We start from the raw sequence: 70,686 nt of genomic DNA on the forward strand, positions 1-70,686 counted from the left end.
TAGTGACAGGATGAGGGCTAATGTCTTCAAAATGGAAGAAGCTCTATTTAGATTAGATATTAGAAAGAAATTCTTTAAAGTGAGGGTGGTGAGACACTGGAACAGGTTGTCCAGAAAAGTTGTGGTGGCTCCAAGCCTGGGAGTGTTCAAAGCCAGGTTGGGTGGGACTAGTAAGAGGTGTCCCTGCCTATGGCCAGGTGTTGAAACTCGATGATCTTTCAGGTTCCTTCCAACCCTAACTGTTCCATGATTTCTGCTGACTTTGGCAGGTCACACCCTAACAGCTGTCAGCTGGTGGCTGAACATCTCAGTGGTGCTCACCAGGTTTCGATGGGAACTTAAAAAATGAACTCTTTCTGCTCTGAAGGGTTTTCATGGACCATATAAGAGAAGTCTAATGGATATTATGGCCTGATGGCCTCTTGCAGAGAAGTTTTGTCAAGGTTGTGTTTCCTTGGGAGTACATGTACATGAACTGGAAGCAAAGGTTAGGTTATTACAGCATTATTTTTACACCTGAGGACACTTTGGTGTGTGCCCAGAGGATTGAATACATACCTGGCTTATCAAGGGAACACAGATGGACATTTTCACTCACACTCAGCAATGGGCTATTCTTAGTAACTAATAATTTCATGTGCTCTGCAGCATGCTTTTTGATAGCCTTGTTTCTGCTCTTTGGGGATCTAATATTTTGCTGCATTCACAAAGAATCCTGAATTAATACAAACTGCTTTACTCTTTTTATAATGTGGCAGTTTCTCAGAGTGAAAACCAGAGCTGCCTCTAGGACTGATTTCTTTCTTACATATGCACTGGAGGTAAAGGTGTCAAATCAGCCTGGTAAATCTGTGCCACTCAAAGCAGTGTAAATTAAGGGTTAGAACTGAATGTTACAAATGTTAAGGAAATTCTGTGTCTTCTAACCACTCAGAATTTCCTAGGCTTGTATTTTTTTGTCTCTATTTTCTAAATGTTTAAACCAAGCACCTCACAGCAATCCCAGTATCTGCACTTCATCCATGCTCCATCGGGAGTTTTAAGGTGGATTAATCTCTTTTCAAGCCTGAAGCACATACAAAGAAAGGTGGCTGCTGGCAGGTTTAGAGACCCAGAAGTGCAGTGATTTGGTACATGGTTGCCATGGCAGCTAACCTACATCTAAATTATGCTCTAGCTTTTCTCAGCATTGTTCCTCCTGTCTGAATTGTCACTTTTCCCCCCCCTTTTTTTTTATTTTATTTGAGACCTGCCTTCCACAAAGCTCTTCTTTGTGCTGCTTTGGCTGCATTTGATGGCTCAGCCCTTTTGTCCTGGTGTACTCCATATTGTTGATATTATCCATGGGAAGTAAGAGGAGTATGAGGTTGAAGGAGATGATGGTTTTCCAACTACTCTGCCTTCCTGAAGAAAACCATAGTGCTAACTCCCTTCAGTTTCAGGACTTGTTGCAGCATCAATGGTTTTGAAGAACCCTGCAGATTCATAGTGACATAATACAAGCCAAATGTGGCCTTAAGACAATGAATTTATCAAATGGTGGATGAATTCTGCTCTGCAGCTGCGTGGCAGTAAATCAGGAGGCTATCTCTTCTCTCCAGAAAACAGGCCTGGAATTGCTTTAGCAATGTTTGTTACCAAACAGAAACACTAAAAAAACCACCCCAAACAACAATGAGTGCTCCAAGCTACTTCTCTTCCACTGACCTCCTCAGCAGCACACCTAGAAAACAAGGCCAGTGCTATTGTGAATTTTAAGGTTTGGTTATTCATTTCTGGTGAAACAGCTCCTTTCTGTCAATTGGAGGAAAACCATTCCACTGCCTTTTTCTGACAAGTCATCCCTGTAATGTCCCTTCTCTCCACCTCTGAGAACCAAGTCGTGACGCTGCTTCGGGGGAACCCAGTCCAGGTCTTATCAGTTCCCTACAGATCACAGACTGCCTTCTGCCTATGGCTGAGTGTGACCTCAGGCTTTACAGAATCTGAGATGAGAAGATAAGAAGTAGAGAGTATTTACTTACTTATTTTTAACATAGTAAGCTCAACATGCTGTTGAGGCAGAAGTTTTATCTAACTTCTAAGAAGGTTCAGTTTCAGTAACAGTTTGGTTGCTTGTTTTTGGGCAATTACCTTGAAGGTGATCGCTGCTGCTGCAGACTCAGCATTGCCAGAGACATTTGCCTGCAAAGTCAAGAAACGAGGATGACTCCATTTATCATCCTCATATCACAAAGAAGCAGAAAAATCCCCAGATCTGTAGGATTACAGGCCATGATCATGTGATCTGTTTGCAGTAATACTGACAGCTATAAAACTCTGCACAAACTTTTTGCTGTTACTTTCTGAGTTCACTGATTCAGTCCAGCATCAGGATTTCCTTGCTTGTAAAAATGGACTTTCAAAATATTGAAACCAGATACTAAGCTCAAAGAATAAGATCTTGAGAAGTGACAACGAACACTTTGCAATGATTTAGGTTTGCTGAGGACCATAAATGCATCTGTCTAGGGTTAGGGCTGGGCCAGCCACCAGCCAAGTGGCAGAAACTCTCTATGAACCCCTCTCCCTTCCCAAATGGAAGAGAAAAGGAATAAGGAAGTGATTGGCTGGGAAAGAAAGCTGAACCAGCTTGAATGGAAATAAGAACAGTAGAATGAAATAGATACAAACAGACACAAACCAATAGCCAACACAACCCCTGATGGCAATGACATCACTATTGTGATCACCACTGATGCTGGTGGGGCAGGCACCTAGAAAGTCCCAGACTGGACTCAATGGCAGACAAGAATGGGATTCAGGAACTGGATTGATTCAGGAGCTGGATTCTGGAACTGGATTTAGAAACACATGGATTGTGATTGAAGACAGAATGGACAGATTCCTCCTCAGACACCAGCTATTGAACAAGAGGCTTGATCCTGGTGATCCCTCAGCTTTATCCTGAAGATGACATCCATGGGATGGAATCCCTTGTTGGTCAGTTTACAGTCACCTGTCCTGTCTCCTCCTCCCCACAGGTGCCACCTCTGATTTCCTGCACACCAACATGGGGCACAAGGATTAGCAGTACCCTTGGTGTGCACAGGAGTAAGTCTAAGCAAAAGCCTTTCTGCAGCCCAGCCCTTGACAGTAGCTCTGACCATTTGAGTTATCACTGCTAGAGGCAGCCACTGTCTGTGAAAACATGTCCTGAACTTCAGAAAGTGCCATCACTGAGCAGAGACTGAGCTAGGAAGTCAAATCCCTGAACAGAATTAGCTCTGTTCCAGCTCAGTCTTTTAAATAAGTGGCAAGAGACAGAGGTCAGGTGCTGGTACCAGGAATCCCCTTTAGACATGAGGGAATGATAAGGATACAATGTTCACCTTGGTTCTTCACATTCTCCCACCCTGATTTTTGCTCTTTCACTGTCAAAAACTGCATGCATGCACATGCAAGAAAATTCTAATCTGGGAAAGCACTGCAGGCTGAGCTATTTGCAAAGGCCAGAGATACTGCTACTTGCATTTTACAGAATGAGAAACTGAGTTATGGGGAAAGGAACTGATGAGTACAGATTTCCAGCATATTAATCACAACACCTTCTAGTTATCATTGGCCTCTTCGCACAACACAGATCCCTGCAGCCATCAGGGATATTATTTATTGCTCGTCCTTTTGTCTCACAAGAATGAACTGTTTGCCAGAGCTGCTGACAAGGAATTCCTTCACTTTAGGAGCAGGATGTGTTTAGTAGTTATGGTAAGCTATGATTCATACCAGTTGGACCTCAGTTACATTTTTCATGGTGTGAGAATAAAGCGACCGATGTTCTGGAGAGCTTTGCCAATGAAATATTAAAGCCAGTGTCTGAGGTAAAGCTCACTGAGGTAAAGCTCACTTTTCAGCAGTATTGAGGGGGCATATTAAATTGTGTGGCTTACCCTATGGAGAGACTGCACTGATTTTTTGAGGTTGATAATGACACAAACCAGCCCCACATTCTGTGGAGCCTTGTGGAGGGAGACGTTCAGGAATGGTTCAGAAGCAAAATCAGTGTCTCCCTAGTGTTCTCCTGTTGTGAGCTGAGGAAGGGTCAGGCATGCTGATATGTCTTGACAGGCTAGGGGCCAGGGAGTCGTAAGATGAAGTCAAGGTCCTAATGCCAAACAATCCAGACTGAAGCATGTGTGGGCTTCCTACTGCCCTATTGTCACAGTTCCATGAGAGAGACCCAGGTATACAGAAAGCAGTGGGGCTTGCTGCACACCAAAGCTCCCACCTAGTTCACCTCTGTGCCCATGTGGTGGTCAGTATCCTGGATTGTATCAGCAGTAGTGTGGCCATCAGGACCACTGCAGGGATTGCCCCCTATACTCAGCGCTGGTGAAGCGCACCTGTATATACCTGTATATATACCTTGTATACCTGAATGTTCAGTTTTGGGCCCCTCACTACAAGAAGGACATTAAGCTGCTAGAGAAGGTCCAGAAAAGAGCAACTAAGCTGTTGAAGGGTCTGGAGAACACATCTTGTGAAGGAGCAGCTGAGAGAACTTGGATTTAGCATGGAGGAGGCTGAGGGGAGAATCTCATGCTCTATAGCTCCCTGAAAGGAGGTTGGATTGAGGTGGGGGTCTGAACAAGGAACAAGAACAGGACAAGAGGAAACGGCCTCACCTTGTGCCACGGGAGGTTTATATTGGCCATTAAGAATAGTTTATTCACTGAAAGGGTTGTCAAGCCCTGGAACAGGCTGCTCAGGGCAATGGTGGAGTCCCCGTCTCTGGAGGGATTTAAAAGCTGCGTAGATGTCATGCTGAGGGACATGGTCTGCTGACGACCTGGCAGTGCTGGGTCCACAATTTGACTTAATGATCTTAAAGGCGACTTTCAACCACAAGGATTCTGTGATTCTATGATTTGTGTATGTTTCAGCCGGCTGCACCTGCAGCACGTCTGGGATCAAAGCGCAGAGACGCGGGCAGCACACTGCGACAGGGCACAGGTTGCTTGGCGCGGCCCGGCTCTGGGCGCAGCCCGGGCCTCTCCTCCGCCTGGGCATCGGCACAACCGGGGCGCACGGGCAAGCAAGCGGCAGGATGAGGCAGCCGCTTGACGCCGAGACAAAGCCGGCACCGACAGTGCCCCGAGGTGTGCGAGAAGCACCAGCTCATACCTGGGAGCTGTGAAATAACTCCCACAGAGGGTAGCCCAGACGCCCGCGCTTACTCACTCCCGAGACACGGAGGAGGGCCTGGCTAAGCCGGTGCGGCGGCTGCCGCAGGTGGGGGCCGGGCCGTGGCGCGGGGGCCGCTGGGAGCTGTAGTCCCGAGGGCGGGCGCTGGTGGGGCGGCGGCGGGACAGCGGGGCGGAGCGGACTACAAGGCCCAGGGCAGCATCGGACCTGCACAGGGGTTTTAACCACACGTGTGGCGGGGCGGGAGGAGGCAGTTCCTGGTGGTGCGTCTTCGCTGCTCCCGGTGGTGGCGGGGAGGGCGAGCGGAAACCCGCCTCCAGGAGACAGCCCCGGCCAGGGCGGGCGGGTGAGGGATGCGCCTTAGCCTTCCCAAGCCGCAGCCATCATTAGCAATTAGCTCGTCCCAGTCACCCGTGGCCAAGCACTGCCCCATGCGCGCTGACCCGCCGCCGGTAGCTCGGTAGTCGGCCACCGACGGCAAGTTCCTCCCGCGGTGCTGGCGTGCGGGTCGCTTAAACCATGGGGAATGGGATGAACAAGGTAACGCCGCTCGCTTGTCGTTATTCCTGTCCGTGAGTGCATGTTGCAGCGGTGTCCGGGTCCGGCGGTCCCTTCCCGGTGATTCCCCTCCTTTCTCTCGCCCCTGGGCTTTCAGAACAAAGACCAAGGGTTAAGGTGATTTTGTCCCTTCGGCTCTGGGAATCGCCCTCCCCTCGGCCTGGGAAGGAAGGAGAGCGGGGTTGCACCGTTCCCCCGGGGCGAGCCTTCTTCCCCAGCCGCAGTCTGGGCACAGAGAAGCGGGGAGTGGGGGGTGGCCCTGGTTTCGGTGGTGCTGGCCTGGGCTTCCCCTCCTCGGGTGATGTGAGCCCCCAACTGTCGATAACGACCGCCGTCTTTCCCCCACCTCCCCGCGGTACTTCAGTCCTTCCCCAGCCTCTCTGTGTTCCCCACTGAGGGTGCCTCGAGGGGCTGCCTGGGGCAGAGCCGGCACCCGCCCGGCTTGGGCAGGACCTGGAACGTTGAGCTGTCCGCGACTAAATCCCGTTAAGTTCCCCATTGCTTGTTCCCAGTCCCCGAAACACGACTACGGTGGCTGGCTAGACCCCCTCTAGGCTCTGTCCCGGCAGCCGGAGGGTTCGGGCTGCCCATGTAGGGCTGGTTCGGGTGCTGGTGGGACAGGAAAGCTCTTGTTCCTAGCGGAGATGGCAGCAAGGAAGGAAGGTGGATCTGTTCCGCAAACGGTGGTGGATCTTTTGGCTGTGGGGGCTTGTTGTCATTGCTGATTCCCCTGGCGTGTTGTGATGGTTATTAAGGGACAACTGTGATTTTTCTCAGTATCTCCACCTCTGTTTTAACCCCAGGTTTGAAAGTGTGGTGGCCACTAGCCTTTTATATATAGCTTGCTATGAGGAACAGAAGTTGAGTCATCTCTTCTAACATCCTGCTTTCAGTATCTTGGGAGTAGGGCTGCTGTGAGTGTAGCCTTCAACAAAGTGGAGAAGAGCTAGAAATAGCTCCTCACAAGTTGTTTAAGTCTGATGGTCCTGTTCCTGGAAGTCAGGTTGGTGAAGGTCCAGAGTGCTTAGTATGCCTTCTGAGAAGTGAAGCCTCTTCATCCTGTGGGAAGACAAGGAAATAGAAACTCCAGGCAGGGAAAGATCATGTTGGTTAGCCCAGGTGGGTTAGTGGGTAGGAGGTAGAGCATCCCTTGGTCCTTTTTGCCATATTTTATTTCAAAGTCTGTGGATACTATGTTAGGTAGCCACTCCTTGGAAGTACCTTGTAGGAGTGGCCAGTTAGGGAGAAACACAGCTGGAGAGACTTCTTTCAGACTCCTGGTATGTTTGTAGTACTCTTCTGGGAATGTTTGAATTTATCAAAACATTTAGAGGGACAGGAGACCGAAGGCTATAAAGTTGCAGCCTCGGTGGGGGGGAAGGGGCAATTCTCAATCCTTTGATGTTTAGCAGTCTTTGTCTGCATTGCATCTTGCTGTGCTGCCATGTGGGCAGGAATCAACCCATTTGGTCATTTTAACACTGTTAAGTGTTGCTCTGCCACTAGACCTTTCAGGTCAAGCACAGCACTTCCTTGATTTTTCTCTTCCCTCTTCTGGCTGTATCCAAGAGGATGAAATGTTTAGCAGTTTGGGAGGAGCTGTCTCCTTTAAGGAGGCTACAGCCACACTGGGTACTGGCCATCAAGGGTTATTTTTGTAGGGGTCCTGCATGTAGGTCTGGTACTTGCCACCTTCAGAATGTGCCCCTGGATCATCTGCTCCTTTTGATCTCGTGAGTCAGTGAATGTTGGAAAGGCCGGGGGAGGTGTGGGGTCATCCATGCCAATACTGGGGATGTGGGGGTGTGGGTATTTGCTTGATTCAGTGTAGTCTCAATACAAATTTTCTTAGTTCCCCACTGAAGTGTGTTCTTCGTGGTAGAGCCATATGTGGATGTTAGGAGAAAATAAGCAGTTTATCCGATGGTGGATTATTTAATTTAGGGAATCTCTTTGTACTGATGCCAGGGGAAGAGGATTAGTGGTGACCCATAATGAGCACGGTAAGGAAAAGCTCCAGTGATTGCTACCGCTGCTGTGGCTGCTCTTGGATGCTGCGCTGCTCCCGGTGGCACAGTCCCCTCCTGTTTTCCTGTCACACAATGTCGAAGCGTTTCTTAGCAAATAGCGATCCCACCTCACTTAGTGTGGCTGTTACTGCTGACTGAGGGCTGGAGGCCTGGTGTTCTTTCTAGGCGGGGTGTGTCTTTTGTTGGTAGTTTTCTCTCTCAAACGAACTGTGCTCAGGTTTTCCCTTAAGCCCACCAAAGCCTCCTGACTTTTCCCAAATTAAACTGAAAGCATTGGTCTGTATGCACCCTTCTGCTCAGAGGAGATCTGGCTGGTGAGAGTGCATCGACATAGTCACTATTCATTTTCAGTGCTTCATTTATACGTATTTTACGAACAGGATGAGCAGTGGGGTCTCACTCAGCAAATTGTCTCAGTGGCCTGATTTGTCTTCATGCTTAATGTTTAGCTTTGACTTCTAGTTGGTGGTTGAAAATGATGATGTTTTCCAGGAGCTGAAGTCTAGCATCTGAGATGGTGACAAGAGATTGGAGTATTTAGATTTGATTATCTGTGAACAGGATATGCTTAGCAAAGAGCTTTTAGTTCTAGGGTTTAATTCTTGTTTGCCCACTTATAGTTAACTGCCTGATATTGATTCAGATACTTCTGTAGGCTGAGTGTTAGCTCTGAAAAATGGGCAGATAATCCCTGATTGTTGCAGGAGCTGATTAACAAGAAATATGAATTGGTGTGGATGGTTAGGGGTAATGCAACCAATTCTGTAGAAGCCAGTGAAGCTGCATCAGTTCACATCAGTGGCAAATCCCCTTCCCTGATCTGTATTGCTGTCCTGTACTGCTGCACAAGGTGGGCTCATCTGCTCCTTCTACAATGTTTTGCCATCCTCACAAAAATAAGATGAACTTCTATGGCGTGCCCAGCAGTACTAGGAGCAGTGTGGGGCAAGGAGCTGGTCTTTATTATAGGAGACCATGACAAAGTAGGCCCTGAAGGCATTTTCCAGAGAGGTGTAGCTTCAGAGAGGTCTGGTGAGAAGAATGAGTAGCTGGAGTAACTGTTGTTTGTTGCAGGGCTCTGCATTGATGCATGGCAGAGAATGAGAGCCGTTCTCATGCGAGGCGGAGAGATAAGCGTTGCGGTCCTTACCACATTCTTCTATGTTTGTTATTTAGTCCATGGCCATTTCTTCAATGTTTCAGATGATAGAAAGAGGCTGCTGTTTTTATTCATAAAGGAGTGGTTGAAAAGTTCACAAAAACAAGCCCTTTATTTGTCTTTTCTTCTGACTCCCACCCTTTCTTTCTCACATGCCCCTAGCAGCCAGCGGCCTTCATTTTCACACTGCCCAGAGTTGCAGTTATGGAAGGCAGTGTGAGATGACACAGCTGAAAGTTCCCAGCCATAGTCTAGTGCTGGAGTGTTAGTCAGCATGGTATGAAGATTCACTTCTTTCCAGGTAGCTTTCACCCATAGTAATGTTTCTTGCTTCTAGAATGACTAAGACAACAAGGGTAACATCTGGCTTTAGTTGCACAGTGTCCTAATTTCCTATCTAGCAGTAAGTGTTGCTTCATGATGCACAAATAGAGATGGCTGGATTTTTCCTCTTTTGCCAGGGATGATCCAAGAAGCCTCATTTTTGCAACCCCCTGAAGTGTTTCTTGGTATCTTTAATTTATGATGCCTAACCTTAATGACTGTGACTGCAATTCAAGCATTTATCCTCTCTTGAGAGCATGTGTTTGATGCAGAAATTATGTCCTGGAGTCTAAAATACTGTGGTGTACAGTAGTGGTGGTGTGAGCTGAGATCTGTGCTGCAGACAGGAAATACCAGACAGCTACTTAAAAAATATCAGAAAGGCTTTTTTCATGTCTTAATTTTTTAAGCTTAAGTTGAGGCAGCTGGCTGCGTGACCTGGTTGGTGAAATTTGTTCATAATTTGTGTGTGTTTGTTTTTTCCTCTTTATAGCATGGCTTTTATTTGTGATTTTGGCTTTTGGCAGTGGCCCTGGGGCCTTCTGCTTGCTGGAGCATCTTCTCTCTTCTGATTCCTTGCCTGAGATGGTAGCCTTTGGGCTGCTTTTTCCAGCAGAGTCATCTAGTGCACTTAAAATAATGAGCTGGTCCATGCGACCATGAGTCTTGTGCATGCAGAAAGGGACAGCAGGATGCTGGAAGGGTTCTATTCCCTGCTGGTTACTCTGGCATTGGAAACTGACCCAGTGTTTTTATTTTTTTTGCTGCCTGTGTATGAATGTTGACTTTGTACAAGTGAAAAATGAATACTGAAGGAAAAGGGGAAAAAGCTGTCAGCACTTACCCATGCAGAACTTAATAGTGCCATTTTCTTCTTGAAGCCTGTGTTGTCATGCAGCCCTTAATTTGTAAGAAGTTGAAGGTACAGTGAAGGGTCCCAGAGAAGTGGTCTTTAGATATCAGTGGCAGAATGGAGCCCATGGTTAGAGCTGGTGTGAGATCACCCAGCAAAGATAAGGAGGAGGAATGTTTGCACAGGGAGAAGTACTGCAGCCTTGCTGTTTTCTGCAAGGCTAGATAGCAGTCAACACAACGGTGCTATTGGCTGAAAGCCCTGGAGTTAAGGCAGGTCAAACGCTGTTTTGCAGCCCTTTTATTGGCCTGCTAACCTTTGCTTGGTAAACTGGGTTGCCTTTCAGCAAGGAGGAGGCAGTGAAGTGGAGGCTGGGGTGATAATCCCCGATGAAAAGTCCTTCATGACTTTTGTAACTTCACGGCTATCAGACCGAGGGGAAAAAGGGTGGAGTTTTCCCTTGAAATAGCTGCACCCGAGAGACTGTTGCTGCTTTTGTGGTGACATTTGAGTGTTGCTAAGGGTCTGGGAAGTCAGCACTGATGTATCTGTATTGGTGGTATGCTCTGTGTGCACCAAAGAAGTGCATCCTGCAGTCTGACTGTCACAGTTCTGGCCTCTTCAAAGGATGCAGGTGTGGGTCAGGGACCTCAGGTGGCAGAGAATGAAATGCTTTGCCACAAAGGATGCATTAGGTGTGCCTGAGGGTGTTCATGTCCTTACTGCTGTTGCCAAGCTGGGAGGGTTGTGGCAGGGACAGCAGTACAGTGTCACCTGCTGCTCTGTGTGTGTGCATGCACATGTCCTCAGACTGCACAGCCTGGTTCTCACACTGACCTTGAAACTCCCCTTTTAAAGTGCTGTAAGTGAGACCTGTACAGGCTTCTGGGAGTGCTGGGGTGAGGAGTTAGATCTGGTGAAGGATCTGGACAATAGGTCATCTGAGTAGCAGATGAGGGAAATGCAGTTATTGAGCGTGGAGAAAAGGGAGTCTGAGGGGAGATCACCTTCCCTTCTGCAGCTCCCTGAAAGGAGTTTGGAGCAGAGTGGTCTCTTCTCCTTAGTAACAAGAGATGGGACAAAAGGAAATTCCCTCAAGTTTTACCAGGGGAGGCTTAGATTGGATATTGGAAGAAACTTCTTCGCAGAACTACAAAGCACTGAAACAGGTTGCCTGGGGAGGTGGTTGAATCCCCTTCCCTGGAGGTTTTTAAAAGACAGAGATGTGCTGCTGTGGGACATGGTTTAATACTGGCCTTGGTAGAGTTAGATAGTGGCTGAACTCCATGATCTTAAAAGTCTTTTCCAGCCAAAACCATTCTCTAATTCTATCTGGGGGAGAAACGTGCAACTCAAGGACTTCCATCAGTTCATCTTCTACATGAACACACAGCTCGTTATTTCCCCCATGGAAGCACCCCACAGTGCTGCAGCCAGGGCTTGCACAGCTCTGACTTGGAAGATTTGAAAGATGTTGTTTTGCAGTGCTTTTGCTTAGCAACATTAGGCAAATCAACTTTTCTGTCTGAAGTGTCTTGAGGGTAACTCTTGCCCTTCTGTGGTGGGCAGGGTGAGTTTTAAGGCCCACTTTTTGTGTTTGTAAACCACTTGCTGTCCTTGGAGAGCCTCCATGATGTGATTCCACATGGCTGTCAATGAAGAGTGGCTTGCCTAGGGGTGTGGAGCTTGAGAGGGTCACGAAGAGGCACAAAATATTGTCAGAGCAATAGTTACTAGAGTAGTATGTTCCATTCTGTATGCAGATTGAACTTTATCAAGTTGTCTTACCACAAGATATCTGTATTTGATACTATTTTTCTTTCTTGCAGATTCTGCCTGGCTTGTTCATTGGCAACTTCAAAGGTAAGATGAGTTTTAACACTTTTCTCTAGGATGACTTAGCAGGGGTCTTAAGGTGGTGTTTCACAGGCCTGTGGAATTCTCTGAGGTCTCTGCAGCTTTTTAACCCCATCTTGCTTTGTTTCTGGATCCACCTAGCAGCACTTGAAGAACAACTTGTTTGCTTTTTCACCTGTGTGCTGTGCTGCAAGTACTTTGAGAAGAGAAGAATGAATGCCATCTCCTCAGAGCGTGCTTCAGCTGGAATTCCTGAACATTGGCCTGCCTTAACTGATTCCCCTGCTTGGCAGGCAGGCCTGTGAGCCGGGCAGATTCTTTGTGAGGCTTCAGTCAAACCCTCCTTATAAGTAAAGGCTTAGTATGCCTCTCACTCACTGCTTTCATAATTTCAGTTATTTATAACAATTGCTGAGGGAGTTCTGTTATCACTGCTTGTGAGACTGGTAGGTTTGTGGGTCACTATCTGACCACTGATACTCTGTCCATGTCACAGAGATAACATTCACTGGATTTTTTTGTGTGTGTACAGAAAGACAGAAAACTGTTTTTAGAAAACACAGGAAGCTTTAGGTAGACATCCAAACAAATGACCTGTTCTCAAGGCACTCTGTTAGCAGCAGTTCCAGATGACTGTCCCTGCTCAGAGGTAAACTAGGTGTGCCTGCACAGTTGTTTTGAGATATGCAGGCTCTGTATTTCCTGTGCTTGGTTACAACAAAAGAGCAGAGACTGCTGTGATGTCCTTGGTCTGTCTGATACCACGACTGGTCTGTAAAGACAGACTAGACAATGTCTGCATTGGATTTATAATGGTGCTGTACCTCCTCTCTGTCTCACACTGACCCTTCCTTCCCTACTCCATCCCAAAACATGTGAGTTCAGTGTTTTTTGCCCGATTTATCTGCCTGTGGACCTGCTGACCTGTGTTGTTGGTCCAATGCTTGCTGTCCCCTGGGAAACTGTTCACCTTGAGAGGGAACCTGAAGGGGCATGTGGAGTTAAAGCTGCTTTTTGCCACACTGGTGTGTGAGAGGGAGGTAAGCATGCTGTGGTAAGGAAAATGAGAGGATGAGGGTGAGTTTACACTGGTGAAAGTAGGTAATGAGAGGAGGAGACAAAAAAGTGGGGAGGGGGGCAAGCAAGCAGGACAAAAAGGAAAATACCGGGAACAGGATACTTTTAGAATAGAATAAACCAGGTTGGAAGAGACCTTCAAGATCATTGTGTCCAACCTATCATCCAACACCACCCAACCAACTAAACCATGCAACCAAGCACCCTGTCATGTCTCCTCCTTGGACACACCACAGCATGTGCCAGGAACCAAACTAATTTTCTCTTTTTGTTCAGTGGAGGTTTTTTGTGGGTCTTTCTCCACCCTCCCCCCCCCCCCCCCCCCCCCCCCCCCCCTTTCTTTTCTGTCAAGTAATTTAGGAGAGGGGTGGGAGGAGGTGTGATAGTGGAGTCCTCTAGATTCCAAGGTGTCTGGCAGAATGGGCCCAGGGAATGTGGCTTTGTCCCTCTTGCTGTGGCTGTCCTGCTTGACAGCCTGTTCAGGGGAGTAAAACTCAGCCAGAGTGTCTGTTTCCTGGTGCAGTTCTGTTTTCAGCTGATGAGTGAAGTTGGTCAAGGTTGTGGAGTGAGTCAGCATCCCTGCCCCTGCCAGGGCTTGCAACCTTCCTGCTCATGCTGCTCAGGCCACTCGGAGCCATGTGTTCCTTGCCAGTGGTCCTTAAATGGCATATCAGGTCACTTCTACACATGGAGTAGAAATGTGCATGTGGAACTGGTGTGAGTGGCAGCATTCCTGAGAATCTAACTGAAAACCAGCAGAGGCTGAGATGCTTCAGCTGCCTGCATAAGAGAGAGTGAGGCTGGGTCAGCTATAATCTCAGTGTTTGTGTTATAGAGGCTGGTGTGTAAATTCGATTAAAGTCACACAATGTCTGTATTTATTGCTATGACTTTTGCCCACATTGCATTGAATCGTTATGTTCTGCTCTCATGTGTGGCTGTTATAATCTCAAATCAGCTGCTGTACCTGGGGAAGAAGAGAGAAGATTGGTGTTCCTTCATACAAAAGCAAACTTCTGTGATTTGCTTCCTGTATCCTATGTCCCTCAACACCCTGCTGCCTCATGGCTTGCAAGCAATTGCAGCGAAGTCATCCTGTTCGGAGCAGACTGTCTGTTAATCACCAGTGTATTTTTCTGGGGGAGTTTGACTACCATGTTCTTGGGGCCTGTTCTGATTTGTGGCCCTTTTTCAACAAATGACTAATGAATTTTCAGACTGCCATGAAAGAGAATCATTGACTGAGAACCTCAGCAGCATATACAGTGGGGATTGTCTAGAGGGCCCTGATTTAGGTAGCTGCCATGTCCACATACTTTCAAAGATGGGAGGTGTACAAAATGATTCCTGTAATGCACTCTTGAGCAGGGTCCTGTCTTTTCAGCTTGGGGCTGATTGTTTGAGTTGAATAAAGTTGCATCTTGTCAGTAAGAGGACTGACTAAGTCCCTAGATTTGTAGCACCCTCAAAGTCTCAGTGCAGGGAACAGAAAATCACAGAATGGTTTGGATTGAAAGGACCTTCAAGGTCATCTAGTTACATCCCCCACATAATGGGCAGAGACGCCTCCAACTAGACCAGGTTGCTCAAGGTCTAATCCAACCTGGCTTTGCACACTTCCAAGATTGGAGCCTCCACAACTTCTCTAAACAACCTACTCCAGTACCTCACTACCCTCATGGTGAGGAAAGGAGGGGGCCTTCTCCAGAAGCTGAGTCCAGGGAATCTTGGAATCACTCTGATCTGAAGGATAGCCTGTTCTCCTTTATCTTCAGGGTGCCTGGGCAGGCTGAGCTTCCACAGCTCAGTCAAAATACTGTGCATGCTCCTGTCTCCCTGCTGTGTGTGGGACCTGTGGGGAAACTGAGGGACTGGGAAGAGGCACAGCTGTTCCTCAATGAATGCCTACCTTGCTGCTGAGGGAGAGCAAGATGGTAATGGTGTTAAAATGCTGTTATCCTGGAGAGCCATTGTCTGAGGAAGATATTCAACATTTGGGAAATTATTGACTCTTCAGCAATATGATTTACTTTGAAGGTGCTGAATCACTGGACTAGGTTGCCCAGAGAGGTTGTGGAGAGACTCCAAATCTGGACATTGCAATCCTGGGCAGCCTGCTATGTGGGACCCTGCTTTAGCAGGTGGATTGGACTAGATCATCTCCAGAGATCCTTTCCAACCCCAACCATGCCATGATTGTGTGAGAATAGTTCTATGTATAGGGTTTCTTGCTGTCTTTCTAGGCTTAATCATCTTGACAATTCATGACAGAGGGAGTGCAGACTCTATTTGACTTAGCGATAAATTGAAGTCCAAGAAGAACTTTTGATATAGATGTGTGGCAGAAATAGGGGTTGATATTGTTACTTCTGGCTTGTCTGATGCTGCTGTGCAGACTTTTAAGTACATTGAATGAGAGGTGCTTTTTTAACTTCCTTAGGGTAGAAGGTTCTGTGCAGTCCTGGTTATGGGCAACACTCAGATACACAGTGAAACCTGCCTTAGTCCACAGGACTTCAGAAAGTCATTGGAAAGCTTTCTAGAGAAAGTGTAGCTTTTGGCGTGTGCTTCAGGGCTTGTTATCTTACAAGATCTATAAGCACTCTGAAACTGTGGCATGTTCCTGGGGGAGTGTATCTGAGATTGAATAACTAGAGGGCAGAAAAAGTCAAGAACCACAGATGTCCATACAAAATACGAAGAGTGACTTTAATCCAAAAGCCCAAAAGGAAACAGAACTTTTGGGCTGCTTCAGTGAAAGTTAAACAGGAGTTAGTTCTTTGCCAGTGGGAGGGTGAAGGGCTGAGGGAGAAAAATAGTGAATAGAAAAAGGAAAACTCTTCTTCCTGCCTCTAGTTTAGAGGGAATTTTGGGTTGTTCCAGTTGTGCCTTATCTATGAAATTCAATCCTCTCAAAAGACAAAGGATTTATTGTGGGATTGCATGCCCACATGTCTTCTGTGCTGGAAACCTGATGTCCCCTGAAAGGCATCTGGGCTCATGATGAAAAGAGGTGCTTTGTTCCTTAAGGGACAGATATGACATGGCTTTTTAGCCTTTTTCTCTGCACAAATAGAAAAAATACCTTTATTTTCTGATAGGAGTTTCTAAATGGGTGCTGCTTTGATTCCAAACCCAAAGGTGTATCAACAGTGAGCCAGAGACTCCAGAGTGTTTCTACCTTGAATATCAAAGAGCTTGTGTCCCTTCTTCCTTATAATCATATTTGGAAGATTAAAGTTTTTCCAGTGGAATATTTGTGGCCTTTTTGATTTGAAGGGGAAAGCCACAATATGAGGTTTAATTCCCCCCTCCAAGAGTCCAGTGCTGCTGTGGGTGAGCTGGGGACTCCTGGGAAAGTTCCGCCCTTTCCATTACTAAGTGTATGTAAAGGCAGTGTCTGCCAAGCGGCTATAGATCCAGTTAATTCCTGCTTCATTTCTCTGGGGAAAATTTCCCTTTCCTAAGGCTCCATTTGAGGTACTGAAAGCAGGAGTGGATGAAAATGCCATTCCCTTTCTCAGGTTCATCTCCTGAAGGAAGACATCCTGTAAGTGCCCTCATTAAATGGAGTACTGTCCCCTATTCCTCACCCTGCTCAGTCCCCGGGAAGGCCCTTTTGAGAGGGTGGGACAAAATACGTAGTAGAATGTTGAAGTGGGGACAGGAGAGGTGGGGTTTTGTGTGCTTAGTTCCTGTGTCTGAGTCTGTAAGGATCACTGGGCTCTGGAACAAAGTTCTACCATTGGAAAGCCATTCTCAGTAACAGTTCATAGTGCTCTAAACCACTGGAGAGGAGGTTCTCCTATGGGTATCTATGCCCAGTTCTTTCCAAAGCAGAAAAGAAAGTGTATGCTAAAAGTTACTTAAATATTATGTTGATGGGTCTCCATACCTCTGCAGATTGAGACTTGATACTGTTGTACATACTGGGCTGATCTGTCTTTTCATAGTAACACCAGAGTCAGAAATGGAGGAGTAAGAAGGGAGGATGTCTAGTTTGGGAGAGCTAGCTAATGGAAAGAATGTGACCAAATGCAAATAACTTATTTTGTGGAGGTAAACTACTCTAAATTCATAAGTGAGTGGAAGTTAAAAGTTGTAGTAATGCTTGGGGAAGTGTGGCTAGAGAGGTGTCTGGCAGAAAGGGAGCTGGGGGTTCTAATCAACAAGCAACTGAATATGAGCAAGCAGTGTGCCCAGGTGGCTAAGAAAGCCAATGGTATCCTGGCTTGTATCAGAAATGCTGTGTCCAGCAGGAGTAGGGAGGTGATTGTCCCTTTGTACTCAGCTCTGGTGAGGCCACACCTTGAATATTGTGGCCAGTTTTGGGCATCTCAATACAGGAGAGATGAGAGATTCCAGGTGCTGGAATGAGTGCAGAGGAGGGCAATGAAGCTGGGGAAGGGCCTGGAAAATTAAGTCTTATGAGGAGTGACTGAGGGAGCTGGGGCTGTTTAGTTTGGAAAAGAGGAGGCTGAGGGGAAACCTCATTGCACTCTACAGCTACCAGAAAGGATGTATTGGAAAGGCTGGTGCTGGTCTCTTCTCACAGGTAATTAGTGATAGAACAAGAGGGAATGGCCTAAAGCTTCGACTGGGTAGGCTTAGACTGGACATTAGGGGGAAAAAAAATTCAGAGAAAGAGTGGTCAGGCATTGGAATGTGCTGCCCAGGGAGATGGTTGAGTCACCAACCCTGGATGTGTTTAAAGGTCATTTGGATGTGGTGCTTGGGGATATGGTTTAAGGGTGAACTTTGAACTTTGGACTTGGTGATCCTGAGGGTCTTTTCCAACCCAAATGTTTCTGTGACTCTGTAATCACTAATGCTTTTTTTTGTCCTGTTCCTGGAGGATCATAGAATCATGTAATGGTTTGGGTTGGAAGCAACCTTTAAGATTATTTAGTTTCAATCCCTTCATCATGGCCAAGGACCCCTCCTACTGGACCAGGTTGCTGGAGGCACTGTCCAGCCTGTCTGAGCACTTCTGGGGTTAGAACCTCCAGAATTTCTATGGGCAACCTGTTCTGTGCGATCCCCATGGTGCTTTGTGTTTTGTTGTTAGCGGTAGAGGTGGAAGAGACCCTACAGCTGTTTCTTCTCATCTAACTCTACAAAGGGTGAGATCTTTATTCTTCACCTTGCATCTCTGTGGAGGTGCTAAAATACTGAAGTAGGAGAGAGTGGTTGTAGTTATGATTGAGACTTTGTAACTTTAATATTGGAATCCTTCAGTTATTGATGTGTCTTAATTGTTATAGAATGAAGTTGAGGGAAAAGAAGATAAATATAGATGTGGGGGGGAGAGAGAGAGGAAGACCTGTCCAGAGTGAATTGTGTCCTTTTGTCTGAGGATAGTTTCCTAAAGGCTTCACTTGGGAGTCCACATCAGCTGAGAAGCGTTTTGCTGTATTACACAGAGTATTAAGGCACCTACTGTGCAGCAGAATGCCACGTTGAGGGAAACTTTAGGGATGCACAAGGTGGACCTTGATGGGTTAGTTTCATCATTAAATTTGGCAGTGGGGTGTTTCATGCTGCAATTTACAAATGTGAGCCTTCTGAAGAAGTTAGAACTGCTGTGGCAGTGGTGATTCTTTTGGGTTTTTGATGGCCCTGTGAATAGCCCTTGAATTTTTTTGTCATTTATGGTATGAGACAGTGAGTGACAGGATCTTGTCTCTAGTGCTGTTTGAACAGCTTTGTCTGTTGTATCTGTAGAGGCTTATGGCAGGTGCCAGGGAAACCAGGGGAATTTCCCCTCTGTAAACTCTTTAAAGTTCAGGTTCAGATAATACAGGCAGTGTCTGGGAAGGTTTTTCTCCTCGGTTTTTGTGATTTGAATGGTTGCTCTCTAAATATATTGAGGATCTGCTGGTTACCCTGGGGTGCAGGTCTTGGACAGCCATTTTCAGCTTGTTTCTAGGAATATCTGAACTCTCACTGATTGTATACTTTGGATTTGTTGAAATGCATAGAATGGTTTGAGTCAGAAGGAACCTTAAAGTTCATCTAGTTCCAAGCCCCCTGCCATGGGCAGGGACATCTCCTATTGGCCTGCCTTTTCAAGGCCCCAGCCAGGCTCTGAATGCTTGTAGTCTTGGAGCCTCCATAACATCTCTGGGCAACCTGTTCCAGTGCCTCACCTTCCTCATGAGGAATAATGTCTTCTTAATGTATAAGTGAAATTCAGCTTCTTCCAGTTTGAAGCCAATCTTCCTTTATCCCAAGTCCTTGGTTAACTGGAAAACTAAAATTCTTTGGTCATTTTGAGTGTTGATTGCCCTTTCAGACTGCTTCAATTTATTTTGGGGTTATATCTCTTTTTACAGCAGTTTGCCTTGTGTGGCAAGCCATCTCTTACTGTGTAGGTCATACTGATAGAGATCAGCATCTTCTTGTACTCGGTGTGCATTAACACCTTGAGGTCCAGCCACCAGGCTCTGAAATATGCCCTCAGCCCTTGGAGAATGGACAGCAGTGACTTTTAGGGACACAAGCTGGTCTCTGGGCTTCCAAACCCTTGCCTGCTTAGGTGTTCTCTGAAAGATCAAGGCTGTCCTATAAACTGTTGAAAAAGATGAAGGTCAGGTGGATTAGAAGAGCTCTCCTGGCAAGCACCAGTATTTCTTCTTGGAAATGCTGACACTGAGATTTTTAGGATATTTTAATTGTTCTGTGAAGCTTGACCTTAATTCTGTTCCAGATGGAATTTGTGTTAATTCTCTCCCGAGGGATCAGGTATCATGTTGATTATGCAGGCTTGACCAGCGGCAAGTGAAATCAATGCAACTTTGGTTCTTCTCTGCATTATATTAGCCGTTGAGAAGGTTTCATCGTTGGATTAGCTTTGAATTTGGTTGTCTGTTGCTGTGCTTGTGTGGATCTTGTCTATGAGGCAGTATAATTAAATGTCAAATTCCTCTTTGTGATGTAGAAAAGGCATTGAAACCTTATAGCAGAGCAGAATAAGACGAAGCCAGAGATGCTAATTGAACTCTTGCACGTACATAAGGAACATACAGGTGATGCTATTGTTATTTTTGTACCTAGAGAGAGCCGGTTTGAAACCTTTGTGGTCAGTGCTCTTTTCTCATGTGTGCAGCCAGGCTAACGTGAACAGATTGTGTGGGGTGGATTTGGAAGGCAGGTGTTCACATCACAAAACCACCTCTGTAATTGCTACCCCATGCCCTGCCGTTCTTGAGCAAAAAGGGCAAAAGCAAATGGACACAGACTACCTTTTACCTGTGTCAGTGGTTCATTGAGGTAATTTTCTGGCATGATTCTGGTTTAGTATGGGGCAAGTTGCTCACTGATGATAGATAATCTCTTTTACCTTCTTTCCCATAGACACAAAGCTATACTTTTGCAATATCTAGCATCAGATTTTCAGTTGCTCCAGTTTGCTTTCCCGTTTTGAATGTTTGAAACCCTTTGGTCTAGGAACCACCTTTTCATAACTGCACTTCCTTTCTGCAGCCTTTTGCATTTTCATGTGTTCAATATCTTTATCATCTCAGTCTCTCTTCAGCCTTACAATAATGGTAGGCGTTGGCTAAATGCATATTTTCCCCTACTTCTCCACTGGAAGTTAAGAACCTAGTTATTTTGGCTTGCCCATTAATACCTCCATTCAAGTGGTACATTTGACTTCTCTTCTTGAGCCTCCATTTCACAAGGTCTGTCTCCCAGGTGCAAATAAGTCTCTTGGAGGGGGGGTTGTGGGTAGAGAGGTGGTAAGCTGCTTCTTGTACAGCTCTGACTGCTTCTTCAGATGGCCATCACCTGCACACAGGCATGCACAGACTTCTATTTCAGATGCAAAATACATGAAACTTCTCAGTTAAGAACACATTCCTGAGTCACTTGAACTCGTTCTTTATATAGTATATAATTTGTTTTGGAGCTAGAAGGGTGCCTTCCCCTTCCCCTGGTGTTCTAGAACAGCTGCATTTGGGGTTTTGCTTTACTTGAGCTTCAAAAAGATATGTACCAAGGATAAGTGATTTCCAGCAAGCACAACTGAAAGGGAAGTGGGCTGTTGCAAGAGAGTAAATGAATTCTTTTCCTTTTTTCCCCTTCCTCTATTGCAGATGCCCGAGATGTAGAGCAGTTGAGTAAGAATAACATCACCCACATTCTCTCAATCCATGACAGTGCCCGTCCCATGCTTGAGGTAAGAGATGGGGGAACTCGGTGGTAAATCCTTACTTTGCAGTTGGCTGTTGGAGTCATTGAGGGGTTAAATTCTTGTTTTGCACAACTGGTGTTTTGAGAATGTTGGTTTTTCTCAATGCAGTTTTGAGATCCACTCACAGATTTTGCTTTTGCTGCTGTTGTAACAACAAAAATCTAGCTGACAAAGGAAGAGACAAGGATGGTGTCAGTCAATATAACCCAGTAATGAGATTGTTATGAATGTAATTGTAAAGGTAAGTGCCCTTCTGTAGAGGGTTCAAGCATCACATAAACACCACCATTCCTTCTCCCCCTTGCCAACTACCACATCCTCCTTTGTACTTGGGCCTCTTTCTTGAATCCTCATAGGAGATGTTTGTGTAAGAGGCTTTCAGTCCTTTTGCTTGGAATGTGGGAGGAACCCATTCTCCCTCTCACACAATACATCTGATAACAGCAGAGCAACTGCAGGTCTCCAACACATGAAATATCATTCCTGTTTTACTGAAGGGAAGTCAATCTGAAGAGCTGAGATGACTTGACATGCTGTGTCATCTTGAGCACAGGAAGAGCTGGTACCAGGCTACAGGTCTCCTGTGTTGGACTGTTTACCTTGGAAGGAGGGGATTTTGGCTGGGCTTTGCTACAGCTTAAGATCCTCCTATTTGATTTATGTTGGAAACAGTTGGTCTTTTAAATTTGCTTCTTCTGTGCATTCCACTTTGCATGAAATATAGTGCAATAGTGGATAAGGACAGTTGCTGATGTTGCCCTTCAGCTGCTGTAGGGAATCTTTGCTTTTCATTCTGTTGTAAAAATCTCTAGTGAGTTCAGTCCTTAAACTACAGAATTTCCACCTCTCCTGGGCACCTCAACAGGGAAGCTGAGCAAAAGGTGTCCCTACTATGTCACGACTAAAACCTGAACCACAATAATGGTGAATACAGTGCTGACCTAGACCTAGGTTCTAGGTGTGCTGGAGCAGGGCTTTAGTTGTTAACTTCATTATACTGTCCACTTGACTTTTTGTTGTGTCTGATACTTGTCTGAAAGATACTGGATTTGAGGAGCACCTTTAGTTAAGGTGATAACCAGTTGTACCGAGTGAGATGTGGTGTTTTCTCTGGGGTGCTATCCTCTAACATGAGGCAAAGCTTGCTTTAGCATGATGATTAGAGAAGTAAGAAGGCTTATTATGGTGCAGATCAGCTGCAGCCTCAGGCCAGTGGTGTTTCCTGTGAAGGTGGCAGTTTTGGGAGCCCACAGGTCACTTCCTCGCTTGTGCTGGTACATCTGGTTGTGAAGCTGTGTGGTGAATAGATCTGGGAGCTTGTAAATATTTTTTTTTTTTTTTTTACCCTCTAGCTAGCCCCACAAAAGACACAAAGGGTTAAATTTACCCAGATCTGTTCTCAATCTGGTTCACAAGTGTCCTAAATTTACAGTGGCATGGAAACATGTACAGGCTCTTCAAGGGTGGACTTGCTTGACTCACCTCTGCCTCTGAAATAAGTATTTCTCCAACTGTGATTTCTTCTTTCTCAGCATGCAGTGTACCTCTTTAGGTGCCAATGGTCTGGAAAACAGCTCTTAAAACTTCCACCAGATCCTACTGAAATTTGGTTTCAGAGGTTATCTCAAAGATCTTTTACAACCCTCATAGATATCTGATTTAGGGTTAGCTCTTAAGTTTGGCTATAGGAAGTTATTTTGTACTTTGAAGCTGGAGTAAGGAGGTAAAAAGTAAGTTTAAAGTCAATTTGATCCTGGCAGCCTGCATTAAGTACAAGACACAGAACTGTTTTGTAAGGCTTTGATTTTAGACTGGAAAGAATCTGACAAAATCTGACCTTGCAATATTGCAGGTGGTTCTTATCTAATCTGCTTAAAGAAAGTTTGTGCTCTAATAAAGCCAGTCCTGAAATGAATTTGTATTTAGGGAGAATCCTAAGGCTGTTGTTCCAATAAAGTATACCACTGTTACTCAGGATCTTCACCACACAGATAACTTCTGCCATTTGAAGATGCAGGCTTACAACTGCATTACAGAAACCTACAGGTGATGTGTCTAAGAGAAAGGACTCCAAGGTTTGCTATTTCTGATGCACAGAAGTTACCTCTTGAGTAAGAACAGTGTCCAACAGCCTCATGTGTGTTCCCAGTCTCAGTGAATCAGTTGGCTCATCCAGAGCACTTTGGACAGCTGCCCGTGGAACACTCACAGATGTGTTGTAAACCCACACAAAAAGCCATCTCAGAGGAGAATAATTAGATTTCTTGCCACCTGCTTTCTGAGCACTCTCTTTTAGCTAGTTCAGGTGGTAAAATCTCTGTTCAGAGCGTGAGACACTGAAAGGTGAACAGCAAAATATATCTCAGTGTGCTTTAAATAATAATGTACCTGGAAGTGACCTCTTGGAACTATCTAACAGGTTGTCATCCATCTGTATTCCTGGAAGGCCTTTGACACTGGCCCCCATAACATCCTTCTCTGCTCCAAACTGGAGAGAGATGGATTTGGTGGATGGACTGTTCAGCCCAGCTGTCTGCTGTGATACAGAGCAGGTATAAAGTGTGAAGGATGAGGTAGTTGGAGCTGGGGAGATCACAAGAGGAAATGCTGGATCAATTTTATTAATTTAAAAATAGAGTGTTTAGTAAATCCAGCCCTTTGGAGGAAAGTGAAGAGCTGAATGACTGAATGCCTACCAAAAACTTAGTGATGTTTCCAAGCTTGAATGGTTGTAGCCTGCTGGGCTGGTATAGGTAATCCAGTCATAGCAGCTTGCTTCAAGATTTGTGATCTTGTTCCATGTTTAAGACAGAATGTTGTAAATCTTACTGGAGTTGCAGCTGGGCAGGGCAGTCTTGTGTGTTTCCAGATGATCTTGAGATTATACTTGTGCAGGTTGTAGACAGGAAAGCAAACTAAGCTATAGGGGATCTGAACTGGCACTTCTGGCACAATGCAATCTGCTTGGCATCATTTGTGTAGTATTTTTGGAGCCATTTGGGCTTATGCTATGGAAACTCATTGTATCTGCTCTTAATATGATGGTGTACTGTAGGGGAGCTCTTCTTGTTGCTTTGAAGGGTAGGAAGGGACCTCTGGAGATCAGCTAGTCCAACCCCTCTGCTAAAGCAGGCTCACCCACAGGTGCTCAAGATTGCCATGTCCAGGCAGATTTGGAATCCCTTCAGATAAACAGACTCTATAACCTCTCTGATCAGACTGCTGCAGCACCCTCACAACAAAGAAATCTCTCCTTACCTTTCAATTGAACTTCCTGGGTTCCAGTTTGTGCCTGCTGCCCCTTGTCTGCCACTGGGCGTTACTGAAGAGTCTGCCTCCATCCTCTTCCCCCCCCCCCCCCCGCCCCCTTCCTCTTTAGATAATGATCAGCATTGAGATTCCCTCTGTCTGTTCTGCTCCATGTCTCTCATGTTCTCCTTGTCAGATAGATGCTCCAGTCCCCTGTGTTTTTTTCCCCAGTCTCCTCCAGTTGATGACTCTGGGAGTGTTGAGAGATACCCAAGTGCTTTTCTTCATCGGTTCTGTAATCTGAAGGAATGTCCTCACATAGACATCATTCCAGAAAGCACTAGTATGGACTGAAAAGCATGTCACTGCTCAACATGGAATAACTAAATAGGGAAATACTGGGAAACCAACCAGCCCCTTTAAAAAAAAGGGGGGGTGGGGGGGTGGCATTTGTTAATTCAGAACAGATGCTGCTCAGCAAGTGAGTGCTGCCAGTCTGTTAAATCCATGATCTGGGGTTGGGTAGTGTGCAGAAGTCTTGAGCTGCAAGAGAAGTCCCTGCTGATTATGGTCTGGATTCTACCACAGGCTCTGCTGGCTTTGGAATCCAGCCCAAAGAATTGTGCAAAGAATTAAAGAGGGAGAGGGCAACACAGCCTTCAAAATCAGAGTTCCCAATACCATATTGCTGCAAATTAATAATTTAGTCAGGTCAAACAGTTGCATTTCCATTTCTAGCACTAAGATGTTCTGTCCCCAGATCTGGAAGCTGTCACTTTTCAGCCTTTCAGCTACCATCAGGAGGAAGCACAGAAGCATTTCTTCTAATAAAAAAGACTTTCTTCTCTGATGTTTCACTGCCTTTTCATGGTAAGGGTTTCCCCTCGTGAGATGTTTCAGAAGACCATGCTGAGCGAAATAGTGAACACTTTTCTTTCAGGTGTAGTGACAGCAGATGATTCTCTCTGGTTTGAAGTGATGCCCTGTCTGGCATTGGCTCTATCATCAGTAGCCCACTAAGAAGCCTCCAAGAGACTTTCATAAAGTGGCTTGTAAATTGTGTCATAACGAAGTACCCTGGGCAGAGACTGGTGATGCACACCAGAGCGCCTTTAGCCCACTCGGTACAGGGGAGATAAGGAGAGCGTGTTAATGTGAGCATATTGCAGAACTGTGGTAATCATATTCTGGCATTCCCTGAAAGAAAGAAGCAAATGGGGTGTGTTGTTTTGTTGTATTACTCGAATATCTCCTTGGTGGGTAGTGCCAGGTTGGATGGGACCTTAAGCAATGTGGTCTAGTAGGTGGTTTCCTTGCCTGTGGCAGGGTGTTGGAACTAGATGATCTTTAGGGTCCTTCCAACCCAAACCATTCTATGTTAGATGTGCTCTGACATGCCTAGGGGCTTGAATCTAGTCAAGGCAGATGAACAAGGTCCTTCCTCTCAGGTGAAGTATCTAAATATTCTTGGTGTGGCCTAAAGGAGATAAACAACAATTTAGTATAAACCCATTAATGTTGTCTCTTGCTTGGTATTCTGTCAGATGAGCCAGGTTAGAATTGGAATTCAGGGTTAGGATTTGATATACTTGTGCAAGAAAAGGAAAATCCTTCAGTCTTCAATGTTTCCCTCTTGTAACTTTAGAAAGATGGGGAAGAAGGGCTTTCAACAGGACACTTTCTCTTTGTGATGGGCACATCCCAGCCTTAATACAGGCTTTCCAGAAGTGTCTCTGAGACTGCTTCCCAAGAAAACCATGAGTTGTAAAAACCCCAGGCCCACCACTTGTGCAAACTGTGGCAGTTTTGAAGGTAACACAAATCAAATGCATAAATTCCACTGCAGGAGCATCCTGCTTTCTGTGGTTCATAATCTTCAGGTAATTTCAATCTCATTTATAACACTTTCCAAGCTCCAACCCGAGTGTGTTGTTCTCTTCAAGTCGATCCGTGGTTGTTTGTTCTGTGAAACACAAGTGTATCTTCTATGAGTCATTAATGAAATCAGCACCGATGGTGATGGCTGCAGAAAGTAACCGAGAGGACAAACAAGCGGTTGAACGGTTTTCAGTTCAGCAGCTTCAGTTTGGTGCATTACTGGACAAAACCCTTGATAACCTCTCGTTGGTTTGGCTGGAGGAAGCTTTGTGCTGGCTGTTTCCCACTTGAGCTTCTTTTTGTTGAAATGCCCCTAAACAAAAATAAGTCCTCCTGCCCTCATCTGTTGATGTGAAGACTCAAATTAACACATATTTTTTGACTAACCTGAAAGAGCTTGCCAGGTGCTGGAGGTTACTTCATTTGCATCTGGGTTCACAAATGTAAGTTTAGGAGGTTAGGGTTAAAAAAAAGATTCTTGGAAGTTGTTGATGGTTATCTTTACATAAATTTAAATACAGGGGTTTAATGCCAAAAATACAATCATGCTGCCCTTAAATCTTTTCAGCCCCTTCTCCCCCCCGCCCCTTTGAGAATAGAAATTTTGTTAGTTGGAGTTTTCTCCCCTCTCCTTGCCTTTTAATATCTGCAGTTCTGGACTGAGGTTTCCAGTTCTAAGCAGAACCTTAGAGCAGTGGGGAGGACAATATTCTGAAGAATGTCTGTGAAAAACTTTACTTGGAAAACCCACTAACCATCAAAAAGAGAGTAGTGTTTTCAGTCATTTCTCTTACTCTCATGCATGCTGTTATGCTGGAGTACTCAGTTTTCATTTTTTTTTTCCTGTCCATTTTCCTTTAATGGATAAACTATTGATGTGATTTAAAGTCATTAAACCGAGAGCATCAGTCTTAATGGCATCTTTCATCATGAGCAAGGAGCATTTGTTTCCTTATCCTATTCAGCTGAAATTATTGGTGGTGGTTGCCAGCACACAGAATCACCAAGGTTGGAAGAGACCTCAAAGATCATCAAGTCCAACCTGTCACCACAGGCCTCATGACTAAACCATGGCACCAAGTGCCACGTCCAATCCCCTTTGTGCATGCTCCTTACAGATCCTGTTCTCAATCACTGACCTGTTGTCTTGTGTGTGGGACTTGTGTCATTTGACTACTGCAATATTCTGTGTCCTACTAAAACCCCCCAAATGCCAGTTTATACAAGTTTAGTTGGAAAGAATCTAGAGGTTTATAAAGTAGCTGATAGGTAAGCAGAAGACAAACTGTGTTCCTTGAGGTGGGCTGTTACATTTCCTGGGCTCTTCACGGAATGCTGGATTTAATAGCAAAGGATATTGGGAAGTTGTTTTCCTATAGTTTCACTGACTCTTTCCAAATGTGAGATGACTTTGGTTTCCAATCTTAGCAGATTGACCTCTAAAATAAGTAGAAATTAGGAAATGGCTGCAAGTTTCTGAATCCTTTTTTTAACTGTGGCGTAAAACCTCCGCGTACCTACTCGCGTCCCTAAACGTCTTTGGGTTTCATACTTTGCTACCCACTGGGGCAAAACCGACTTCATTCTAGAACCTGGGATTAAATCATGCAAGTGTCATTCTCTAATAGCAGTGAATTTTAGACATTCTCCATAACTCTCTCTTGTTTCAGCTTTGACAATCTTGAAATCCCAATACTTGCTCTAGTTTTGTTAGCTCTCGCTGTATCGGTTTAACTGTAGCATTTAAGTTTCAGGGCCTAAGAGAAACAGAAATCTAGTTTTGGTGGTTACTCTGAGTGCTGAAACAAAACAGAGGAGTAAACTGTATTTTATTTTACTGATTTTTTTGAGGGAGAGTAATCCTAACGAGCACATGGAAAGAAATGGGCGTGCTGCTATTGTTTGAGGGCATTAGTTGTGGTGCTCATGTGAATGCTAGGGAAAAGGTTTGGAGCAGCGTGTGTGGTGGAGGCAGAGGTGTGTGGTGGTGAAGGTGATTGATGGAGAAAAGAAAGTGAGCAATGATTTAGAAGTAACCAGTGGAAAGTGCTGATGAACCAAGATAAGCAGAAGAGAGGTGAGCTCAGCGTTTCACTGACCTATGAGCTTGGGTTTGAACACATTCTGTGTGTATAGAACACCTGTAACTTCCATCTGTTTTAAACTCTTGGCTTGATTTCATTTTATTGCAAATTAATAATCTGGGGGGAAAGCTTGTGTGGAGAGTTAAGACAATTGGCACAGCTACCAGCTGAAGGAATGTTTGGACGACAATATATTAGCAATATTCAGTAAATAAAGTGGATGTGGGAGCTGAGATTGTGTAGCCTGGAGAAGAGGAGGCTCAGGGGAGACCTTATTGCTGTCTACAACTACCTGAAGGGTGGTTGTAGTCAGGAGGGGGTTGGTCTCTTCTCCCAGGCAACCAGAACAAGAGGACACAGTCTCAATCTGCACCAGGGGAAGTTTAGGCTTGAGGTGAGGAGAAAGTTCTTCACAGAGAGAGTTGATAGCTATTGGAATGTGCTGCCCAGGGAGGTGGTGGAATCACCATCTCTGGAGGTGTGCAAAAAGGGATTGGACGTGGCATTTGAAGCCATGGTTTAGTCAGTCATGAGGTCTTGGGTGACAGGTTGGACTTGATGATCTTTGAGGTCTTTTCCAACCTTATTGAGTCTATGATTTCATCTAGGATTTTAAAAAAATCCTACTTTTCATGAGTCTTTATACTTGGAAGCTTTTCTCTTTGCTTTGAACAAAAAGTGTGGTTTGGAATGAGCAGCTGTTCTGTGGCACCTGATTTAGTGTGTGCAGGTAAAGTGGCACAATACCTATGTGCAGTGGTTCTGTCCTTTCTTTACTGGATAATCTTCAGAGAATTGTCATTTCCAGGAACCAAAGCAGACTGAAGTTAGAAATAAATTAATAACTCAAGGCTTCCATATGGTTGACAACATTTGTATTTGTCTTTCCATCTTTATTCGTATGTGGGTTTGGTTCAACTTTGGATGTTGCATTTGTTGCCAGGCCAAAGTTTAACAGCTGCAGTCGAGGTATTGATTTGGAGCCTTTTGAATTTTTTGCTGGGAGCTGGTCTGTTCTTCCACAGTCTTTTGATTTAGCTCACTCTGTTTTAGTTGCTGTTTCAGTGATTGTTGCCTTCTCACATCTTATACTGTGCAGTTTCAGAACAGTAAACAAGCTGGTAGGTAATAAAATGCCCCCTCTGGGGATAGGCTGCAAGAGTTGGCACTCTTCAGCCTGGAAAAAAGATGACTCTGGTAAGACTTTATAGCATCCTTCCAGTACCTGAAGGGGACCTACAAGAAAGCTGGGAAGGGACTTTTTACTAGGACTTGTGATAGGATGAGAGGGAATGGATTGAAGCTCATGGAGGGCAGATTAAGACTGGATATTAGGAGGAAATTCTTTACAGTAAGGGTGGTGAGACACTAAAACAGGTTGTCCAGGGAGGTTGTGGATGTCCCAGGTTGGATGAGGCCTTGAACAATGTGGTCTAGTGGAAGGTATGACTGTCCATGGAAGGAGAGCTGCAACTAGATGATCTATAAGGTCCCTTCCAACCCAAACCATTCTATTGTTCTAAACTAGTGATGGCTCTTGCATAGTTGTACTGCATCTAAAATGTTGCAGGTATTTACTGGTTCAGTTGGCATGAACTGTTCTGCTTCGAAAGGTCCCTTTGGGACAGTTCTTAGATGTTATCTGCAGGGTATGTGCACAGGAAGGACAGCAGTATCTTGGGGCATAAATATATAAAAAGCATTCACAGCAGCATTCAGTAATTGTTTCCCCATTGCCAATACATTTAAAAAAGACAATGTGAGGAAAAGCCAATTTCAGCAATCAACATGTGAGTATCCACACAGAAAATCCCCAGAGTCTTGCTTATCAATACCTGCCCCATAGAACCTTCTGTCCTTGTTGTACTTCAGGTATCCAGTTATGATGAGTTCTATTTGATCCTATTTATTTCAACTAAAAGAAGCAAAAGAGGTAGGGTGGGATTCTCAGGAGTCATGAACCTTGGCCAAACTGGGTTTGGCTCAAAGTCAGTTTCACAGTTGATTTTTGCAGGAGTTTGGGTTAGGTCACTGCACAGTGTTTCTGAAATCCCACCTCTTAACTATTTCTGAGTTGAGTGTGTGATTGCTTCCTCACAGGGAGGAGTCCTCCACCACCACCACCTTCCCAAAGCACCTTTTAAGCAAAATGCTTTGGTCAAAATACTGAATTCCAGTGACTTCAACCACCTCTTGTCTGAGAAGCTGTAATAATAGGGCTGATGCTGAGGGTTTGAGCACAGCAGTGAGAAGTGTGCTGTGGGCTTCAACAGAAGTTACAAGGCTGAAGAACTCGGGGATCGTGTTCTGGATGAGCCATTCAGTGCCATGTGTGGACTCTTGTAGGCTGGTTTCGTGCTTGCTTGCGGTAGCGGGAGCTAGCCAGCCGTGGCAAAAAAAGAACATTGTGGGTCTTCAGCTTGTGCTGGTGCTACTTCTGCTTTTCAAGTGACCATGATCTGAAAGCTCCTCTGCACTCAGCCTGCAAGAAGCACTCAGCATGTACTATAGCTTCTGAAATTTGTGGCACAACTAGTGGCAACCTTCTCATTGCTCTGGAGTCGACCCATCTCCTGCCTGCAGTTTTCTTCTTGTTCTTTCCCTTGGTGTGGTGCAGAGCTGGGGCATAGAACCGCATAGAGGTGTGGGGGACTTTCTGGTCACAAGGTCTTCATTCTATCAGAGTGACTCACTTGAAGTGTCCAAGATAAACCTCTCAGGGGCATAATACAAAATACTTATTATTGTCACAATATAATTATCATCCTCGGCTCAGCAGCCTGTCCATAAATATATTACTGCTACATCATCTTTCAAAACAAACATGTCTGTGGTGGATCAGCTCATGGCTAAGAAGCTATCCTGATTTCCCCCTTCTCCTGACACAAGGCAGGAAGGACTGTCACTTGTGTATGCCATTCCTCCAGCAATGAGCTGCTTTGGTTTGCAAACTGACCTTGTTTTTGTTCTCTCTCCTCTCAGCTTCATTTTGCCATGTAGCTCTCGCGTAAAATGCTGTTACTGGCTTGGTGTGGTCCTGATGATGCCTTTTCCCTCCATCTCCACTCAGCACTGTCTGCTGGGCCGTCCCCAAACCAGAAGCCTGTACGCAGTAGGGTCTTTGCTCTGGCTGTGGCACATGGGAGATGGCTGATTAGAGTGTGGAGAACAGGTGAAGCATGGTGGGAACAGAGCAGGCTCTTGGATCTATATGGCTGTGAAGACAACACTGGTTGAAGGGGTTCTGGTGGTTTGAAGAAGTGATGCTGATGCTGTGGTGGTAAAGAGGTGGGGTGAGGTATCACTATATGCTTTCTGGATGGTGAAGTGCATGGATTTTGCAGAGAGATGAGCATGATGGAGTATCATAGTGCCAGGGATCAGGACCTCTTATGAAAGGGGTTGCTCTTTGGTGTGAGGTAGTAAGTGAAGTTACAAAGTGAGTGTAGGGGAAATTTAAGAGGGGTTTCTGATCCAGAAGAGAAAAGGTGGTGTTGGAGAAGATGCTGCCTCAGGTAGCCACCACAGCTGAGCAATTACGTGTTCACCCTCCACCCCAGCTGTCAAATGAAATGCCAGGTAAATGCACATCATGTTCCACCTTGTTGGCAAAGGAACCCTTATAGATAAATGAGTGAGTTTCCATACACAGTGTTGAACATGCAGGATTAGGGTTGCATTGTTACAGGATGTAAACTAAGGTGCATTTTATGGTGAACCTTTTGCTGTGAATCCTTATCTCTGCATCTGAAATATCCATAACTCTGCATGAAAGATTAGTCAAGAGACTTCCAGTGAATGATACAGCATTTGTGTGTCTGAGCTGCAACTTTTATTCTTGAAAGTCCCATTTGAGAAGCTAGCTAAATATGCTTCAGAAGTGCCACGAACAGTCATAGGAGCAAAACAAGCTTTGAAAAGAAAACGGCAGTTAAAAGAAGCGTTGACAATGCAAAGCAGTAGTGTGTGATTGTAGTGTTGGTCTAAATATACCCACTAACATTTTTAATGCATCAGAAAGAGTTGCCTAACTTCCCTAACTGATTTTTGTAACTTACCATGATGGGTGAGTAAAAGTGAGGATAGCTTTATGGAAGAGGAGCGAGTTTTACAGTTGTCCTTCTTGAAGTTTCTTTCCCCAACCCCCTCTCCTCCCCCCAAAAGCCATTCTACAAACCTCTTTCTTCTCTGAAATGTTTTTTGTTTGGTTTGTTGACCAGCTTAAAAAAAAAAAAAAAGAGCAGAAATTGCTTGTTACAATTTTTGGGTTGTAACATCTGCCTACAGAAAGGGAAAGGCAGGAGAAGACAACTCAGTTTTACTAGAAATAAAAGAATGAGATGTTGAAAAAGGTTTGCACCTTTTCAGTAAAGATGCTTCTATCTTAAAAAAACAAACTAACTCACTTTTGGGCCTTGGGATGAGCATGACTAAGCCATGTGCTGGTGTCTTGGCAGCAAAGCAGATGTGAAAATGGTGTTTTAAAACCTGGCTGCACAGAGATGATTTCACAGAATCACCAAGGTTGGAAGAGACCTCAAAGATCATCAAGTCCAACCTGTCACCACAGACCTCATGACTGAACCATGGCACCAAGTGCCATCCCCTCTGGAACACCTCCAGGTTCTGGTCTGAGTTATGGTGTGCCTTCCTCAAAGGCAAAAAAGCTGTACTGACCTGGAGGAGGGCTTGTGTGGTGGTTGATGAATGTATTCAGCTTGGCTTTTTTCTTCTCTTCACACAGGGAGTGAAGTACCTGTGCATTCCTGCTGCTGACTCGCCCTCGCAGAACTTGTAAGTTTTCTTTATAAACAAATTGCAAGACCCTAGAAATCCCTCAGTAACTCTGATGCCTGTTTTATCCTGAGCTGACTCTGATCTCCCAAGTGTTCCACAAAAGTGGGTTTTGATCTGCTAAGAAAACACAGTTAACTCTTCTATTCTGACTGCTCTGATTCAAACCCTGCTTTTTTGCATGTAAGGCTTTGTAGGAGGGTCTGTATGTAAACAGGCTTCAATTATGGCCTTCAACGTGAGGAATTCCTTTGTCAATCTGCTCCCAACTTAATCCCAAGTTATTCTAGACGTTGTTTTTGTAAGTCTTCTTGCTTGGCTGCTTATTTTTTGTTAGAGGTATCTCCAGCCCTTAACAATAAGGAAATACTTGAGAAAGGTATGAGGCCTCATGCTTCAAGGTTTGAAATTGAATTCCTCACAGCCTTTGAGATAAGGTGTGCAAACGAACCCTGCAGTGATCTGCTCTGAACTTCTTGAAGCTGCCTTCTTGAAACTGCCTCAGAACCTGCTCTTAGTTGTAGGCTGACATGGCGAGGAGCTTCTTGCCCTCCAGTGACTTGAGGATATATGTAGTGAAATCAGGGTGTCCCAGCCTCACTCTTTCTCATCTCCAATGTTCACAAAACACTCACTGACTTGCCCCTGTGTTTAGTGTTAGGAGCCATTGAGCAAAACAAGTCTTGATTCCAAAGAGAAATCAAAACAGGCTTTGTAAGAGAACTTGGATGTTGACCAACTCTTTCTTCTAGACCTCACTGTTTATGTTGGGGAGAGGTGAAGGAGGGGTTTCAGCCACATCCTGCTACCACATTTTAGAGAAACAAGTAGCTGAAAGAGCCCTGGTAGGTACGGAAGGAAATGCCGTGCTGCTTTTCGCTCACATCACAGCGATATTCTGGCTCATGCTTTCGGGAGATATTTTTAGAGTACGTGTTTCTCCTACCTTAGAAAGATTCCAGTGGGGCATTTGTGTGGTGATTTACCTTTTCATAACGTTTTTCTGTCATCATTTTGGGGTGGGGAAGCCTACCACAGTTCCTCCCCTCCTCAATCCGCAACAAAAAACACCCCCAAAATGCTAAGTTTCAGGATAGATCTGCAACGAGAAAGCAGACAGCTACCTGCCTTTGTCATGGACAGCTGTTGTGGCCTTAATACTTAGGATAAATAAATCTTAAAAAAAAAAAAAAAAATCATTTTGGGGAAAGGAAAAAATGAGCTTAGAGAGAAACTTCGCATGTTGTCATATGGATGTTGATATTCTGAGATCTGCATCATTCCTGAAAACGTTTTGCATGTCTGCTTCCCTTGTTAATGGAGATGTGGATCAGTTGGGAATGAGAATACAAAGGATGGGGCTTGTGATGAATGTTAATTGATGTTCAGTTTGCTTCCCTCACCATTAAGTATCGGGGGGGGTTATACTGAAAAAGCACCTCCAAGTGCTTGAGCCATCTGGTGCAGTACCCAAGCCCATAAAGCTTCACCAAGAAGATAGAGTATTTGCATGATTATTGTTTCTGTCATGCTGCAGGCATCTAAAAGACTTCCTTTGGTATCGGGTGGTTGTGAGCAAACGTCATTCCTTCTAATACTGATACATTTGATCACTTAAAATAAAACTTGATAAGTAACTGATTTTTTTTTCTGCCCAGATCTTCAAGTACAATCAAACTGTGCCTCTCACAAATAGCATGTGGCTCGGTTTGCACAACAGTCTTCTGTCTGTGGCCAGTTTGTGAGGATCTGACCCCTTCTTTCTTCAGAGTGGTTGACTGTACTTACCGGTGTCCTCTGTGGAGGGAGGGATAGCTGGGCAGCAGAACAGAGAATAGTCCTCCTGCAACATCTTTGTGTATCCATGCTCTTCTTTCAAAAAGAGGGATTTTTAGTTTTTCCTCCTGATGCTAAAAAAAACCCCAGCATCCTGTACTGCAGACTGTTTCCTTAGTAATGGATGACAGCACAACTGACCAGGTTTGTGCTTCTCCTTTCTGTCTCTCTCAAAACAAGTCTGTTCGGAAGCTTTACTGCTATTTTACAACTGCTGGCAGGTTGATAAGGTCCAGCTGAAATCCTTTAACCACTGAAACCTCACACATTTACTCCTAGCGAGCTTGTTCAGTGAAGCTCACTTCCTTAGGGGAATGAACTGCCAGGGAAATACAGCAGGGATTCCCCTGTCAGTGTGTGGGTGTTCAGTAACATGTCTCAGAAGCTTGCTTCTATCGACTCCCATGTTCTCCTCCTGCCAAGCAGAAGAATCAAGCAGTTGCTTCTGAGACTTAAGGCACTTCCTAGGTGTTGAATGAGCATTTTCCTTGGGCTGTGAGAATTTGACCTTGGACCACTGACTTCTCCAGAAATGTCATCTTCTGTAGGATCTGTTGCTAAGATGTTAATTCCATGGAAATCAAATCCTGTTCCAGCTAACTGTCATAGGCTGTATGTTTCGGTGGAACTCGAGCAGTGAGGCTGCTGGTGCTGGTAACACAGAAGCCAGATAACCTATTAAGAGAAGAAATTTAGGTGGATTTTTGTTGCATTTATGTTGCCAAAGGAAAGAAACATCAAGGGGCTTCTTATCTGATTCAGATGCTTTCTTTTAAAGCTTTATAATATTTGTAGAAGTCTGACTACCAAGGAATGAGTGTGTGGATCTGGTATCATGACTCTGCCCTCAGCCTAGTTTCAGATTATCCCCCTTGCTAATGTGTAAGTTGAGATCGCTCTTACAACGTGCAGGTAAGGATGCTCTACTGGTGGCTCTTCCTGTGGTGTTTTCCCACTGAAGATGATGCTGGGAGATGTGAAAGCCAGATATCATGTAATAAATTGTGTTGAAGTAACTGTTCAGCCCAACAAATAGGCTGCAAACCAACACATTTGTCGAGCGCTTTCCTGTCACAGATGATAATCAACTGTTTTGTGGTTAAAGTAAGACTTGCTGTTCTTCATTGTGTCTGGCACTTGCCAGGCAGCAAACTGTTCCTTAGCCTTACTTTTCATGTCAACGTGGTTTGTACCGTCACTTTGACAATGAGTTTAGTGTCTGCTGGAGCCAGCAGAGACCCTCATACTGTAGGGTTGGGGTGGAGAATATTTCCCCTTCTTTCTGACTCAAGAAAAGGAGGAGCCATGGTTCTACAGAGCAGCATTCATTCTAAGCTTGGCAATTTCTCTTCTGGTTTTCATGTAAACACTTTGCAGTGTTTGAACAGACTGAGTGTCAGCAAATAAGGAAGGGTGAATAAAACTCAGTGAATGCAGTTCACTGCTAGCTATGTTGAGTGCCTTGTCAAGGTGCTTTGCTCATTCACAGACACTCTTCATAGAATCAATAAGGTTGGAAAAGACCTCAAAGATTATCAAGTCCAACCTGTCACCCAAGACCTCATGACTGCTAAACCATGGTACCAAGTGCCACTTTTCAAAACAAAGCATTGGAGTGTTTAACCAAGACTTCTACTAGACCATTGTAGTGAAGTCGCTTGGAGTTGTGCTGTTGACCAGATGTTCTAGAGAGAAGAAAAGGTGTGTGGGTGAGACAACAGGGATGTTGTCAAGCCAGCCCTAATGAGTTTCTTCATCTGGTTGAATCTCTTCAGTCTCAGAGAAGAGCTCTTCAGTATGAGGGTGGTGAGATTCTGGAATAGATTGCCCAGAGGGGTTGTGGATGTTCCCTCCCTGGAGGGATTGAAGGCCAGATTGGATTAGGCCTTGGGCAATCAAGTCTAGTTGAGAGGTATCCCTGCCCATGGCAGAGAGGTTTGGGGTTAGATGATCTCTGAGGTCCCGTCCAACCTGAGCCATTCTTTGATTAACAGCATCTCTTGTGCACATAGCTCAACATCTCCTTTGGTTTTAAGTTCATTGATGTGAAGCTGCTCATGCCCTGCAGCAGACCTGAGCACCAGGACTTGTTAGAACTCAGCCAGTGCAAATGTTTTGGGGTGGCAGTCTGAGTAAAAATGTGTGTGTAAGGCTTTTCCCCTCTTATCCCACATATTTGACTGGTTTCTTGAGAAACATGAAATCCCAAGATGCTGTGCTGTCCTAAAGCTTGGGGATTGCATCACTCAAGTCTCCTCCAGCTGTGTTTTCCATGTTGTACCCAGTGATGCAAGAACTGCTTTGGAGAGAGAGTCCTGAGCTTTGGGATTCCTCTTGTGCGATATTGTTGCCTTTGCAAATTCCACAGGTACTCGCACTCTGCATCACTGTTGCCCTCCTCTAGGTCTTGAGTGTTTATAGCATCAGCAGCTGCTCTGCTGGGCAGGAAGGGAAGTTTCCTTTATGTGGGTATTCCTGATTTTTTTGTGTGGCTGCTGGTACTGGGCTGAGGTTTTTTCTTTAACCCTTGTGGTATAATATTCACCCTGAGAGAAGAAACATCTTGAATACAGAATGTTGTGCTTCGTGGGTGTTGAGTGCGGTGTGCTTTGGTGGTTGGCATTGCCAGTAAGCCTGATGCTGTCTGCTCCTTAATCTTTCTTCTGTGTTGCACACATTGTGAACTTAAGCTGTAGGAGCAGTCAAAGGCCACGATGAACTCCATCTCTCTTTGAGCTGAGGTGATGCTGGCAAGCCCAAAGGCTTTGCAGAGTGAGTGACTTAGGGCTGGGATACAAAGAGTTAACACTGGATATTTCACAAAACCCCAGGATCCCAGCATAGTGGGATCAGTGAGGACCTCTAGGGATCCTCATGTCCAACACCCCTGCTAAAGCTGGAGCACCCAGACTAGGTTGTCCAGGACTGCAATGTCCAAGTGGGTTTCGAATCTCTCCAGAAAAGGAAACTGCACAACCTGTCTGGGCAGACTGGTCCAGGGCTCTCCCACCCTAATGGGAACAAAGTTTTTCCTTATTTGCTGAGGTGAAGACAGCTGCTCAGTTCCATTTAGACTTGCCCCACCTGTAATGAAGAGGTTTGTGTAAAGGATGAGAGCACAAACCTTCAGTTGTTTGATCTGAATCTTCTCTATGCTCTCTCCCCCACTGCTTGAAGGTAGGCTGTAGGCAGAGGCTGGCTGACAGCCTGGATAAAGGCAGGAAGAAGGGATCCTGCAGTCTGAGGGAGGAGACTGGAAGGAGCTGAAGAAGCCAGGCCTTAGACTGAGAAGTATTTTCATGGTGGAGACAAAAGGGAGATATTTCATGTTGCAAAGAATAAAATCATAACACTTACATGTGTCTTAGTACATGGTTTGAAGGAAGAGGTGAAGTCCAAGTTAAGCATGAATTTGGTTGGTGGGGGGTGGATGCTTCTGTGAGATACAGTACACTTTGAGAACTCGGTGTCATGCTGAGTTATATCTGACACCAGAGCATACACAGGGACATGTGAGGTCAAATGATTAAAGAGGATTAAGACATGAACTGAAATACAGACTTGACAGTCATGTTTGTTAGTATTTATGATGCTGTGGTACCTAAGACAGCAGATTTTTTTTTCCATTGGGTGGAGTGGAGGATAACTATGCCAGTGAGTCGTGGCAGATGCAAGCTTTTGCCTTGTAAGACCTGTGTCCTACATTCTAGAAACAGTGCTCAGGGAGCTTTCGGGTATGTCTCTCTAGGTAGTGGTTTTACTAAACAGAGCACTTTCTTTATTCCCCTTCTGCTTCTGTTTTCAGGGCAAGGCATTTCCGAGAGAGCATCAAATTCATCCACGAGTGCCGGCTGGCAGGAGAAGGCTGCCTAGTTCATTGGTATGTGCAGCAAAGGCTTTCTCTGCCTTCATCTGAATGTTCCTTGTTTTGATGGCAAGTTAGTGTTCATCTCCATTTTATGGCACAATTGAAATATCCCCTTTATTTAGAAACATAGAAGGTTAGAAGTGATCTCCAAGGTCCTTAAATCCAAAAGTTAACCCAGCACTGCAAAGTCCACCGTTAAACCACGTCCCTCGGCACTACTGCTATGCATTTTTGAACACTTGAAGTGCCCCAGAAGATTTATAAATGCTGTTAAAGCCTCATGCTAGGACTTTGGAGTCAGCAGAGTGGGCATAAAAGAAGCCTGCACATAAAAAGCCCAGGGAATTCTTCTAGACCTTCTCTTACTTTGAAACCTTTTTGGAGGACTGATTGGACTAGATGTGTATTGACTAGAGGCATATTATTTATTTCCCATTATTCTGACCACTGCATTTCTAAAGGTGGCTGTCATAATCCTCATAATCTGATTTGTTTCTATAACAGCTGTTTTGGTGAATTTGGAATTGTTATGAAAAGCAGCTTCCCCTGAAGAGAGATTTATTTTTGTCCTCTTTAAACTGCTGGAGCATTCAAATGTCACACTTGTTAGCAGCAGGTCTCTGATTGGAGAGGTGCTCCTGGGACTACAGAGAAGAGAAAAGGAACTCCCTGGGTTTTTTTCTTGTTCTTTGCTATTAGTTGTGGTCTTTGTGCTGTATGTCCGAGTGGCATAGCTGAGTCTATATCTGGAATCAGAGTCATCTCATGATTTGAATGCTGGACTTGTACACAGGCCCTGAGCATGAATCCTCAGTTTACTACTGACTCATGACAGGGCTCTGTGTATGTAAAACAGGGATAATTTGTCTGAATTCTGCTAAGGGATTTAAAAAACCCACATACTTAAATTTGTGAACCCTTCCAAAAGCATAAACTGGTGTCAAAATGCCTAGTGAAAAGAGCCTGGTACAGATGTAACTCAGACACACTCTTTCTACTCATGGTAGTCAGAGTTGAGGGTTCTTTGTCCAGCACTGTCAAACCAGTAGCAATGAATGATTTATCCCAGCGTTCTACGTGGGGAAATTGGGGTTGAGAGAGTTGAGTTGTACAGTTCATGGATAGCAGCAGCAGGAAAAGAGTTTGAACGACAAGATGTGTACTTCAGCACTTCAGTTAAAATTCATTTTGACTCCATTCACGGTGGAGAAGGAGCAGTCTTACTTCACTGTTCTGCTCTATGCAGGCAAAAGAAAGCGGGTGATTTGTTTCTACCTCACTCAACCCCAAATCTCACTCAGAACATGTGCACTATCCCCTAGTTTTGTGACAACTGAACACTTCTTTCTTCCTTTCCTGTCTGATAGCATTTACCTCTCAGAACCTCTTCTGTCATGGATTTGTTCTGATGTATCTGCAAAAAGCAGCACCAAGACTTTTTCACTCAGGTGCTGTGGTACTTTTTTCCTGGTGACAAGCCACACAGCAGTCTGCTGTTGCTGTGGTAGCTGGGGCACAGCATGGAGTCGCTGCATTGCACCTCCTTTTTCTTGCAGCCTTGCAGGTGTCTCCAGGAGCGTAACGCTGGTGGTTGCCTACATCATGACCATCACAGAGTTTGGTTGGGAAGATGCGCTGTCTGTCGTCCGTGCAGCAAGATCCTGTGCCAATCCCAACATGGGCTTCCAGAGGCAGCTACAAGACTTTGAAAAACATGATGTTGAGCAGGTAGATGGACAACAGACAGATGAGCTGTGAAACACAACACCCTGTCTCAGATCGTGGGTTGCTTCTCATTATTTTGAGCTCTGAGACGTTTAGTTGATGGACCTGCTTTGAGGAGCTGGCTCCCTGGCCAGGCTTGTTCCACTGGGGAGGTGCAGGTAGAAAGGAAGGTATCAGGAAATGCTGGATGGGAAAAGAGATGAAGCACATTGTCCCAACACCTCCAGCTCTCAATCCAGTCATTGCTTTCTGTGTGCTAAGACACAATACAAGACTGACACCTTTGGAGGGGTAAAAACTAAAGAGTGAGTTACATAAAGAATAACCCAAAGTACCACTTGCTTAAAACCAGTGGGTTTCCCCCTCAAGGCTTTCATTTGGAACAGTAAGAAGGAAAGAAATCGTAACCAGAAATCTTTGCTATCCAGGAGTTAAACAGGGTTCTCATTATGACTTATATGTCATATTCTGGTGTGTAGAACAGTCTCAAATTTGACCTTTTTTCCTTCTTAACCTTCAAAGGCTTTGTATGAAGTCAGCAAGCTCCAAAAGTCTCCTCCTCTGGAGCCATTCGAAACCTGCCTGGATGCTTTTCTGTGTGACCTAATCTAAATGATCCTGCTTTAGTGAGGGGTTGGACTAGATGATCTTTCGAGGTCCCTTCCAGCCCCCAGTGTTGGGTGACTCTGTGAGTTAGGCTTTTTTGAAGGAGAACTGAGGGAAGAGCAAGACTGCAAAGTGGTTTTCATGAAACAAAAATGAGCTGCTTGCCCATAATAAGAACCGTCCCACGCAAAAGACCTGCGCCTTGTGGGTGATCAGTGACTTCCACTTCTGTTAACCTGCCCTGGCCATCCCCTCCCTTTCCCATTGCTCAGCATGTTGCTGTTCTCTGGGCTTTTCTGCTTATTGCTGCAAGATCAACAACAACAAAGGCAAACCAGAATCGGAAAGCAAAATATAGGAGGCAAAGGATGTTGGTTGGTTTTGACTCCCTCCCTCTCATTCTGCCACTGAGAGCTCGGAGTTCAGAAATTAACCATTTCTTTTGCACGATGCACTTCTCAGCTGTAAATATTTGTGTGTTTAATGTTCAACTGAACGCTTCCTGGATTGTTTGGGACTGGGGTAAATGGTAAAATAACTCTTTTTTTTTTTAAGAGACACAAGTCAGAGGGGGACTTTCCAGATCTGTTGCTTTCCTCCCTCACAGTCATTTCTACTCTAATTGGTCTGGGCTAACAGCAATGACAATTAAGGCTCTATGCAAATAGCCTGATAAAGACAGTAACGTCTCTCTTTTCCCCTCCGCCATGGATGGCACATTCTGCCTTTATTCACTGAGGGGGAGGCAGTAGATGGTGAAAAGAAATATCCACCTGTAGTCACTGGCTGGGCTGTAGTTTCCTACTGTCTCTTAACAGCAACCACATCCTTAGCAGGTGTCTGTGTACACACCTGATTTGGTGGAATACTGCCATCTGCCATGGGTGTATGCTTCCTCCTGATTTCAGGGTGTTTTGCTATGCCTTGGTAGGGTCCTGTGGGGTTTCTGGAATGGGGTCCTTTAGATCTTGGCCTTACAAGGAGGGGTTGAGTCACTGGGGCTACAACACAGTTTGCAACAATTCCACATGATTGCCTGAGGCTTCAGGTTTGATACAAGACCTTATGGTCCAGTTACTGTCTTCAGGCCCTGTCTCCCCATGTCCCAGTAAATCACAGACTGATGGGGGATTGGAAGGGACTTCTCCCAGTCATCTAGTCCAACCCTCCTGCTAAAGCAGTCATCCACAGCAGGTTGCCCAGGACTGCAATGTTCAGATGGGTTTCAAATCTCTCCAGAGAAGACTCTCCACAGCCACACCGAGCAGCCTGTTCCAGGGCTCCAGCAGCCTCACAACAAAGAATTTTTCTCCCCATGCAGATGGAAGGGGTCTGGTACAATATGAAGCTTGTGTATGTCCAGATATCTTGTGGCAAAAGTTTGTGGATTGCAAAAACAAACCCACAAATAGTCTCATGGCAGAAAATTTCCCTTGTTGCTGTCAGACACAAAAATGCTGCCTCAGCCCCCCTCCAAAGTAGCTAAGTTGAAAATTGCAGGAAGATGAGGAAATGACCAGGGAGAAGCTCCTATCATTACTGCCCTACATCAGGCAATGGCCTGATGCTTTCCTGACCATTTACATCTGGCTGCTCTGGACAGACCTTCACCCAGACCTGGTACATCTCTTCCCATGTACCAATGTTCAATCATTTATATTAGTGACAGAGTGTGTCCTGTTCTGTAGCTTTTAAAGCTCCTGGTGTTTCTCTTCCTAGAAATAACTTTCCTGATATCTACAGTAATATATATATTCCATTATATTTTTTTTTACTGCTGGTGTTTGTGGGCTTAGGATAAAAGAATCCAAACATTTGAGTGGCTCACTCTGATTTTTGATCTTTTTGCAGCCTGTTGTTGTGACTTGTGTTCTGTGCTGCTCTTGAAGGTTGCTCAGCATTTGGAGCACTTTAAAGAAAAGTACTGCTCTTAAAGGCTGTTGGTATTCTGTAGGGTGGGAGTGTTACTTCTGCATCAGTCTCATGCTATTGCTTCATCTTACTGTATTTCTGTGTTTGATTCTGCAGTTCAGGCAGTGGCTGAAAGAAGAATATGGGGAAAACTCTTCTCAGGACCTGCAAGAAGCCAAAAGTCTTCTGAGCAAATACAAAGAACAGGCAGAGTTGCAGCAGAGTACTGGAGGAAGACAATGGAATAACAACTTCTCCTCTGTGCCCTCTCTGTCATACAGCAATTACACAACAGAGACCTAGTTGTAGGAGGTTGATTTGGGTTTTGTTGGTTTTTTTCTTTCTGCCTTTGAGAAACATCTTGCCATAATTTCCATCCCATCTTTGAGACTCTTGGCAGTAATCATGCAAACACTTGATTTGTAGAAAGCTTCTCGATGCAAATACTACATGATGTGTGTGAGTGAGTGAGTGTGGTTCACGCAGTTCTACAACCTGGGCAGGAGCAAGCATTCTGTGTGCCCAGAGACATGGTGAGCTCCTGTGGCTGAGCCCGTTCACCAGCCAGCCACAGCCATTAGCCCCGTATGACCACGTTGCCTAGCATTTGCTGTGAGGTTAGCTCAGCTCCTTTTTGTTACAGGCTAGCAAAGGGCTTCCAGAGATGAAGTCTGGTGCCTCAAACTGTGGCAGTTGGATATTTCTGTGGTGTTAATGTGGCAAAGATGTTACTGCAGCTGAAGATGGGAACTGGGGTCTGTCTCTGCTGCTCCTATTCACAGTCTGTTGGTAAGTAGTACCATGGAGGTAGGCTTGGACTTGAGTGCTAGGTTGTAAACTGGAACAGGTGAGGTATGGGCACGTATCCCTCTCTACCAACAGTAGCAAGTGGAGAGAAGTGGGACAGACAGCTCTGAGTAATAACACCTTCAACTGCCACAGTTTTACTTGCTTCAGTGCATGCGAGACAGGGCTGTTGGCAGAGCTGCTGCAGACCAAGAGCACTGAGGCAGTTACCGCAGCTCAGCTGATGTGCAGTGATTTAAGCCTTGATTGTGCATCTGCTCTCCCAAAGTAAGCTTCTCTGGAGAAGACTTTACCAGGTCTCCAGTGCCCTGCTGACCTTCATTCCTTGCAGAACACGTGCTTCTTCAACACGCCCCTGCACACACCAGAACGTGTCTCCAAAGAGTGGGCTTGGGTGTGAGTGTGAGCACCTGCTTCTGTTGCCTGTGCTGTGGTTTGCTCTTTGACTCCAGCTACCTCAGAAATGCTGTTCTTGTCATTGTGGTTGTCCATGCAACCTTCAGAATTGCCTTCTATAATCTTAATCTGACACTGAGTGAAGTAAGTGCGTGGCTGAGAGTGTGTGTGTGTGTACCTCACAAGTGTCTGTACTGGAGGAGGTTATGGGGTTGGTTTTGTTTGGAGTGGGGTTTTTTTTTGTGTGAAGATTGCCCATATTTCTCACTGTTTTAAAAACTGAGATGTTTGAATTCAGATTTCTGTCATTTTAAAACCACTCCCTCTTCTGCTGTGCTCATGTTTGTGGGAATGCATTTGTAAAACATGTTTTAAACTAGGTGAAAACGCGGGGCTGTACCCATGTGAACACGATCGTTGCTCTTGGTGGTGTTTGTGTCTTCTGGAGTGGAGCCTGACTCAAGTGTATCCTCAGTGTAACTTCAGATGTCACCAGGGATGCTGGGCAGTGTCTTGAGTTCTGATTAAGTCATGGGGGGTGGCATTGAGGCCAAGACTGTGGTTTCTTGCTGTGGACTCCGAGGATAAAAGGCTTGTTTTTCTTGAGGATTCTGGAAAACAAAAAGCACCTCCCAAACAGCCAGGGTAGAAACCCACCCCCCTGGTTTAAATGTGGTGTGTAGCCTGCTGAAAGCTGTGCGCTGGAGGAGGAGCAGTCAGCGCGCCAAACAGACAGCCTCTCTCAGTTTCCTTGGTGCTCTGACCTCCCATCCCTGCAGGATATTCCAATCCATGGTATTTTCTACTTGCTTTGGGGGGCAGTGAATTTTTGGGATGGGAGCAAGGCTTTTGGGGCCAAGTGAGCTGTGGCTGATTAGTATCTTTTACATATGTTCAAAAGTACATTTTTGGCTTGTGAAATACAGATCTTGGGTGTCACCAATTGCCTGAAAGGACAAAAAGGGAATGGGGTGGAACTGGCCTGGCTGTTTCATCTGAGTCCAAGCCTGCATCGGGGTTCTCATTGCACTAAGTGCTCTAAGTCTACTGAAAATAGCAAGAGCAGGATGATCATATCTGTGTCACATTAAGGGGTATTGCTGATTTGGGAAAGGTGCTGGAATTGACTTTGGTTCCAAGCTTTTTAGCTTCTCACTATGTATTTGGTATATCCAGCAACTACTCTGCATTTGCCTGGTAGAATAAGTCTTTAACTCTTCTTGAGAATGTTGCTCTGTGTATAATAATGGGTGGTTTAGGAGCTCCAGGACAGCAGTGCCCACGTTGGCAGTCCCCTCAGTTCTCTGAGGGTCATTGGGAAATGCTTTCCTCGGTAACAGGGTCTGACATGCACTCAGGAAGCTGGTCCTGTTGCTCAACCCTCTACTCATTCTAGGATACAGCCAGTTCCCATGGGGCAGCTTTTTCAGGAGCATCCTGCCTATGCTTCTGTAGTATCTAGTCCATCCCTTCTGTTGCTGACTTGACAAGATGGGGTGTCCCATCACACTTCTGGCCCTCTCCTCCTTGAGTGCTGGTGGGTTGGCAATGCTGTCTCCTGTTCTGACAAACAGTGCAGAGTGGGAGACATCTGTTAATGTTTGTGTTGCCAAGGTGATTCTGTAGTGGATTTCTTTAATAGCTTGGTTATTCCCAAAGAGTCAGTCCTATAATAGGAAGTATTTTAGCACTGAATTTGGCTTTTGGGCCATATCAAAGTGGGTTATGCTGCAGCTCAAAAGCAGATACAGGGTAAAGCAGGAGGATGAGGGGCTGCCATGTTGTCAGTGTGTGGAAGGGCTTCTCTCTTTAAAGACAGAAGAGGTCTGTGGTCTGCTGCTTCTGCATCTCATTGAGTGTCTTATGTTCTGCAGACTGCATTTAAGAGTGGTAGAAAAGCAACAGAAGTCTAAGACAACAGTTCTTGCCTTTTGACCTTTTAAAAGGGAGAGAACTGAGTGACTGAGAAGGTGACACAATTTGTCTTCCAGCCAGCTTCTCAGCTTTCTAGCTGTCTGGGACATGCCTAGACCACAGTCAACCTCATTGTAGGTGGCCTTCATAGTGTAGGCAATTATTCAGTATTCTTTTTCTTTTCCCTGTACTTCAACACACTGTCCTCATTTTGATATTCACTGGAAAATGTAGGAAGTCTCTGTCACCTTGTTGGATACCCAGATCTGAAATGTAGGGGGGGGTGTTTTTTAATTGTGTGTTTTTTTGGTGGGGGTGAGGGCTAAAAATCGATATCCAAGTGTGATGCTAAGCAAAGGTTTTGTGTAGGACATGGGGGAATGCATTAATATTTATTACTACTCTGATTTTTAACCTGGAAAGAGTCCCTCCCTTCCATTTTTGGGGCTGAGTGGGAAGGTATGGCCAATCATGTCTGGTTTTTTTTAGAAGACAGTAATAACACTGGTTGCCTATTAAGATGTCAGTGAAAAACGATAGCGATTACTTCAGCTGGTTTGAAAACTTTTAAACCTGGTGAGCTTCTGGATTTTCTGTCTTCCTCTTCCTGGGCATCTTAGCAAAGCCTTGATTGCTTTTTTTTTTCCAAATGTTTGTATTTAATACATTCTACAATTTTTTTATAAATAAAAGTAAATGTTACCACCTGACCTGCTTGTGTGGTTCTTGAAGCCAATGACTAGCACCTGGAAGGCTTTTCCTGACAGTTTCCCCTGCAGTAGCTGCAGGTAGTACAGGAGTACAAGACTAGCTCATTTTGGTACTTAGATGACTTTTTTTCCCTCTCCTTTTGAGACTTCCCCTCTCCAAGTTCTTCCAGGTGAGTTCAAGTTGGAGAGAAGTGAAGGGGAAAAGGGCCTGGGGGTCCTAGTGGGTGGAAGGTTGACCATGAACCAATAATGTGCTCTTGTGGCCAAATAGGCCAATGCCATTCTGGGGTACATTTAGAAGGGGTCTGGTCAGTAGGTCAAGAGAGGTTCTCCTCCCCTTCTGCTCTGCCCTGGTGAGCCCAGATCTCAAATATTGTGTCCATTTCTGGGCCTCTCAAGAAGGAAAGGGAACTGCTTGAAAGAGCCCAGTGCAGAGCCACAAAAATGATTAAGGGAATGGAACATCTTCCTTATGAGGAGAGACTGAGGGAGCTGGGGCTCTCTGGCTTGGAGAAGAGGAGACTAAGGGGTGACCTCATTCATGTTTATAAACATGTAAAGAGTGAGTTCCAAGAGGATGGAGTCAGGCTCTTCTCACTGATGCCTAATGACAGGACAAGGGGCAATGGGTGGAAGTTGAGGCATAAGAAGTTCCATGGAAACATGAGGGAAAATTATTTCACTGAGGGTGACAGAACACTGGAACAGGCTGCCCAGGGAGGGTGTGGAGTCTCCCTCTAGAGATATTTAAAACCCTCCTGGATGCATTCCTGTGTGACCTGCTCTAGGTGATCCTGCTCTGGCAGGGGGTTGGACTGGATGAGCTTTCAAGGTCCCTTCGAGCCCCTAACATCCTGTGATTCATAGCACAAGCATCTCTTGAACAGTCCAACAAGAGAACGTTGGGTGTTGCTCTGTCACTGATTGGTGCTGGCCAAGGTATGTGGTGAATCCATTTTTATTTTTTCATCCTTTTGAAATTCCTTTTCCACAGCATGCTGGGTTAGGGCTTAATCAACTGTAAAACTTGGCTGGTTTCGAGACTGCCAGGACTCAAGGCTCTCAGCAGTGCTTTGTCAGAGGAAGTTGAAGTGGCAGATGATGATTCTCTGGGGAAAAAAGAATTAAAAACTTATGCTGTAAGGAAGGGAAAAGCCCCATTTAATTCCCCACAGACAAGAGACAGTCTCCAGTTTGACTCTACCCCTGCTGAGAGGGTCGTTCTGCCACTTGAACAACTGAAATACTATGAGCAGACTACATTCAATGCTGCCTGCTATGTAGCACCTGAATCACAGAACTGTCAGGGTTGTCAAAGGTCATCCAGTTCCAACCCCCCTGCCATGGGCAGGGACACCTCACACTAGATCAGGTTCCCCAGAGCCTCATCAAGCCTGGTCTTAAACTTCCAGGGATGGGGCTTCTACTACCTCCCTGGGCAACCAGTTCCAGTGTCTCACCACCCTTATGGTGAAGAACTTCTTCCTTATGCCTAATCTAAATCTACCTTCCTCTAGCTTGGATCCATTCCCCTTGGTCCTATCACTACCTGGTGGCCTAAAAAGTCCCTCACCAGCTTTCTTGTATTCCCTTTCAGATAATGGAAGGCCACAGTAAGGTCTCCCCAGAGCCTTCTCTTCTCCAAACTGAACAGTCCCAACTCTGTCTGTCCTCATAGGAGAGATGCTCCAGCTCTCTGATCATCCTCGTGGCCCTTCTTTGGACACATTCCAGCACCTCCAGATCCTTCCTGTAAAATAGAGGCTCCAGAACTGGATGCAGTACTCCAGGTGGAGTCTCACCAGAATGGAGTAGAGGGGGAGAATCACCTCCCTCAACCTGCTGGCTATGCTTTTCTTGATGCAGCCCAAGATGTGATTGGCTTTCTGGGCTGCAAGTGTACACTGGTGGCTCATGTTGAGCTTCTCATCCACCAGCACCCCCAGGTCCCTTTTCTTCAGGGCTGCTCTCAAGCCACTCGCTGCCCAGCCTATGTCGGTGGCTGGGATTGCCCCAACCCAGGTGTAGGACCTTGGTCTTGTTGAACCTCATGAGTTTGGCTTGTGCCCACCTCTCCAATCTGTCAAGGTCCCTCTGGATGGATCCCTTTCCTCCAGTGTGTCTGCTGCACCACACAGCTTGATGTCATCAGCAAACCTGCTGAGGGTGCACTCAATACCTCTGTCCACGTCACCAACAAAGATGTTGAACAAGACTGGTCCCAGTACTGATCCCTGAGGGACTCCACTTGTCACTGGCCTCCACTTGGACATGGATCCATTGACAGCCACTCTAGGTGTGGCCATCAAGCCAGTTCTTTATCCATTGAGTGGTCCATCCATGAAACCCATATTGCAGTGGTGTGATTAACTTCCTTTCCCCTATTTGTTATCCATACTGATATTTTAGCTGTGCTATAGCATGAATGAGCCCAAACTCATGTAGAACATAATACTTTGTGAACTTAAGAGATGTTCCTAAGTTTATAGGAGGTTTCCTTCTACCCCCTAAGGAAATCAGCAGTTTCTAAATGAAAATACACAACTACTTTGTCTTCCCCTTGACCACCGAGCACCTCTTAAAGACCATATTTAATCCAAATCACATGGAAAAATTTTGCTGAGGTCATGGTGCCTTGCTACTCTTCCCAGTTCTCCTCCCCCTTTACTCTTCCCTAATGATGCCACATCTGGAGTATTGTGTCCAGTTCTGGGCTCCCCACTTCAAGAGAGTCTGGGCGTTACTGGAGAGACTCCAGTAGAAGCTCCAAAGATGGAGAGGGAACTGGAGCATCTCTCTAAGGAGGAAAGGCTGAGAGACCTGGAACAGTTTAGCCTTGAGAAGAGCACACAGAGGGAATCTAATACTGATAATAGCTAAAGGATGTTGGGCAAGAGGGTTGAACCAGACTGATATAAGTGGTGTGAAGTGACAGAACAAGACACAATGGGCACAAATGGGAGCCCTGAAGGTTCTGTCTCAGCCTGAGGAGAAAGCTTTTATTTGTGAGTATGTCAGAGCCTTGGATCAGGCTGCTCAGAGAAATGGTGGATTCTTCCTCTCTGGAGAGATTCCAGACCCACCCAGATACTGTGATCCTGGGCAACCTGCTCTGGGTGACCCTGTTTTGGCAGGAGGGGATGGTTGGACTAGATTCCCCAGAGGTCCCCTGCAACCCCCACCACATTGCACTTCTGTGTTTTTACTGACATTCAAGCTCTCACTGATCTCTCCATGGTGGCCTCCAGCACTAAGCTGGGTAATTAAGACAGGTGAATCTGCAAGTCTTGCTTCAAAAACACCTCCTTGTGGCTTTGGTTAGAAGAATGCTTTGTGGGCTGCAGAAAAAAAAAAAGGCATTAGTAGCTGTTTTAAACAAACTGTAGTCTGATGTCATGCTTCTAGAAGTCCTGTGAACCTCTGAGCAAGAGAATTTCCACCCATGAGTGTGTCAGGGGAGAGGGAGGGAAAATGGGCAGCAGGTGGTTCAAGTGAGCAGCTGCCACTGAAGCAAGCAGGAGCTTGATCTGTGGTGGAGTACATTTGGCTGCTCAGGGAAGCGTGGACACACCATCCTTGGATGAGGTAGTTGGTGATGTGGTGTTGAGAGGCATGTTTTAGTAGTGACCTGGCAGTCTTAACACTTGGACTTGATGATGGTAAGGGTTTTTTCCAACTGAAACTGTTCTATGATCTGTTTGAGAAGAGACAGAATGAAATGATAAAATCTCCATCTCAACAGAAGCCACCAAAATGGTGCCTGAAGGAGATACCTGACAATGAAATTTTGTGTAATCATCATCTCCTGGGAAACTGGACTAAACATGGTTGTGTCTCTATCATCCAGAGTAAAACCTGGGCTAAGCTAAGGAGCCTCCCCAGCTCAGGCTGAGCTCAGCACAAAGCCATGATGTGGCTTTCTGATGATAAGCCCTACCCCAGGCAACTGGGAGCTGACTGCACAGTGGTAGTACTGAACGTGTGCTCTTTGGGAGAGGATTAGCCTTGAAGGGAAGCTTTAAACATCTCATGCAGCCCTAAGATAAGCCTTCAATGCATTTTTTTCAGAAGCCAATGTTATGCTTTGGGCCCTCCCTTGAAAGGGGAGTGATCCATATTCTTGGTCTGTCACATGTTCTTGCAGCTTTAGGAACAGGAGCTTTGCATTTTGGGGATGATTTTTATCAAGCCCTGCATATGCAAAGTCATTCCTGGAGGCAAGCAGTAGCACTCAGGAGGAGGAAGACCACTGTTAGGACATGCCTTCCCTCCCACCACTCAAGAATAATTAGGTATAAGAGGATTTTTATGAAGATCACATCCTAAGAAGGGGTGATTGGAACAAGACTACTGATGAGTGCAGCCTAATATTAAGGTTTTGAAAGAACTTCCAGTGAGGTGCTGCATTTAAAATCATAGTATAGTATCAGTCATGGTTGGAAGGGACCACAAGGATCATCTAGTTCCAAACCCCCTGCCATGGGCAGGGACACCCCACACTAGATCAGGCTGGCCAGAGCCTCATCCAGCCTGGGCTTAAACACCTCCAACCACCTCCCTGGAAAACCCATTCCAAGGTTTCACCACTCTCATGGGGAAGAACTTCCTCCTCATGTCCAGCCTGAATCTCCCCATCTCCAGCTTCATTCCATTCCCCCTAGTCCTATCATTACCTGAGATCCTGAGAAGTCCCTCCCCAGCCTTCTTGTAGGCCCCCTTCAGATACTGGAAGGCCACAATTAGGTCACCTCGGAGCCTTCTCTTCTCCAGACTGAACAGCCCCAACTCCTTCAGTCTGTCCTCACAGGAGAGGTGCTCCAGCCCTCTGATCATCCTCGTGGCCCTTCTCTGGACACCTTCCAGCACCTCCAGATCCCTCTTGTAATAGGGGCTCCAGAACTGGACGCAGTTCATCCTCTTGGCATCTGATGGCTTGAACGGTAAACACAGCAGTTTCCACACATGCAGATGTCCATTGTGATCATCTTTGAAAGTAACACAAAAATGTAGTGGAACCCAAAAGCTCAGGGTCATTGTATGGGTTTGGGTTGTCACCAAATTCCTCTTTTCCCTGCAGTCCTCAAGAGCTTCCCCCCAGCGTTTCTTAGTTTGCTGCTGGTGGTGTGTTGGGCAGCCACGGTGCATGGTCCTGAAGGTTAACAGACATGACAGCTCACCTGCTCTTCATGGAGTTCGTAGTGGCCTGCCCTGGTAAGATGCTTTCAGCGGGATGCCAAATGAGGTTCTCATTTTTGGTGTGGTGGTTTCCTGCTGCTTCTCTCCAAGAAGATAGGGGCACCTGGGGGAGCTGGAAGGAACTTTCAGGAGCTGCATCCATTTTTCTGAGAGATACAGCACTAGAAGGGAATTTTTTCCACATCCCTTCAAAGGCTGCTGGATGTCCTTCTCTCTGGGGAAGGAAAACTAATTCACAGCTGCTCTGGCAGGATAGCAGCAGCAGGCCCTTGCCTTGGAAGGACAGACTGTCTTCCTGCAACAGGCAAGCTCCTAGCCAGGACACTTTGTACCCAGTGAAGCTGAATGGGGGAACTGTTCTTGAGCTCAGTGACAGCAGGATCTGGCTGTGGGTGTTTTGAGCAACAGTTTGTGAAGGCCACCAAGTGGCCATTTCTTTCTTTCTTCTCTCTTTTTTCGAGGCAGCCAGTGTGGTGGGAAGGCTAACAGAGTAATACAGAGATATGACACGATTTTGCCTTACATAAGATGAAATCAGAGGACAGCCTAGTACTGCCTGGTCACTGCTAACCCACACGTCCCTCAGCAACCCATCTATGTGTCTTTTAAACCTCTCCAGGTGTGATGGGGATTCTACCACTGCCCTGGGCAGCCTGTTCCAGGGCTTGACAAGCCTTTCAGTGAATAAACTGTTCCTAATGACCAACCTAAACCTCCCTGTGGCACAACTTGAGCTTGTTTCCTCTTGGTCTGTTCTTCATTCCTAACATGACTCGTTCCTCCAGACCCTTTGCCAGCTTCATTGCCCTTCTCTGGCCACAGTCCAGCACCTTATTGACCTTCTTGGTGTGCAGGGCCCAAAACTGAGCCCGGTATTCCAGGCGTGGCGTCGCCAGTGCTGAGTACAGGGAGACAACAATGTTGTGGTCACCTGGGCACATAAATGGCAGCGCTTCTCTCATTCTCAGACCATTGCACTAGGACTTTTTTTTGTTGTTTTTATTTTTATTTTTTGACCCAATCAACAGTAAAAGAAAAGAAAAAAGAAGAATTATGTAACCAAATGAGTAATGCTCAGTGGGCGAGGGAATTTCTTGGTGTTTTCTAGCGCGCAGCATCTTCAACAGAAGTGTGCACAGCCAAGCTGTCATCACTGGTAGTGTGAAAATTTGTGTTTTGCTTCAAAAGGGAAGCGTTTGCCAGTGCTAGTAAGTCACCCTTCAGAGTGTCCTTCCTGTTCGTACTACCCAAGGGCAGCCACGCGTGCAGAGACCTCTTTTGGTTCACCACCAGAGAAGAGCAGCCTGGTCCTGGAGCTAGTTAGGGCCATCCAGGCAGCATCAGCTGCCAACAGTCGCTGCAGCTGTGGACACCTCAGAAGGCAGCGTGGGCCAGCGTCAACTGTCAGGTGAAACTCAGACAACAGTAAGAATTCTCCTAAGACAATGTGAAAAGCAGCAAGTTGGATGAGATGCTTTAAAATGCACAGAAAGCAGCACCCCACTGCTGCTGGAAAATGTCCCTCCCTCCGTTTGCACATCTCCTCTTGGGTTCCAGAACACTTTGTTTCAGCCACTCTGGAGCTGTAGTGTAAAACCCAACACTGACTACAGGAAACCCTTCAGATGTGTGTGGCCATGCTCTCACTTCTGCAGGGCTTTTCCAGCTCTCCCTGGCAGCATCTCTGCAGGCCAGCACCTAATTGTCTGCTGCCTAAATTTAATTGAATCCCAAGTGCTGTTCTGACAAGAGCAATGCAGATGGAGATCTGCAATTTCTGTGGCACTTCCTTACATGGTGATATCCAGAGCTGCTGTGATCTGGAGAAGAGAAGGATGGGAGGAGGTTTAGTAGCATATTGGTACTATAATTTCATCTATTCACTACTTGCAGAATCTCAGATTAGTGGGCGTTGGAAAGGATCTCTGAGCATCCTCTAGTCCAACCCCCACAACATTAAAGCAGGGTAACCCATGGCAGGTTGCACAGGATCACAGTGTCCAGGCAGGTTTGGAATCTCTCTGGGGAAGGAAACTCCACAATCTCTGGGCAGCCTGCTCTGGTCCTCCAGCATCTTCACAGGAAGGAAGCTTTTCCTCATGTTCAGGTGGAATCCCCTGGGTTCCAGTTTGTGCCCATTGCCACTTGTTCTGTCACTGGGCACTACTGAAGAGTTTGTCCCCATCCTCTTGTCCCTTGCCCTTTAGATACTGATCAGCTTTGAGAAGATCCCCTCTCAGCCTGCTCTTCTGCAGGTTAAACAGCCTTAGGTCTCTTAGCCTTTCTTCCTTGGATGCAATGCTCCAGCCAGCACTGCCAGCACCCCCAGCACCTTCATTGCCTCCACTGGAGTCTCTCTGGTAGTTCCCTGTTTCTCTGGAACTGGCAAGCCTAGCACCTGGCAAGGAGAGCTGTAACACAAATGCCTGTTTTCACAGGACTGCAGGAGCTTGCCCCAAATCCTCTGCCAACAGCAGCTGCCCCATGATCCAAGCACTGGAGCTGAAGGTGCTGAGGACCCAGGGATTCATCTGGGACGGAACGGTAAAGTGATGTTTAATTGTATTTGGTGTTGCAGCTCATGAAAACATTTCATGTTCCTAAAAGCCTTCAGAATGCACTTACTGATTTCTGTACATGCCAGAGTGACCACTGATAGCAGGAGAAACTCTGGATGTCCTCTCTTATCCCCTGTTCTCACCCTCCATCAAAGACCTTGCTTAGCAAGACTTGTTTCCTTTTAAATCATTCCTCTGCACATCTTAAAAGGCTGACTTGCTGCTTTTCAAAATGAAATTCCACCGTTCACTCATTTAGGGGTTGTGTTTACTCTCCCTAGATCACAACCAAACCTGCCTGGTGCCACCATGGTCCTCCTCGACTCCAATTATTTGTGCTGCTGCCCAAGGAAGAGCAATTCTTTAGTGGATTTACATTCTTTAAATAATTCAGACTACAGCCCCCCTTGCTCACTAAATGGGGGCTGTGGGTTCCTCTTTTAAGTCTATCAAAAAGAAGGTCACACAAACTGCTAGACCATTGCCACCACCTCCTTCTCAGAACCATCTGCACCTCCTCACCACCTGCTCAGTAACTCCAGGCTGAGGATTTACCCCTCAGTAAGCAAGATAGGATGAAACCACATCGTGTTTGAGATTGTGCAGGGTAAGTTATACCTATTGTTGCTTAAACAGCTCCTTCCAAAGGGACGAATGTGGCACCAGTGGTTTTCACCCTGCAGCAGCCACAAGCAACAGAAGAGCCTCCCAGTTTCCTTGAGGCAGGGAAGTCCCAGTGGCAGCCACATCTTTCCTTGGAGGTGTTTAAAGGACAGAGAGATGTGGTGCTGAGGAATGTGGTTTAGCAGCAGACTTGTTAGAGTTAGATAATGGTTGGACTTGATGATCTTAAAGGTCTTTTCCAACCCAAATGATCCTGTGGTTCTGTCTATCATTTCTGTGAAACCTCCCAAAGCTTCATTTCTGAGCCCTTCATCCTTTAAATTCCTGATTTGCATGGCTTTTCACATGCTTGAACTCCAAAAACCCAAAGTTTGGTATTGAACAGAGGATTGCAGCAGGCAGCAGGGAAGGATGGACAACACACATGCAGCACGTGGAGTTTTTTTAATGCTCTATGTTTAGTTTTCAGTGATTTTTCTTCTTGTGTCATCCTTATCCTTTGCCTCTCCAAGTAATTTCCTGGGCTTCTCATAACTCTGTGTCTTTGAAGTAGAAGCTCAGCCCCAAAATGCACAAACCCAGGTCGATGTTTTGGACCCAGGAAATGATGCGGGCTTGACCTTAGATACCAGGGAACCTCAGCACAGTACTTAGCTGATGCTGGTATGACAGCCAGCAGAGACTGGCAAAAGCAAAAATGGTCACAAGGTGGCCACATTAGGACTGTTCTAAAAATGGTTCTCCATGCTGTTTTAAAAGCACTCAGAACAGGTTGTCTCTCCAAAACTGTTGTGTTGGGGATGATACTTTAAAAACCAGGGACCAGTAATAGTACTTGCTATGATTTGATGCATTAAAGGATAGTGAGAAGCTGAGTTTTTTACTTTTGAGTGTTTCCCCTTTCCACAAAACGGTGAGATTTTGGGTTCTTCAACAAAAAGCCCACAAGCCAAAGGAACAAGAAAGAGCAAAAGCCAGTGGCATTTTCCTCAGACAGCAATGGGTAATTACCTCTTGAACCTGCAGCAGAAACAATGACAAGTTAGATACCCACCAGTAGCTTCTGACCTCAAGGAGACACAAATCTACAGCTGGATGTTTCCACGGCGTATGGTTTGTCACGTGTTTCTGTGCACTGAAGAAGAGAGTCCACAAATCTGAGCAGGAGTTGTTCCTCCCTTCAGCTATCTGCTCCTGAGACCCACTTTGCCTGAATCTTCTTTCACAGCACATCAGAAGCAGGTCAGAGAATAGAATCATAGACTGGTTTGAGTCTGAAGGAACCTTTCAAGTTCATCTAGTTCAACCCCCTTGCAATGAGCAGGAACATCCTCAGTTAGATCAGGTTGCTCAGAGCCCCAAACAACATGACCTGGAATGTTTGCAAAGGCATGGCATCTGCTACCTCTCTGGGCAACCTGGGCCAGTGTCTCATCACTCTCACTGTAAAAAACATCTTCCTTTTATCTAGTCTGAATCTATGGCCAAGAGAGGGCTGTTCATTTACACCCCACTGGATCCTACCGCAGCAATTTAGTGTGGCGCTTGGGAAAGTAGAAATGTTATCAGGGTACTGGTGTTAATAATGATCCAAGAATAACCACATATGTCTGAAAACATGTGGAAAGATAAATAAGAGGGAAGGAAACACCCCCACCTTTTTGTGGCCTCCAGTGAGGGGAGAGCCTCTGAATGAGCAGCAATCCTCGAAAGACTTCTGCTGCCAGATGTACTGTTCCAACAGATCCTTGTGTCTAGGAGACTGGTAGGTTTTGGGGGTGGTAGGAGAGCCTTTGCACCCAGCAGAGCAAGAATAATCTTGCTGAAGGAAAGAAAAAGCAAACTTCAGAGTGCAAGAGTGTTTAATACATGTGTCCTTTGCCTCAGCACCACACTTCTCCACAGGGACCTATTCCAGAGAGCCTCCAGCATCCCATCTGATCTGGCTTTGCTTTTCTGCCTCAGGTGCAATTCCCAGGTGAGTCAGCTGGGACTTCAGAGGAGTTTGGTGAAAGCAGAAGACAGTTTTCTATGCACTGAGGGCTTGCAAACGACTCTTGAGAAGAAACAGTCACTTTTCCTGGTATGCCTTTAGTCAGTATGACCTTCAGAGTGTGAAAACCAGGGGCCCAGTGGTGACTGGCGTGGTGAAACAGCAGCAAGAATATTTTCACACCAGGGCTTCAGTTCAGTCACCGACACTGAGAACTTCCATGAAGGCAAGTGGGGGTTTTGGGCAATGTTTGAAGGGTCAGGCACTTGTGGTGCTGTGGAAATCACTTGACAAAGAGGCACAGGCTTGAGGTGCTGTGAGCATTCACCTCACCAGCCAGGCCAGTTAGGGGGGAATTGTCACTTCATGCATGCAAAAAGCACCCAACGAAAGTTTGCTGGCAAACTGCTGCAGCAATTCATGCGGACACCACAGCTGTGTTATTGGTCAGAGTTTTCTACTTCTTAGTCTGAAGTGGTGGTCTTAAACAACTTCTTTTTGCCATCTTCAGCAGTTGAGGTACAGAAAGCCCCAGTAATGGAGTCAGCAAAGTTGAGACTAGCATGTTTTACTCATGTCAAGACATCTTTGCAAAAGCTGAGTGTGCACACAGGGCTCTGAGCATTGCCTCACACATTTGGACAACTGGAGATAGTGGAGTTCTTGCTGCACAAAGAGAGCAACCACCCACCCAGCCAGGTGATTGCCCACATATGTGCTGCCTGGGGGGGTTATGGTTGCTTTTGTCTTCTCTCAAGGATTTCTGTAGGTGAATCATAGAATGGTTTGGGTTGGAAGGGACCTTCAAGATCATATACTTTCAGTCTTCTGCCATGAGCAGGAAGACTCCATGCAGTCTCACTCGGAACATTTCCAGGCTTGGAGCCTCCACAACTTCTCTGGACAACTAGTTGTAGTGCCTCACTGCCCTCATGGGGGAGAATTTCCTCCTAAAGTCTAATCTAGATGGAGCTTCTTCCAGCTTGAAGCCATTACCCTTCATCCTGTCACTACATACATCCATAAAGTGTATACCTCATCGACCTCTCTATCCACACATGAATTTCTTTGGACAAGAACAACTGTTTTGTTCAAAACAATCTCCAACATTTGAGGAAAGTGGGGTTTTTTACACCTGAAGGGTTTGACCACAAGCAGATCAAAATCTCTGTGCTCCACACTGGCCCAGAATTTGCTGTTTTTAAAAGCTGCAAAAGAGAAAAGTCCTCAGGAGGGTTTGTTTTAAAGTGGTGTGTTTCAAGATGACTTTTATACTCAAGAAAATTGCAGTTGGCACCCGGAGTACCACACTCCTGCCCCCAGGAATGGAAACTGGGGTTTTAGGTAGCCTTTCTAGATGCTTTTTGGTAAAGCTGTGATTGCTCATCTCGATTGGTGGTGGCCTGCAATCAATCACCTCCAATCTCAGAGACATATGTTCATGTTTTGGAGGTGCCTTAACTCGTGATGGAGAAGATTTGGGATGGGGCACTGCCAGCTCTTATTTTAGAGGATGGCTGGGGTGTTATAAACCTGATATCTAAAGCTGCCTGTGCTTCTCACTTCTCCCTCAAAAGGCGGCGATAATGACATGTAAATTTCAGAAGATGGCGTTGAAGATTTGCAGTATCCCAGAGCCTGTGGCCACCCTCCAGCCTGCCAGCGCAGCAGCGTGATGACTCGTTTCTTGATCTGAGACGTTACAGCAGAAAGGATGTGGATGGATGTGTGCTGGAGACGTTGAAACAGAGCAACAAGAAGACAAGACTTGTGGCATGAAACACGTGTTTCTAACCCAAAAGGTGGCAAGGAAGGCTTTCGTGCACGCCTGGATCTCACACCATCACCCCGCAACGTCAGGGAAGGGGACTTTGCTGGTTCCCCAGCACCCAGCCCTGCTCTGGTACTTAACATGGGCAGTCCCAGGGCATCATCTCCTGAGCTCAATGGGGCAGGAGCAGCTTCACAGGCTTCAGTTGCCACTGCCCTATTGGGTCTTGCTGTTTGCAGGATCCAGCACCCCTGCTCCCCGCCCCCCCCCCCTCCCCCCCAACTTTGTGCCCTGCTTCACACCTTACAGGCTGCTGGGGGAGACCCTTGAGCTCCCAACCCACTGACTTGCCCTCACTTCGGAGAGTTTCTCATCCCCTCCACCATCCCGGCTGGGCGGCACAGGTAAAGCCAAGATGCAAGGAGTGTGGGTGGGAGGTACCACCCCAGGCATGGCGTGGTGGGAGGGAGGGACGGAAGGAGGGAGGGAGGGAGGGATGGATGGATGGATGGATGGATGGATGGGTGAGTGAGTGAACGGGTGGGTGGATGGGTGTGCAGATGTCCCCGCCGTCTCTCCGAGCAGCCCGGGGGCCCAACCGGCGCCGTCTAAGCCACCATTTGTGGTGGGTGTAGCTATCTGGGTCTTTTTACAGTAAAAGCCGCCTGGCTACCATCGGTAGGAGTTTCCCCGTGCTATTTATGTATATGCGTCTGGCTGTGTAGATAGAAAAAAACCCAGCGCGGGCTCAGCCCTCCCCGCCCCGCCGCCGGTGTTTACCAGCAACGGGCGTGTGTCACTGCCTCAGATGTTTTCCAGCTCGCAAACTCCCCGCTCTCCTCCGCCGGCTCCACCTCCGGGCCGGGGACCGCCTCTCTTACCCCCCCTCCCTTCTCCTCCTCTTGCCCTCCCATCATATAAAGAAACTTCCCGGTGCCACCGGCCCAGTCACGCTGCGCCCGGTCCCAGCAGCCGCCCCGGCATCCGGCGGCTCCTGCCCGCTCCCGGCGCCGCCACAGAGGTAAGAAGCAGGGATTCCCCTGTCCCCACTCCAGCACCGGGGAGCCCCCTCCGGGACCCGACCAGAGCAGCCTGTACGGCGGGACCCGACGGGCCGGGGTGTGTCATGGGGTGAGCATCTCGGCTGGTCCCCGTTTGGGCTTCTCCTGGTGCTGGCAGCACCTCAGCAGCCTCCACACACCCCCATTCCCCCCCTTTTTTCGGGGGGGGGGGGGGATAATTGGTTTCCCCCCTAAAGGACAATAAGAATACCTGCCCATTATCTGCTCCCGAGGTGAGATGTGCGCTGGCCCCGGCACTGCCGATTCCCCCTGCCCTGGGGAGGGTTGTGTGGATGGATGGGTGGATGCACTTTGTGCCCTGTCTAAGGTGTAGGAAAAGACTGTCTGGGGTTTTGTGCTGGTTCCAGTGGGGTCCTGTTCTGTTCCAGAGAGACTGTGGAATCTCCTTCTCTGGAGAGATTCCAAATCCACCTAGATATTGCAGTCCTGGACAACATATTGTGTATGACTGTGCTTTAGCAGGGGGTTTGGACTAGATGATCCCCAGGGGTCCCTTCCAGCCCCCACCATGACAGGATTGATTCTGTCACCTGTGATCTTGGTTGCCCCTCATACACGTTGTGTCCAGATCAGAAGCTGGAGAACAAGTTAGTGTCCTGGGGGATGCTGTCAGTGAGGAGAGGTGTGAGGGTGCTGCCTCCCATGGGTACCTTTCCAAGGACCTCTTAAAGTCTCCTTTGTGGCTAGAAGCAGACTGTGGGTAAGGAATTACTTTTTTGTTAGAATCATAGACTCGTTTTGGTTGGAAGAGGTCTTCAAGACGGCCAAGTCCAGCCATTAACCTAGCACTGCCAGGCCACCACTAAACCATGTCTTTCAGCACCACATCTATCTATTAGATGAAAGCCTGTTGGTGGTGGGGGAACCCTTCCTAATTAAGCTTTTGGGAGCATTCAAGCACTTTCAGATCAGGGAGATAAACTTGGCACCAAGTTCCTATCGCTGCTGTTGGTGACCTCCCATTAGGACCTTTCCAGCAGGTGCCCAGCACTTAGGGCTGCACACAGCCAGGGCTCTGTGCTGCTGGCTGCAAGCTCCTGTGTTCCTGGAGACAAGGGTCCCCTGCCAGGCTCCTCTGTAGGTTGGTATCTTCCCACTTATAGGTATTTGCAATCTGTAGAATTGGATGCTACTATATATATATATGCATGCTGGGAGCAGTTGGGAGGGGGTAGGTATGTGTAGGACATAGCACGTTCCAATGTGTCTTGCTTAAATGAGCTTTTGAAAACTCCTTTGATCTTACAGTTATCTGCTGTATAAATCAGAAATTTATGTGAATCCCTCCAAATTCTGTGTGTGCTGACACTATGTACATACCCTGTCAGATGAAAAATGTTTTTATGCTCCCTCTCCTCCCCCCCCCCCCTTTTTTTTTTGTTGTTTAGAAAATAACCCAAAAAATCACCCAGCTCTGGGCAGGACGAGGGCTTTGTTCCTCAAGTCACCCACAGTGCAGATTTCAACCCCCCCCTTGTGTACATTCATGCAAAGCAGTGTCGGGACAGGGGGGAAGTCTGTCAGTCTGCAGCATGAGTGGTGCCTGGGGAGGTGTGTGGGGGACTGTGCCCAGCTTCCTGAGGCTCTGTACCGTGTTTCCCGGGTCCCCCAGCCCGCCCTTGCACGCAGAAGCTGCCGTTTGGTGTCACACGTGTGGCACTGGTGGCTGGGGGCCGAAGGTGGGGCTCCACACGGGGACTTGTCAGCGCCTGACCTGTGGCTTTTCCTCTCCCCCTCAATTCCGCTCCTCTCTCCTTCCTCTGCAGGTCCCCCGAGAGCTGGTGCTTGGGTGTGTGCGGAGAGGCGGGCTCGGTGAGGCACCCCAAACCCCCCCACCCAAGCGTTTGACACGAGTGGCATGAACTTGGAGGCAGGTGAGTGCGGGATGAACTCGGTGAGCTGTGGCAACGGCAAACTTCGTCAGTGGCTGATCGACCAGATCGACAGCGGCAAGTACCCGGGGCTGGTGTGGGAGAACGACGAGAAGAGCATCTTCCGCATCCCCTGGAAGCACGCGGGCAAGCAGGACTACAACCGGGAGGAAGATGCTGCCCTCTTCAAGGTAGGGCTCGGCCTGGCCTTGGGGCTTGGGGTCATAAGAGGCGTGTCTGGAGGGCTCATCCTCTTTAGCTGGCTCTACAGGGTGGCCTTGCCTCTTGCCTCGGTGTCTCCTGTGTTTGAGGGTCAAGAGCACACGCCCTTTCCCTCTTCTCCTTGTGGAGCTTGATGCTTGTGGGACTGCAGCACATCTATTTCTTGGATAATTTTCTCCCCTTTCCTGTGTGTCTGCTCAACTTTTTCCTACCTTTCCACGCTGCTTTTTTTTGTCAGCCTAAACCTATAGGGAGTAAATTCATGCACATACAAGCACACAGGCAGATGGTGTTTCAAGCATTGTGGATTTGTACCTTGTGCCTGATTCTTCTTTCTGTTCTTTTTTCTCCTTTTTTTTTTCTCTCATTCTTTTGATTATCTCAAATGTTTCCAGGCTTGGGCTCTTTTCAAAGGGAAGTTCAGAGAGGGCATTGATAAACCAGACCCCCCTACCTGGAAGACAAGATTAAGGTGTGCTTTGAACAAGAGCAATGACTTTGAAGAGCTGGTGGAGAGAAGCCAGCTGGACATCTCAGATCCTTATAAAGTGTACAGAATAGTGCCAGAAGGAGCTAAAAAAGGTAAAGCATCTCAGATTCCTTGTGTGAGTGTAAATATGTCCCATTTTAAGCAGATGAGGACCAAAATGTGCTTTTCTGGGATGGCCCCATAGCCTTTTTAAGTCTTTGTAAGGAGATAAAATGCAGGGCTCAAGTGCAGCTTGTCCTGATGACTCACAAGGCTGGATCTGTGTGAAGACCACTGGTGTCTGAGTCAGGGTAGTGGAAGGGAGACCTTGCAAGAGATACAGATGAGTGTCCTGCACATTACTGGAGAAATTGCTCTTATAGCTGGAGCATCCCTGCCAGCTCTGCATAGCTAGAACCAAGCAAGTGCCTCATGGCAAACAAACTCCATAAATTGCTTGCTGGATCTTGGTTTGGAATACAGGGAAGAGCAGAAGTGTTTTGAGCTTGGATAGTGGGTAACTGCTGCAGGGGGAAGAGCTGGGAGTGAAGATTGCCCAGCCTGCAGCTGCCTGGCCTCCAAGAAGCTCCTAGTGCCAGGCGTGGCCCAGAGAGGGCATTGTGGGTGTACCCACCACTGGGTATGGCTTAGCAACACTCCCTGGGAGACACTGGAGAGCCCAGGAGAATGGACTACCAGGAGTTCTGTCCCAGATCCTGCCCCATTTTAGTCTTCTGCTTGTTCAAAGTCAGGTTGTATGGTTATCTTCAAAGTCAGGTCGTATGGTTATCTTCAAAGTTGTATGAATTTGTCAGTCCCACATGAACATGGGGAGAAACTTCTTTACTGTGAGGGTGCGAGAGCACTGGACCAGGCTGTGCAGAGTGGTTGTGGAGTCTCCTTCTCTGGAGAGATTCTAAACCCACCGGGATATTGCAATCCTGGGCAACCTGCTCTGTGTGACCTTGTTTTAGCAGGGGTCTTGGAGTAGATGATCTCCAGAAGTCCCTTCCAACCCCCACCATGCTGGGGTTCTGTCATCAGTCTGCCAATTCCAGATTTCCTTATGCTGTGGTTGACATGTATTTTCATCCTTCTGGTGAATGTAGGTGCAAAACAGATCAGCATGGAGGAGCAACCATTAATGATGAACCATTCCTTTCCAATAACATCTCCTTACACTTCACTACCATCTCAGGTATGACATCAGTTGTGCATTTCGCTTGCTACTTGAACGCCGAGCAGCAGCATTTTTGTGCTGTGTCTGTCTTTTCTCTCTGCTTCTCCCTGGGAAGAAACTTCATTACACAAACTGAGAATGCAAGAAGCAGCTTTTGTAATGTCATGTGAGGCCACAGGGAATTTGATTTCCCTGGGTGTTGTTTATCCTTTTTCTGTTGGGCGATAGACCCTGGTGCCCTGCCCTTCTGTTGATGCCAGAGTACATGCACCCAGCAAAGCCTTGCTCTTCTGGGCAGACATTTACCAGTCATGCTTTGACTGCCTTTTGTTATTCCACTCTGCTTATTATTTACACCAGTGGTGAGAAGTTCATTGGAAAGCCTCATTCGCGGTGGTGGCCAAGTGCCATTTGTGTAGCCTGGGCAAAGCTCAGACCTCCATGGGCTTTTGTCAGAGAAAATCAAGGAGCTGAGATGTGGAAGTTGATGCCATCCATGCATCACAGTGGGTTTAACAGCTGCTGAGTAAAAGAATTATCTTGTTAAATTGAATAGGTACCAAACTACATGGTGCCCCACGAACGGAACTGGAGGGAGTTTGCCCCGGAGCAGCCACATCCTGACATTCCCTACCAGTGTGCCAGTGTCCCCTTTGCAGCTCGCAGCCATCACTGGCAAGGACCTGGCTGTGAAAACGGTAAGATGCTTCTGTTTAGGATTGCTTGTTGAGGTGGGTCACCTGGAAGAACAGCAGATTTCAGGCTGCTTCTTTGTGGCTTTGATGGGAATTAGCAGAAGTGGCTGGAGGTGGGTGCTGGGCTCCCTTCTGGGAGAGCCCTGGGGATCATGGCAAGAGCGTTTGCCCTCAAGGCTCTTGCTTTGCCACTGTACGTGTGGTGTGTGGGCTGCTCAGTCCTCTGAGCTGACACAAGTCAGCCCCTAAAAGTTGTGTGCTGTCTCCAAAGCTCTGAGAACCAACCCCCCTCCAAAGCCCCAAATGGGAACATGTGTTTAGCTTTGCTTTCTGGTTTTGGACCTTCCGAGGCACACATCAGTGAGGTTTTTCCCTCCAGCCTTGTGGGTTAGAATGGCATTGTTGTTCCCAGGGCAAAGCTGAAATTAAGTCTTTATTTTAGTGCTGTGGCAACAGGACAACTTGTCATGGACTGAGTCTCTCTTGGGGCTGGTACAGCAGAGACAGAATAAAGGGATGTTCCCTTCCCTGAAGAACTCCAAGTACCAGAGCCTGACATAATCGTGGCTTTCCAAGCTCAGCATCCTTAGGAAAAAAAGCCTGAATTGTGAAAACTGCCAATGCTGAACTCTGCAGGGGATGAAATATGAGAGGAAGGGAAACATGTGCTGTAGAGCCTTGCAGGATAACTCACCTGATGACACAGGCGTTTGCTTTGTGAGAAGCAGCAGCTGGCTCAGAAGGGCAAGAAGGGATGGAAAGGGAGAAGGAACTTCTAAGAGCAGTTACTACATTTTCAGAGGACAGCTCTGTAGAGATTTCAGTCCAGAGAAGTCTTTGGCTCTGCTAAAAAGTAAATGCTCAGTGCAGGGCAATTTTTGCTGACAGGTAGAGTCCCAGAATCCCAGCATAGTGGGTATTAGAGGAGATCTCTGGAGATCACCTAGTCCAACCCCACTGCTGATGCAGAGTTACCCAGAGCAGGTTGCACAGGATCACAATGTCTAGGCAGGTTTGAAATCTCTCCAGAGAAGGAGACTCCACAACCTCTCTCTAGGCAGCTTGGCCTAGTGCCCTGGCACACTCACAGGAAAGAAGTTTTTCCTTCATGTTAAGATGGAACCTCCTGTGTTCCAGTTTGTGCCCATTGCCCCTTCATCTGTCACTGGGCATCACTGGAAAGAGTTTGGCCCCATCCTCTTGTCCCCTGATCAGTATTGAGAAGATGTCCTCTCAGTCTGTTCTTTTCTAAACAGCCCCAGGTCTCTCAGCCTTTCCTCTTCAGAGAGAGGCTCCAGTGCCCTCAGCATCTTTGCAAGTCTCCACTAGATCTTAAACAGCTGAGCTATTTGCTAATGAGAAATGGAGGTGGCAAGCTGAATGAGCTGTGCCCTGAGGTACATCCTGTGCAGCAGTTACACACACATTTTCTACATTTGGAGGCAGTTGTTAGTGGTTGGTTTTGAGTTTCTCATTAAAAGTGTCAAGACTTGTGGGTGGTTTGTATCCACATTGCTCCAGCTCCTGGTTGTGGTGGGTCCTACCGCTGGGGAAAGGCAGTGTTTGTTTATCTGCAAGTCATTCCCATCATCCTCCAAACAGAGGAAAACATCTCCTGATATAATTCACCTACTGAAAGGCATCTCTTGGATCAGTCTAAGAATAATCCTGGTAGTAAAGCCCTAATAATCTCTTGCTGCACAAATTCCTTTACCTATTCTTTAATCAGTGTTAATTCCAGCTTTATTCTTCTACCTGACACTAGTAAAATCTCTTACATGGGACTGATTGGTTTAAGCAGGCAGCTCCTCAGAGCACTGTAGTTGAAAAGGTAAATCAACTCTGTAATGGAACAGTATGTTGGGTAAGGGAAAAGGACCAAGGGGAATACTGACATGTTAAAGGGGTATTTTGTGCAGACCCAAATGAAAATCCATCCCAACCAATGGGAGATCCAGAGAGCTCAGCAGAGCTGACATACCTGGAAAAGCTGGGAAAGAGCATCTTTTTAAGAAGAAAGTGGGGAAGAGAGAGAGAGAGAGTTCCTGGTGGGGCCCAGACAACTCACTTATGTGATCTCTGCCCCAGCTTTTCTTTAGGATTCAGGCAACTGTTACTGACTTTTGTTTGTGAAAACAGGTTGTCAGGTGACAGGAACCTTTTATGCTTGTGCCCCTCCTGAGTCCCAGACTCCTGGCATCCCGATCGAGCCAAGCATAAGGTCCGGTGAAGCCCTCGCCCTGTCAGGTAAGGTCCAAGCCCCTCCAGGCTTTCTGCAAAGCATGACAACAGGCTCTGCCTTCTGACTTGCCCTGGCACCATCTCTTCTTTCTGATGAAAAGAGAAAAAGAAGGAAAAACAAAAGAAACCTTTTCAATTAATTAATTTTGGTGAATAGAATAGAATAGACCAGGTTGGAAGAGACCTTCAAGATCATTACGTCCAACCTATCATCCAACACCATCTAATCAACTAAACCATGCAACCAATCACCCCATCAAGTCTCCTCCTAAACACCTCCAATGATGGAGACTCCACCACCTCCCTAGGCAGCCCATTACCAATGGGATTGCTTTTCTGGGATACTTAGATGCGTGTAGCTCCAGCTCAAAGAGATGAAAGTGGTTACAGTTGGGAAGTGCTTTGCTGGCTCAGAGTGTCAGTGTTGGGTTTCTTCAGTGAGCCACCAAATGAGGGGAGCTTGGATATTTTGGGGGAGCTCAGTGACTTTTAGTTCAGTATTTCATTTGGTAGGAGCCCCCAAACCCCAGTCTTACCTGGGCACCTTGCTACGTTTCTCCTTGTGTCACCTAATTCATGATTCCTGGTGAAAGAGGACACAGTCTCAGACTGCGCCAGGGGAGGTTTAGGTTGGATGTTAGGAAGAAGTTCTATACAGAGAGAATGATTGCCCATTGGAATGGGCTGCCTGGGGAGGTGGTGGAGTCACCATCATTGGAGGTGTTCAGGAGGAGACTTGATGGGGTGATTGGTTGCATAGTTTACTTGATTAGATGGTCTTGGATGATGGGTTGGACGTGATGATCTTGAAGGTCTCTTCCAACCTGGTTTTATCATTATTATTATTATTATTATTATTATTATTATTATTATTATTATTATTATTATTATTATTATTATTATTATTATTATTATTATTATTATTATTATTAAAATAAGGTGTTTGGGAAAGGGAAGGGAAGTTATTTCATCCATGTTTGCAGACATCTGGATGCTGAGGAACTTCCTGAATAAAATCTGGGAGGTGGTGTAGGAATGGGCTTGTCACAGCAATAATGGATCAAGCTGTAGTATGGTACTGAGCAGGTGTCTTGAGCAGGGTTGTTCTCCTGAACCAGGGGCTGTATCTCTGTGTGTGTCTCTCTGTTTATATATAGAAGCACATTTCATACACACAGATATTATATTTCTATATATTCAGTGCAGTGTGATTTTTAGGGGTCAGCCAAGTTGGCCAAGTAGCCATTTGAGTCAGGCTGGGGATTTGAGGTACATCCCTACTGGAGCTGGAGGCAGCAGTTGCTTCTCCTCAGTGTAAGCTTGCAAATCCCCTCTGCAGAAACCTCTTTTATGCAAAATCTGGGGAGAAACAGCTACTTCCTGATTAAATCTGAGGAAGTGAACTGAGCTGTGGGTTTAATTGTAATGTGACCTCAGAAAGTATGACCAGCGACAACTTGTCCTGTGCAGACTTTTCCTTTTAAATGGAAACATGAAGTCTGCAGGGTGTTAGTTCCTGCAAAATTCCCACATCAGTAGCCTTTAGACTGAAATGAGAGGGCATTAATTCCACTGTGTCTCAAAAGGTTTAGTATTTATATGATTTATGCAATTTTGGCTGTTGTGAGCCTGTCTTCTGGGTGGTGGTGACTACCAGGCTCAGAAATCTCTTTCAGGCTTGCCTGGTCCTAGTACAGCTCTGAAGCATAAAATGTTCAGACTGATGTGTCACAATGATGCTTTTTATTTTGCCTTCTTGTAGACGGTCGACTCCACATCTGCTTGTATTACCGTGAAATACTGGTCAAGGAGGTGACAACTTCTAGTCCTGAAGGTTGCAGAATATCCCATGGCCAAAGTTATGAGGTCAGCAGCCTGGAGCAAGTAATCTTCCCTTATCCAGAGGATAATGGCCAGAGGAAGAACATAGAAAAACTACTGAGCCACTTGGAACGAGGAGTAATACTGTGGATGGCACCTGATGGCCTCTATGCTAAGAGACTTTGCCAAAGCAGGATCTACTGGGATGGGCCTCTGGCACTCTGCAGTGATCGACCCAATAAACTGGAGCGGGACCAAACCTGCAAGCTCTTTGACACTCAGCAATTTTTGGCAGGTAAGTTCCAACAGGGCTTTGGTAGTGTTTCTGGAGGTGTCACCTGGTCACTCTCCACTTCAGACTTACAGGAGGGCTCTTTCTGTGTAACCTTAGGGTAAGGATTATTCCTTACTTCTTCTGGGCAAGAGCAGTCAAGGGGTAGTTGACTCCTGGATAATCCTGTCAAATTCTGCTCTCCATGCACCTCCAGTGTCCCTACACAAATAAGCAGGAGTGAGCTGATAGTGACACCCAAAATTCCACATCTCTTTAAGAAGCATAAGGAGGAGCCTAACAAAAAAGTCTTTCCACAAACTGAGTGTCAGAAAGAAGTGGATCCTGATGCTGGATCTTCTCACAGAAGTCCTAGTTAGGTCTGTACTCATGGTGCTATTGACCCAAAGTGAGCCTGAGATCTTGGTCAGAGTATACAAATACCAGCATGAAGTTCAGGTGAAAGCATCTCAGTTTTTGCTGGTGTTTAAATATCTTGGGGTAAAGAGGATTTCACAGCCTCTGGAGTTTTGAGATTTCCTAATACTCTCAGCAAGGAGTTGGTTACCTCTCCAGAGCACTGGGGGAAGGTCTTCACAGGTCTTGATTCACCACAGGCAGTACGGAGTGGGCAAGGACACTGCTCAGGACAGTGTCTTCTCCTTCCAGCCCATGGAAGGAAAGGGCAGAGCCTCAACTCCACTTCCCAGTGCTTCTGAGCTGTTAGAGGGAGGAAAGCTGTCCACCCAGGGAAGCTGGGAGACAGTCATTGTCCCAGAGGACAGCTTGGGCATCAGGAATACACCTTGGCTCTCTTTTGAGGTTGTTGCATTGCTGTGGGTGATCAGTGTGCATATGGGTTGGGGTGTTTTCTCATTAGAAGAGGGCATCAGTGCTGGCATGACTCTCTTGGGACTATAATCCTGTCAAAAATGAAATAAGCCCAGCAAACCCAAGCCAACAGCTTTAACATACATTATATTCCAGGAATGATCATAGAATCATAGAATCGGTCAGGGTTGGAAGGGACCACAAGGATCATCTAGTTCCAACCCTCCTGCCAGGGGCAGGGACACCTCACACTAGATCAGCCTGGCCAGAGCCTCATCCAGCCTGGTCTTAAGCACCTCCAGGGATGGGGCCTCAACCACCTCCCTGTGCAACCCATTGCAGGGCTTCACCACTCTCACGGTGAAGAACTTCCTCCTCACGTCCAGCCTGAATCTCCCCACCTCCAGCTTCATTCCATTCCCCCTAGTCCTATCACTACCTGATATCCTGAGAAGTCCCTCCCCAGCCTTCTTGTAGGCCCCCTTCAGATACTGGAAGGCCACAATTAGGTCACCTTGGAGCCTTCTTTTCTCCATGTCGATGTACCCTCCTAGCAAGATGGTCAGGCAAGAAGGGCATTTAAAGAAAGAAATCTGATCCTGGATGTGAGAATTTACAGGGGAATTTGTGGTTGGGGTATTGACTTGGACTTCAATCACATGCTACTTTAAAGATGCATAATTCTACTTCTGATCATGGTTTTGGAAATCCCTTTCCCTTTCCTCAGGTGACTTTTTAAATGTACTCTGGGTTCTTCCAAATGGTTGACAGAAGGTCTCTTTTCAGATGCCTAACCCCAAAGATAAGGCCAGGCAACGGCTATTTTTTGCCTCCTCCTGAGTTA

At 46.3% G+C, this 70,686-nt stretch overlaps 2 protein-coding genes across 2 annotated transcripts in view; both read left to right on the plus strand.

The window, feature by feature from the left end:
• The first annotated feature begins 5,442 nt into the window (after positions 1 to 5,442).
• Positions 5,443 to 45,871, plus strand: DUSP22 (dual specificity phosphatase 22). The gene is made up of 7 exons (XM_009903815.2): positions 5,443 to 5,724; positions 11,938 to 11,971; positions 21,142 to 21,224; positions 33,195 to 33,244; positions 38,886 to 38,960; positions 40,505 to 40,676; positions 43,308 to 45,871. The coding sequence occupies exons 1-7, from the start codon at positions 5,704 to 5,706 to the stop codon at positions 43,491 to 43,493; spliced, it is 621 nt and encodes a 206-aa protein (XP_009902117.2). The 5' UTR covers positions 5,443 to 5,703; the 3' UTR covers positions 43,494 to 45,871.
• Positions 45,872 to 62,051: 16,180 nt separating this feature from the next.
• Positions 62,052 to 70,686, plus strand: part of IRF4 (interferon regulatory factor 4) — a 14,037-nt gene continuing 5,402 nt past the window's right edge. The window contains exons 1-6 of the mRNA XM_009903805.2: positions 62,052 to 62,303; positions 62,730 to 62,916; positions 63,913 to 64,001; positions 64,540 to 64,681; positions 66,818 to 66,925; positions 68,682 to 69,035. Of these exons, the coding sequence (XP_009902107.1) occupies positions 62,100 to 62,303; positions 62,730 to 62,916; positions 63,913 to 64,001; positions 64,540 to 64,681; positions 66,818 to 66,925; positions 68,682 to 69,035 (1,084 nt within the window). The 5' untranslated portion in view covers positions 62,052 to 62,099. The remainder of the gene's footprint in view (positions 62,304 to 62,729; positions 62,917 to 63,912; positions 64,002 to 64,539; positions 64,682 to 66,817; positions 66,926 to 68,681; positions 69,036 to 70,686) is intronic.

The sequence above is a fragment of the Dryobates pubescens genome, chromosome 9, assembly GCF_014839835.1.
Source record: "Dryobates pubescens isolate bDryPub1 chromosome 9, bDryPub1.pri, whole genome shotgun sequence".
Taxonomy (NCBI): Eukaryota; Metazoa; Chordata; class Aves; order Piciformes; family Picidae; genus Dryobates; species Dryobates pubescens.

Excerpts from the sequence above, each read along its gene's own strand:
- DUSP22 (XM_009903815.2), top strand. The coding sequence starts at position 5,704 with ATGGGGAATGGGATGAACAAG. Across the intron at positions 38,961-40,504 it reads GAAGGCTGCCTAGTTCATTG|CCTTGCAGGTGTCTCCAGGA; the intron begins GTATGTGCAGCA and ends TTTTTCTTGCAG. Across the intron at positions 40,677-43,307 it reads AAAAACATGATGTTGAGCAG|TTCAGGCAGTGGCTGAAAGA; the intron begins GTAGATGGACAA and ends TTGATTCTGCAG.